The sequence below is a fragment of the Nicotiana tabacum genome, chromosome 6 (assembly GCF_000715075.1).
Source record: "Nicotiana tabacum cultivar K326 chromosome 6, ASM71507v2, whole genome shotgun sequence".
In the NCBI taxonomy this organism is placed as follows: Eukaryota; Viridiplantae; Streptophyta; class Magnoliopsida; order Solanales; family Solanaceae; genus Nicotiana; species Nicotiana tabacum.
This window is the reverse complement of record NC_134085.1, coordinates 89580895-89652983: the sequence shown is the minus strand read 5'-3', so window position 1 is coordinate 89652983 and position 72089 is coordinate 89580895. Positions and strand designations below refer to the sequence as shown.

At 40.6% G+C, this 72089-nt stretch overlaps 2 protein-coding genes across 5 annotated transcripts; both read left to right on the top strand.

Moving 5' to 3' along the window:
* The first annotated feature begins 44313 nt into the window (after nt 1–44313).
* On the top strand, nt 44314–53161 carry LOC107788603 (V-type proton ATPase subunit B 2). 4 transcript variants are annotated; one of them, XM_016610289.2, is made up of 16 exons: nt 44314–44448; nt 44918–44983; nt 45586–45759; nt 45897–45952; nt 46071–46169; nt 46317–46376; nt 48403–48514; nt 48594–48802; nt 49451–49579; nt 49700–49837; nt 50009–50159; nt 50255–50337; nt 52045–52092; nt 52182–52235; nt 52393–52476; nt 52577–53161. In XM_016610289.2, exons 2-16 carry the CDS (start codon nt 44926–44928, stop codon nt 52760–52762), a joined length of 1641 nt encoding a protein of 546 aa, XP_016465775.1. In that variant the 5' UTR covers nt 44314–44448; nt 44918–44925; the 3' UTR covers nt 52763–53161. The 4 variants fall into 4 exon arrangements, with proteins under 4 accessions (XP_016465775.1, XP_075111025.1, XP_016465776.1 ...); XM_075254924.1 differs by having other exon boundaries at nt 48403–48518; nt 48598–48802; XM_016610290.2 differs by lacking the exon at nt 45586–45759.
* A 1609-nt stretch (nt 53162–54770) lies between these two features.
* LOC107788602 (uncharacterized) lies at nt 54771–69206 on the top strand. Its single transcript, XM_016610288.2, has 7 exons — nt 54771–56053; nt 56162–56287; nt 56367–56616; nt 67818–68057; nt 68112–68360; nt 68744–68962; nt 69070–69206. Exons 1-7 carry the CDS (start codon nt 55787–55789, stop codon nt 69192–69194), a joined length of 1476 nt encoding a protein of 491 aa, XP_016465774.2. The 5' UTR covers nt 54771–55786; the 3' UTR covers nt 69195–69206.
* Nucleotides 69207–72089: the final 2883 nt, after the last annotated feature.

Here is a 72089-nt window from a genome sequence, read left to right as displayed (position 1 = left end):
CCGCATTATACTGGTGGGCGACCTAGAACTTAAAAGTATTCCCGCATTATACTGGTGGGCGACCTAGAACTTAAAAGTATTCCCGCATTATACTGGTGGGCGACCTAGAAATTAAAAGTATTCCCGCATTATACTGGTGGGTGACCTAGAACTTAAAAGTATTCCCGCATTATACTGGTGGGCGACCTAGAACTTAAAAGTATTCCCGCATTATACTGGTGGGCGACCTAGAACTTAAAAGTATTCCCGCATTATACTGGTGGGCGACCTAGAACATAAATGTATTCCCGCATTATACTGGTGGGCGACCTAGAACTTAAAAGTATTCCCGCATTATACTGGTGGGCGACCTAGAACTTAAAAGTATTCCCGCATTATACTGGTGGGCGACCTAGAAATTAAAAGTATTCCCGCATTATACTGGTGGGCGACCTAGAACTTAAAAGTATTCCCGCATTATACTGGTGGGCGACCTAGAACTTAAAAGTATTCCCGCATTATACTGGTGGGCGACCTAGAACTTAAAAGTATTCCCGCATTATACTGGTGGGCGACCTAGAACTTAAATGTATTAAAATTGCTTCCCCGTTCTTCCGAGAAAATTTTCGACAATCGGCAGAAAATTTTCTGCCCCGGTTTTGGTGACTTCCCTGGCGTTGCATCTCGCTGTCATCATCAATCCTTTGTTTTCCTGCAGCAGACAAAAGGATTTAATTAGTTTTTATCGTGGTGGTAGAGGGTGCCTTTCTGGCGGATGATTTTCCTTTCTTCCCCCTTTTCTTGCTCTTTGTCCCCATAATTGGTTGGCGGGCAAAGTCGCCTGTTGGGGGTCTCTAGCCTGCTGGGGATTGGTTTTCAATTTATCCCCTTTTCTGCTTTCTCTTTAAACACATGATGTGGGAGTCTGCTTCTAACCCCCGAAACCAATCCCTTTTGGAGCTTACTTCTTCCAAAATTTTCGGGCACACTCCCTGCATTGCCTGGGACCGGCCTTTAAGACTGTTTGTATTATCCTGCATTGGATGAATTCCTCTTCGGTTTCTGGTAGTAAGGTTTGAAAAATCCTTTCAAGACACATTTTTAGGAAAAGAAATAAAAGATATGGAAAGGAGAAAATCTTTCTGAACCAATATTTTTGTGGGAGGAGACAATCAAAAGAACTTATCTGGAGGACACAACTGGTCCCTGTGATCATGGCTTGCACCATAGATTCCCGACCTAGTCTATTTGTATCAATTGATTTGCCCGATGGTTTGACTTGCTGGGGATGATAAAAGAGTGTTCATTTCGTTTCGAATGTGGTAGCTTTGCTGATTTGTCTCGTCGCCTCATAGTGCCCTTCGAGGGGTTTTCACTAATGAGACTCTCTCTTTTCTCTCATCTCCCGGCGCCTTATGGTGCCTGTGAAGGTTTTCACCAATAAGACTCTCTCATTTCATATCCCTCGTCTTACATCGCCTCTCGGTGCCTGTGAAGGTTTTCACCGATAAGACTCTCTCATTTTATTTCTTTCGAGGAATCAGGGCGTTGTAGATACGACCTTCTCTTCTGGAGACTCCTTTGACTATCAATCCATTCCCAGTCTTACGATCCTCTTCTTTGTTGGGGATTGGTGTACTATTCTCGGTCTTATTTGCCTGACTCGACATCTCTTGAACATTGATCGGGAGGTCTTTTGGACGTTGATGTTGGTTTTGGTGCGGAGTTAAAGAAAGGCTATGAAAAATGAAAATAATCTGATGGGTGATGTGCTACAACTTTTGGAATCAAACCTTTGTTGGATTTTAAAACATAACCTCTGCCCCAGTTTTCTTGCTTGGGGAATTTATTTTTTACACTTATGTTGCGCTATGTGCGTTACGCACGCTGTGCCTATTATGCACACTATGTACATTATGCATCCTATATTCACTATGATGCATACTATGACCGAGCCGTGAGGTGCCTACGTATCCTCTTTGAGGAATCAGGTCAAACGTAGTTCCCACGGTTTTGTATTTCTTTATGATTTCATCTTCTTTCTTTTTTTTTCTTTTTTTTTTTCCTTCTTTTCATTTTCTTTCTCTTTTCTTTTCTTTTTCTTTTTTTTTTCATGTCTTTTCCATTAGTGATTCCAAAAGAGGGGTATGAAAGAATTACTTAGGCTCGAAGGGGGAAGCAAAGGTTAAAAGTGTTTGGATAGAAGAAAGAATTGCCTCCGTCCTCTCATTATTCAACAAATGCCAAATACAAACAAATAAACCAAAAATTGCCATAATTAAAAAAAAATTACGCATAATATCTCTTGACTGCATCTGAATTGATAGCCATGTCGACACATCTACCTTCGACATCTGTCAAACACAAAGCACCGTTGGACAATATTCTGGTCACGATATAAGGCCCTTGCCAATTTGGGGCGAATTTGCCTTTTGCCTCGACCTGATGTGGGAGGATCTTCTTTAATACCTGCTGCCCTACCTCAAACTTCCTGGGGCGCACCTTCTTGTTATATGCTCTTGCCATTCTCTTCTGGTACAGTTGACCATGGCACACTGCTGCCAATCTTTTCTCGTCCATCAGACTCAACTGTTCCAATCGAGCTTTTACCCATTCATCATCATCAATCCCGGCTTCAGCGACAATTCGGAGGGACGGAATTTCGACCTCCGCTGGTATCACGGCCTCAGTTCCGTACACCAACAAATAAGGAGTTGTGCCTATGGAAGTTCGTACCGTAGTGCGGTAACCCAACAGAGCAAAGGGTAATCTCTCGTGCCATTGTCTGGACCCTTCCACTATTTTTCGCAGTATCTTCTTGATATTCTTATTGGCTGCTTCGACTGCTCCATTCGCCTTGGGACGATATGGGGTGGAGTTTCGGTGTGTAATCTTGAATTGTTGGCATACCTCTTTTATCAGGCTGCTATTAAGATTCGCACCGTTATCCGTGATGATCACTTTTGGGATCCCAAATCTGCAGATGATATGGGAGTGAACAAAGTCCACCACTGCCTTCTTGGTTACCGATTTGAAGGTTTTAGCCTCAACCCATTTGGTGAAGTAATCAATGGTCACTAGGATGAACCTATGACCGTTGGATGCTGCCGGCTCGATGGGCCCAATGACATCCATGCCCCATGCTACAAACGGCCAAGGTGCTGACATCGTATGTAACTCTGTTGGCGGAGAATGAATCAAATCTCCATGTATCTGGCACTGATGGCATTTCCTCACAAAAGTGATACAGTCGTGTTCCATGGTGAGCCAATAACACCCTGTTCGAAGGATCTTCCTTGCCAATACATATCCGCTCATGTGCGGTCCGCAAACTCCCGCATGTACCTCTGACATAACCGTCGTTGCTTGACTGGCATCTACGCATCTCAACAATCCCAAATCCGGGGTTCTTTTGTACAACACTCCTCCATTGAGGAAGAAACCGTTTGACAAACGCCGAAGAGCTCTTTTTTGGTCTCCAGAGGCATGTTCTGGATATATCCCCATTCTGAGGTATTCTTTGATATCATGAAACCAGGGTTTGCCATCTGCTTCTTCTTCTATGGCATTGCAGTAGGCGTGCTGATCACGGACCTGGATGTGTAGAGGATCAACATACATTTTGTCAGGATGGTGCAGCATTGATGCTAAGGTGGCCAAAGCGTCCGCAACCTCGTTGTGAACTCTAGGGATGTGTTTGAACTTCACCGATCGAAATTGCTTGCTCAGATCATGCAAGCATTGTCGGTATGGTATGAGTTTTAGATCTCGTGTTTCCCATTCACCTTGAATTTGATGTACCAAGAGGTCCGAGTCTCCCAAGACGTCCTGGACATCCATGTCGGCAGCCAGGCGCAGACCCAGAATGCAAGCCTCATACTCGGCCATATTGTTGGTGCAATAGAAGCGTAGTTGAGCCGTAACAGGATAATGCCGTCCTGTTTCAGAAATGAGTACTGCTCCTATTCCAACCCCTTTTGCGTTTGCAGCTCCATCGAAGAAAAGCTTCCAACCCGGTTCCTCGGGTAATTCCAACTCATTCGTATGCAACACCTCTTCGTCAGGAAAATACGTTCTTAAGGGCTCGTATTTTTCATCAACGGGATTCTCTGCCAAATGGTCTGCCAGTGCCTGGGCTTTCATGGCCGTCCTCGTTACGTAGATGATATCAAATTCTGTGAGCAGAATTTGCCATTTTGCCAACCTTCCCGTGGGCATAGGTTTCTGAAAGATGTACTTCAATGGGTCCAAGCGGGATATGAGATAAGTAGTATATGAAGACAGGTAGTGCTTCAACTTCTGAGCTACCCAAGTCAGGGCGCAGCATGTTTTCTCGAGTTGAGTGTACTTGACCTCATGCACTGTGAATTTCTTGCTAAAATAGTAGATGGCCTGCTCCTTCCTTCCTGTGTCGTCATGTTGCCCCAATACACAACCAAATGAATTTTCCAAGACCGTCAGGTAAAGAATTAGGGGCTTCCCGGGCTTAGGCGGGACCAATACGGGTGGATTAGACAGATACCCTTTGATTTGGTCGAAAGCCTCCTGACACTCTGCCGTCCAACCTACTGCAGCATCCTTTCTCAGCAGCCGAAATATGGGCTCACAAGTTGCTGTGAGTTGAGCGATGAACCGGCTGATATAATTGAGTCTACCCAGCAAACTCATTACCTCTGTTTTGTTCCTTGGTGGTGGCAAATCTCGGATGGATTCAATTTTGGATGGGTCTAACTCAATCCACCGTCGACTGACGATGAATCCTAGCAACTTTCCGGACGGAACCCCGAATGCGCATTTGGCCGGGTTAAGCTTGATATCATACCTCCGGAGTCTTTGGAAAAATCTCCTTAGGTCTGCTACATGGTCCTCCTGACGCCAAGATTTGATGATCACGTCATCAACGTACACCTCTATTTCTTTGTGTATCATGTCATGAAACACAGCAGTTATTGCTCGCATGTATGTCGCCCCGGCGTTCTTCAACCCGAACGGCATTACCCGATAGCAGTAGGTTCCCCATGGCGTAATAAACGCTGTCTTCTCAGCATCCTCTTCGTCCATTAGGATCTGATGATAACCCGCATAGCAATCCACAAAGGATCCGATCTCGCGCCCAGCGCAATTATCGATCAGGATATGAATGTTGGGTAACGGGAAATTGTCCTTGGGACTTGCTTTGTTGAGGTTGCGGTAGTCGACGCACACCCTGATTTTTCCATCCTTCTTTGGGACTGGTACCACATTGGCCAGCCACTCGGGATATCGAGTGACCCGAATGACCTTTGATTGCAACTGCTTAATCACTTCTTCTTTGATCTTTACACTCATTTCTGTTTTAAATTTCCTTAGTTTTTGCTTGACCGGAGGGTATGCCGGGTCAGTGGGTAATTTGTGAACCACTAAATTGGTGCTTAATCCGGGCATATCATCGTAGGACCATGCAAAAACATCTTTGAATTCCATGAGGGTTTTGATCAATTCTTTTCTGACATTTGGCTCAATGTGGATGCTAATTTTGGTCTCTTGGACGTTATCAGCGTCTCCTAAATTCACAGCCTCGGTATCATTTAGGTTAGGCTTGGGTTTCTCTTCAAATTGGCACAGTTCTCTGTTTATTTCTTCGAAGGCTTCACCTTCGTCACAATCAGATTCATCGTCACAAACGACCTTTTGCATCATTGAGTCGGTTTCAGATTGATTTATTAGACTAGGTCGAAGATCCGCTGTGCATGCCATGTCATTAGAACCAGTGAAAAGAGAACTGTTCAGAAAGAAAAAGAACAAAAACAAAAATTAAAATGGGACGAAAGAAAAGAACTTTATTAAATTTGCGGGATAACAGGGTTCACACTTTTACAAAACGAAAGTAAAATTTGGATTACACCCTTGAATAATCCGATCAAACAAACAAACAAACAAAACACTAATCAAAGCCTACTACCAAGACTCCCCTCGGACAGGAAGAGGAGTAACCGTCCAATTGTTGGTCTTGGCCTCAGGCCCCACAAATTGTATCTCTGCTCTGCTGGAACCTTCTCCAGCTTCCACCATACTGACATCCGCGAATAGCCTCTCCAAACTCTGATTCAGGTCTTCATTTATACCGATCAAAGGTCCTCGAATCTTTGGGATCGCTGACCCCTTGGCATTTGCTTTAACAAAAGACCTTGAGAGGCGTGGCACTGGTTTAGGCAGGAACCAGATCCTCTTCTTCATTTTTCGCGCTTGCTTCCTGTCTGATGCGGTTGGTTTGAACCCTAACCCGAAAGTTTCCAGATTCTTACGAAGGGAGACAGGTTGGACTATCCCTTGAAGTTCAACTCCCAGGCCTTTACCCGGCACAAATCCATTACCCAGCATTTCTGATACCATCATGACTGTTGCGGCAGCTACCCTAGGGTGCGGGATGATTTCTCCTTCAGAAATTTTGTTGGCCGACCCTGTATCGAGAATCTAGTAGACCCAAGGACCTTTGTCATCAGTGGTCTCTATGAAAGGCACAATGGTTCCGCCCATAGCGCATGTCGTATCCTCGCCGTGCAACACGACCTCTTGTCTTTCCCACTCGAACTTCACTGTCTGATGTAGGGTGGAAGGCACCGCTTTAGCTGCATGAATCCAGGGTCGTCCTAAAAGCAGGTTATAAGAAACTGTGGCATCTAACACCTGGAATTCCATTGTAAACAGGACTGGACCGATGGTCAGTTCAAGCACAACATCACCCACAGTGGCTGTTCCGTTTCCGTCAAACCCTCGGACACAGATGCTATTCTCCCGGATTCTTCCACGGTCGATTTTTAGTTGGTCCAGGGTGGATAATGGACAAATATTGGCGCTTGAGTCGTTATCCACCAATACTCGAGTTACCACCGAGTCTTCACATTTGACAGCTAGGTATAGAGCTTTGTTATGCTCTGTACCTTCCACCGGCAGGTCATCATCTGAGAATGTTACCCTGTTCACCTCGAAGATCTTGCTGGCAATAGTTTCCAGGTGGTTTACAGAAATCTCACCGGGTACATGAGCCTCGTTCAATATCTTCAACAGGGCCCGACGATGCTCTTCAGAATGGATCAGCAACGACAACAGTGAGATCTGGGTTGGTGTTTTTCTCAGCTGTTCGACTACAGAATAGTCATGTACTTTCATCTTCCTCAGGAATTCTTCAGCCTCTTCTTCGGATACTGGCTTCTTGGTTGCCACTGGGTTGGTTTTTCTTAACTCCACCGGAGCAAAACATCGACCTGATCGAGTCAGCCCTTGCGCTTCACAACTGACTTCTTCCACCTGTTTTCCCTGGTATGTCACCACTGCCTTTTCATATTTCCAAGGCACCGCCCTGCTGTCAATCATCGGCAGTTGGACCACAGGCTTTATGGTCACCCGTTCTCTACATACCCCTTTCAACACGACTACCGGTGTGGGCAGGGTCCCTGGTATTACCAACTTGCCTGGCTCGGGTTTGCTTGCTATGATGGACGGGCTCTTCCCCAGTATCACTACCGGCTTGCCGCCTTCTCCCTGCGACTGTACACTCGTTCCTCCACAGGTTGAGACTTCTTTCGGGGCGGCTTGGATCATCATCACTGTTTGTGAGGGTTTTCTTAATTCTCCTCCTCACACACCAACTCAATCATGTGAGTTTCGTGGTGCGCTGGCAGTGGGTTTTGGTTGATGTTAGGAGCCTCCGGTGTCTGGACCTCGATCTTATTGGTGTCAATAAGATCCTGTATGGCGTGCCTTAACTTCCAGCACTTCTCGGTATCGTGCCCGAGCATCCCTGAACAGTATTCACAACTGATTGATCGATCCACATTCTAAGGTGGGGGATTTGGTTCCCGAGTCTGGACAGGACTAACCAAACCCAATTGCCGCAGCTTGTGGAACAAAACGGTGTAGGTTTCTCCCAGTTCCGTGAAGGTTCTTTGCTTCCGCAACCTGTCATTCCTAGCATCTGGATTTCCCCGGAAGCCTGCCCCTAAAGGGTTTCTATATGCCCTTGGCGGAGGGTAGGTGTTTTGTGGTGGTGCATATATGTTCTGGGGAGCGGGTGCGCGCCATTGTGGGCGAACCGGAGGCTGAGTGTATACCTGGGCTTGGTGTACGGAACAATGTGGTTCTCGAGGTGGATAGAAGTTTTGTGGTGGGTTGTATGGGTAGTTTGACCTGTGAGGCCTGGGTTGGTTGTAGTGCGGCCTGCCAGCCCCGGACCAACTGCCTGCCTCGATCGTGGCAACCTCTTCCTTTTTTCTTCTCAGCGCACCTCCCGTGCCGCTATGAATAGCCTGGGTTGTGGCCTTAAGTGCCGAATAGTTCAAGATCTTGTCCGACCTCAAACCTTCTTCTATCATGACCCCTATTTTGACCACCTCGTTGAAAGATTTTCCAACCGTTGTCACCAAGTGACCAAAGTAGGTTGGATCCAATGTCTGCAAAAAATAGTCCACCATCTCTCCCTCTCTCATGGGAGGATCGACTCTAGCTGCTTGTTCTCTCCAGCGGAACCCGAACTCGCGAAAACTTTCCCCGGGTTTCTTCCCAGTTCTCAATAACGTGAGACGGTCAGGGACTATCTCCAGATTGTACTGGAAATGACCTGCAAAAGCCTGCGCCAGGTCATCCCACGTGTACCACCTGCTGAAATCCTGCCTGGTATACCATTCCAGTGTAGATCCGCTCAGACTTTGGCCGAAATAAGCTATCAAAAGCTCATCCTTGCCTCCTGCCCCTCTCATTTTACTACAGAATCCCCGCAAATGTGCCATGGGATCACCGTGCCCTTCATATAAATCAAACTTGGGCATCTTGAACCCAGCCGGGAGTTGGACATCCGGGAAAGGGCACAGATCTTTGTATGCCACGCTGACTTGATTGCCCAGCCCGTGTAAGTTCCTGAAGGATTGCTCCAGGCTTTTGAACTTTCTCAACACTTCATCCTGTTCAGGGGCCTTAACCAGCTTCTCAACCTCTGCCGGTACTTCCAACTGTGGATTGTAAGCCTGTGGTTCGGGTGCATGGAATGTAGGCTCAGGGGGATAGTATTGGGTGTCGTGAGCCTGAAACAATGGCTCACTGGTCGTTCGCTGCAAAGGGGCTGATGCAGGTCCCATAAAAATGGGAATATTGGGTGTTGGGAGAGATTGATGGGGTGGTGGAGCTTGGGAATCATGAGGGCTTCTTTCTTGATGATAGAGGGGATTTGGGCGGCTTGTGGAAGGGTCAGAGTGAGGGTACTCCGGCATGTGTCCCAGTGTTTCATGACTCTTTTGTGTTTTGGCTAGGGCTAGTTGCATTGCATTCATTTCTAGTCCCATCCTTTCAATCTTTTCCATCGCTTCTTTTAACAACTGGCTCATCGGCCTTTCTTCCTCATTACTATTCTCTGAAGTAGTCATGCTTGTTGCTACCGGTCCTTTGGATCTGGTTTGGTATGAATGTGTTGCCAGAATTCTTTAACAACTAACTGTCTGAATCAGACAATAACAAACTTCGTTAGCGTTAGATTTCAACAGATTTGATCATAACACATAGAGGATGCAATGCACCTAGGCAGTTAACCGTTTCTATATGCTTTGCTTCAAACAACATGCGTCATCCCGGCTTGCTCAGTTATCCCCTTTTAAAGTATTTGGAAATTCTGTGTTTCATTTTATTATGTACCTTATTCTCTTTCTTTATTAAAAGCGGTCGAATCTTATGGGGATTGCCTACGTATCACGTCCCCGCGTGAATCAGACCAGGCGTAGTTCTGCCTTAAAGTAAAGAAACACACAATTCTTGTGAAATCATTAAATTCATTCTCAAAATTTTGCTATTACAAATTACATCAAGCAAGGAATAGCAATAGTACAGACTCCACAGTTCTTAACCCGTTTTGACTAAAAGAAAGGAAAATAACATATGGAAAAACGACAAAGCCAAATAAACAGGACTCAACCAAAGATTAATTTTCCAACTTAGGGACCCGCGAGGCATCATTCGGCCTTTCCGCGGCCCTTGGTGTGAGGTCCCTCTGCAGGTTTTTCAACTCATTCATGATTCGGTGGACGCAACCCATGATGGAAACAAGGAGGGTCTTTCGAGGCTTTTGCTCGCATGCCAGGCATCTCATGTAGATGTAATGACCAATCTCGTCGATCTTTCCCCGGATGTTGTCCCTTTCTGTGAACAAATGCCTTATCTGTTGGTTCTTCAATACCAGTGTTTGCGCATTGTTGGCAAGCTGATCCTGGAACATCTCCATTTGCCTTTCCATTCTGGTCATTGCATCGTAACATTGCCTTCTGTCGGCTTGGGCATCTCGTGTTTGCTTGAGGATCCTTTCTCGAAGAGAGGCATTCGTTTCCCTTAATGTCCCGATGCTCAGTTCATACTCCCTTATGACTCGTTGCAGGCGCTGCCTCCGAGCCATCGCACCCTTTGCCCACTTGGTTCGCAATTTTGCTGTGCTGGCCCTGGCTTTTTCCAAATCTTCCTGGCATTCCGCAACCTGATCCTTTAACCCTACTATCAATCTTTTATCTGCCCGGCTTCTCAGCTGGCTATTAGCCTCTTTTTTCATTCTCCGGATCTGAGCTTTGAGGATCTCGCCTTCTCTGATTAACTTGTTCTTTTCTCCCTTGTGGGCAGCAGACTGTAATTGGCACTCAAACTTCATATCCTGAACTTGTTGCTTCAGTTTGCCTGCTTTGACAAGATATTCCTGCTCTTTGGCCAACCAGCCCCACTGTTCTTGTGAAGATTTGGCAAATTCTTGCAGGTGAGGTCTTTTGGTCGGTCTTCCAGATGATGTCTCCCCTTTGTACCAGGCCTGATACCCGGGCGAAACTTCCCCTTTTGCCCGATTCATTACACAAGTATTTGCTTCTAAGTATTGACATTGGCTCCAAATTTGACGAACCCTTGCTTCAGGAAACTGGCCGTCGGGACTGATCTCGATTACCTGGATGCTCAGATCCTCATCTTTCGGCACTATCTGATACCTCCCAAGTTGCCTTAAAACCCGATGCGGCGCGTATGGTTGAATACTTTTAAGTCCCATTAAGAGAAAATGGGGCCTGGCTGCTGGCATGTATATGACTTCGTCGATCGGTAACCACCCTAGCGCCCACTGTATTTGACTGGCGTTGAGGGTATGGAAATATGAGGTCCATGCTGTGACTCCTTCTGGTAGGTAGGTTTCATCAACTCTGGTATAGAACTCCTCTATGCAGGTCTTTCCAGCGGATCCATGGCTCAGAAACTGGGCTCGGTGACATAGGTGTTCGGTCATCCACATTTGCAACAACAAATTGCAACCCTCGAAAAAGCTTCCTCCGGCTTTGCAAGAAGTGAGTGCCCGGAATATATCAGATACTATCATGGGCGCCAACGTACTATCACTCTGTGTGAGCAACGTACTGACGACCCCTGCTATCTTTATGTCAATATTCCCATCTTTTCTTGGGAATACTAGTAGTCCTAAGAAAGTTATCATGAAAGCAATCCGTCTATGTTCTTCCCACTTTTGGCGATTACCTTTGCTGCACAACTGGTTTTCTGGCTTGTCGAATCCTCCTATGTGACCATATCTTTGATATATGAAACTCATGCTGCAAAAACCTTTTGCCAAGTCAGGGTTATGAATTGTTCTGACTATCTTTAAGGAGTCCAGGAACTGGTGTATTGCTACAGCTCTTGGAGCAATCAGATATTTGTGCCTCAAAGGAGTCTCAGCGCTGCCGATATACCCTGTTATTTCTTCTAAAGTTGGGGTAAGTTCAAAATCTGAGAAACGGAAGACATTGCGCGCAGGATCCCAGTGGGGGACTAGTGCCCTTATGATATCTCCTCGTGGCCTGATATCCAACAAACTCGTGAGGCCTTTCAGATACTTCTTGATTTCGTCATGCCCTTCTTTGCCCAAATCATTCCACCAGAGCCGCAATTGGAGGGGAATTTTATTCATGATTGAAAAGGGTTCATTCGGAATCGTGCTCATTCTGCACATTTATTAATAAGATTTTAACAAACGACACTTATCCTGATAAAAACAAAAATATATGCGATTTTTTGGGAATTTTGAATTTTCGTATATATATATAAAAACTTTCTAAAGAAGTCAATAACGGAAAATATTTTGGATTTTTGTTTCGAAAACTGGGAGCCTGAAAGGACTTTTCTAGACCTTTAGCAAGACAAATACTTTTGCCACAAATAAAGATATATATACATTTTGAAGTAAAGCAAAACTTTTGAATTTTTCATATATATATATATTTGCAACAAATAATAAAAGTAAAGACAACATAAGACTCTTTTTTATTATTATTTTCATAAAAAAAACCATTTTAAAAATAAGATCTCTTTTTTTTTTAATTTTTATGACAAGACAAACTCTATATTTCTATTGATATTTTATTTTTTGAAAAACAGAACAACGACTTTTTCAAAATTTTGGCAGAGTTTTGACAGTATTTGTTTTTTTCTTTTTTTTCAACAATAAACAATCAATTCCTAACCGTTATTTCCTTTTTTTTTAACAATATTCCAAATATTCAAACACCGGTCAGCATGCGGGCATGAGACAAATAAATGCACGGAAAACAATAGGATGTATCAGAATGGTCTTTTCATATCAGGTTGCTAGTCCTAGACGGACCCAACCCCTGTGTTGAGTCCCCTAAGTCATATGCAACATGATGCAAATAAGCGTTCCTACTAGGGATCCGGCATGAAGTCACGTTATTCTATGTTCAAAACCTGGGTTGGTGTTCTAGACAGTGTACCCGAGCGGACAACTCGAGTTGAGGAAGGAGCTCCTTTCCGGGAACCAAAAGGCCAGCCGGCTTAGAAACTTTCCGAGCCTCTTTTATCTAGGGTATGACACTAACAGAATAGGGAGTCTCAACCAGTGAGCACATCTCCGGAGGTAAGAAGAGAAAGGTTTCGGCACAGTTTATATACAGTTCAAATAATATCAAAGCGGTAAAAGCACCATTTAGCACATTAGGCTCAGAACATGTAATAATCAGATAATAAATAAAGCCAAATAATAACAATTATTCTAAGCTCGAATTCTTAACCCTGAACCAGTGGTTCTGGGTAGAATAAATCCCCAGCAGAGTCGCCAGAGCTGTCACACCTCCTTTTTCCGCGCCCGCGGGGGCACAAGGGAGTTTTTCCAATTAAAGGACAATCAAAACGGGATTTGTTTATTTATTTCAGAGTCGCCACTTGGGAGGTTTAGGGTGTCCCAAGTCACCAATTTTAATCCTGAATCGAGGAAAAGAATGACTCTATATTATGGTCTGCGTATCAGAAATCCGGATAAGGAATTCTGTTAACCCGGGAGAAGGTGTTAGGCATTCCCGAGTTCTGTGGTTCTAGCATGGTCGCTCAATTGTTATATTTGGCTTGATTATCTGATTTTATACAAGTATGAACTTATGTGCCACTTTTATCTTTTAACCTTATCATTCACTGTTATTTTTGTAGGACTTGCAACGTCGTGAAAATGTATCTCGAACCGCGTTACAATCAATGTACTCGTGGTCGTCGACACACTTTGACTCCGTTAAGATTTGGATTTGGGTCACATCAATGTGCACCCGAGTTTAAGGAAATTAAGTTATTAAAGGCGCGCCTAAAGCGACTAGCGTATTTATTTTGGGTAAGACCGTGGAATTTTACTAAACGGTCCATCCCGAAGTCCAAATAATTTTTAAAGCAAATATTTACTGAGGGCCCCACAATTTGTATTTTATTTGACGAGGGTCATCTCATTCTTATTTTTTTAAAATGAATTCGCAACGTCATGGACACGCATCTCGAACCACGTCACAATCAATGTACCCGTGATTAGAAATACATTTCGATTCCGTTGAGATTTGGATTTGGGTCACATCAATGTGCACCCGAGTTTACGAAGGTAAGATTTATTAGGGCGCGTCCTAAAGATTCTAACGTATTGTTATTTTAGGAAGGTTGTGAGATTTGCTAAACAACCCGTCCTGGAAACTAAATGCTTCACTAATATATATTTAACAAGGGCCCCGCATCTGCGTTTTGTTTATTTTCATCGAGGCTCATCTCGTTGTTATTTTTAAAGGATATCCTATAGCAACTACGTTTCTTGTCGTGTTTGTCTCTATCAGTTGAAAGCAGTAAATAGCCTTAGTTGATTATAAAACCGGATTTAAAGTGCTTTTACAGAATAATAAAACGTGACTGCACTTATGGACAACTAATAGCAAATTATGGGCCCAAACCTAGCTCATGCGAGATGGCCAGACTTGGGCCCTGTTTTTCCGATACAGGCCTAGCTGATTTTTTGATTTGGGCTCGGCCTTCCTGAGGTTGAGGCCTAGAACTGATTCTTTGTTCTTTATCAATTTATATGTGACAAACTAGAAAAAGGGAAAGAACTTTAACTCATGTGGATAGTTTTCCTATTTTGGCCTACATTATAGAATATGCTACACCATCAGACTAAGTCTAAAATACGACTTATTACACTGGGAATGTTTTTCTCCTAACAGCATACATACATGACTATCATTCATTAACCTACATTGCTATACTGAGCATGTAGGCTACTTCTATTATACAAATGAAAATATAACTATTTTATGACATTTAATGTGACAGTTCATGTATACATAAAAATAATCTGCGTGTCCTCTCTTTTGCATTCATGCTCAAACTCTCAGTTACATTGGTGGTGTCAATTGTGTACCTGGTAAGGAAAGGAAAGGAAGAAGGAGAGTGATCAGTTGAGTAGTGTGCAGTAATCACAGCATCAACAGATACACAGCAACAGCACAGCAACAAACCAACAACCAAGATTGTTTTCCACAGTCCAAGAACAACCAACAATGATTCCCAGAATAAATGAAACCAGCAAATAGTCGAGTGCTAAACCAATAATTCCAGATGAAGAGTAATGATACACCAGAAGTAAAAGAAGTTCAGTGCAGCAAATACAACAGTTCAGCAACCAACAAACAGCTCAGTTACTGCAGACGACAGAATTTGGCCAAGACAGCTTGACCAATATGAATTCTTGTTCAACTTTCAGATGGTGTTTGGTTACAATCTATTTGGAAACTAACTTATGTTTTTCAGCTTTTCTTTAAACTCCGTAAACCTTTCCTCAGACTAAAAGTTTCAGCTTTTAGACTAAAGATTCCAGCCCTTTTTTTCTTTTCTAAAAACTAAAAGTCCCAGCCCTTTTTCAGTTCTCAAATGGCCTATTTATAAGCCAAATGACTTAGTGCAGCTAGGCTGCCCTCATCCTGCAACTTGCAGCCTGCCCATACTCTTTAAAGCCCATGCCTAAGCATCTTTTGGTGTCAGCCCTCTTTATTCCCCACGCCTGGTTTTTGTTTAATCCAGAATTATGGGCTCATTTTATTTATTCATTTTGAGCCCCATACCCTTGTGTCTTGTTTCCCATTAGTATTAGTTTAATCTTAATTAGTACCCTACTTGTCAGCTTCATTTAACTAATCTTTCTGTCCTTTTTGACACCCCAGAACACCCCTGCTTAACCTTGATTATTACTGCCCTGCCTATTGCAGCATCAGGGCATTTTTGAACTGATGAAAGTTCAAATTCAAGACTGCCTGGACTGAACCTTTTCAGTCATTTTTACAATGCCAACAAACCATTTCAAACAATGCTGGGGCATTCAGTCAGTGGCCAAGTTCAATTAGTTACGTGAAATTATTAGCTCATTCGATTCATTAGTTATAGCAAACTAATCGACGACATTTATCGAGTCGACTATACTAATTATAACAGGTAATAATCAGTCGCTCATATAAACAATACGTTTAGGGACCTAAAGGGCATCAGACAATTTTTGTTCAATTACTGGGGCCTATATGAGTTGACTTATCTGACGATTAAACTAATCGACGATCATGTTTATCACAGAGTACATTCAGAATACACACATAGAAAATCAACCGACCAAATAAAAGGTCTTTACAGAGATGAAAGAAATCCGAATGAAAAATAACAAGAATAACAAACAAACACAACGAAACATGCTGACCACTTAATTAAAACTAACACAAAAGAAAGGAAAACTTACCGAAAATGTTTAAATCAAACAGACCCAAATCTGATTCAACTTCGAACTTTTGAGGCCGAACAAACTTTAATCAGGGTGTTCTCACATGAGAACACCTTGATTAAGGTCTATTAGACCTCAAACCCTTGTCCAGACCGGCCGGATTCCCCAAGTGCATGTGTTCTAAGGTCTGGATTTCCAGATCTGATTTTTAGGGAGTTGTGGGTAGATTCGGACCAAACCAAGCTTGGTTTGGTCACGAGGAAGGTCAGGGGAGTGGCTGATACAAAGATGGTGAGGTTTGGTGTGGATCGAGTTTTGTCTCGAATCTTCAAATCCAGATTCGAGACGGTAGGAGATGATTCGAGGTTCGTGGTTAGTGGATTCGTGTTCAGGGGAGTGAGGGGGTCTTAGGGTGTTCAGGAGGTGGCCACCAACGTTCATGCCGCCGGGTTCTGGTGGAAGGGGAACTAGGGCGGCGTTAGGGTTTGGGGGTTTCAGGGCTTGGGGAAGGAGATGACTGAAAGGAGGGGTTTGGATAGGGGGCGTGGGGTGAAGGGTCAAGTTTATATATGGAAGGGGAAGAGAGATTGGAGCCGTTAGATCAAGTGATCTGAACGGCTTAGATCTATTGGTGGGTAACAGGACGGGGTTATTTGGTATGGGAACGGGGTCGTTTTGGTTTAGGTGAGGGGTTGGGTTGAACCGGCTAAATAGGTCGGGTCATGAGGGAAGCCAGGGACCGTTGGATCAATGAGGTTGGACGGCTCAGATCAACTTGCCTGAAACGGCGTCGTTGAGGTGAGTTGGACAGCCTGATCTGGACCGTTCCTTTGAATCAGATCAACGGCTTCAAATGGGGACGCCGATACGACGTCGTTTGAGTCCGTGCTTGGGCAGGCTGGGTTTGGACTGGATCAGTACTTTGGTTTTGGGCCTTGTTTCGGGGCCCAAATCAGATTTTCCTTTTCTCCTCTTTTTTTTTTCAATTTAAACAAAAATTCCTAAAACAATGTAAAAATTAAAATAAACCTACACACATATTGAGTGACACCCACAACGATAAACACACATAAATGGACAATAAAAATTAAAAATAAAATAAAAAATGGTTAGATCACAGCTTAGAACAAACGATGCACACATACATATATTTTTTGAATTTTCTTTTAACGACAGGCATTTTGTATATTTGTTTGGTAATGACTAGATGTAAAATGGACAGACCCATAAATGACTAACAACACATGTCACGGAAAACTCGAAAAATTGTACAGCGAAATCATTTGTCACTATTTTTATTTTCTTTTGGAGCGATTGCTCGTAAAGGAAAAATCACGTGCTTACAGCTGCCCCTCTTTGCCCGAAGACACGAAGGGTTTTCGCGCAAAGATAAAGCGAGCGATTTTTGCCCGTCCGAATACTCCGTGTGAAGCATTTTTTGAAAAAAATTTGACCGAACCTTTGCTTCAGAGGTTTCCTACATATCCTGGGCTGAACAGGAATCAGGTCAATGTAGTTCGGGAAATTTTGGTAGCTGGGACTACCGTGCGACTGTAGTGTTTGCTGTCGTTGTGCGCTGTTGTATGCTGCTGTAGGATGCTACTGCTCAACCGATCTCCCTATTACATTGCTCTAAAAGGAAAACAAGAAGCTAAGCTAAACTGAGGATCCTGAAATCTTATCCATCTTCAACTTGTTCTTGTTGCCTTGCTTTCTTGTCGGCTAACACTTTCCTCCGATGCCTTTATCTTGTGACTTTGGGAGATGATGCTGGTCCTTTGCTGACGTTTGAATGCCAGTTTTCATCACTTTGCTTGATCCGCTGGGGACACGGCTTTCTTCTTTAAAATTTCCAATGGTTTCTTCAGTGGTATGTTTCTTCATCAGCATCGTCATACTGGGCATGTTACAACGTTCCCAAACTGCTTCTTTTGAGATGCATTCCTTTTTCCTTTTGAATTGCGCGCTTGCCTCTGCAGTTGTCTGCTTCTTGGTGCTGGGGATTTTATTGTTTCCCGTTTGGGGCTCTCTGTTGCACCCTTCCGTCTTCAGGTGGGGTGACTGATTCCAAAATCTAGAGCTGAATGTATTCCCGCATTATACTGGTGGGCGACCTAAAACTTAAATGTATTCCCGCATTATACTGGTGGGCGACCTAGAACTTAAAAGTATTCCCGCATTATACTGGTGGGCGACCTAGAAATTAAAAGTATTCCCGCATTATACTGGTGGGCGACCTAGAACTTAAAAGTATTCCCGCATTATACTGGTGGGCGACCTAGAACTTAAAAGTATTCCCGCATTATACTGGTGGGCGACCTAGAACTTAAAAGTATTCCCGCATTATACTGGTGGGCGACCTAGAACTTAAAAGTATTCCCACATTATACTGGTGGGCGACCTAGAACTTAAAAGTATTCCCGCATTATACTGGTGGGCGACCTAGAACTTAAAAGTATTCCCGCATTATACTGGTGGGCGACCTAGAACTTAAAAGTATTCCCGCATTATACTGGTGGGCGACCTAGAACTTAAAAGTATTCCTGCATTATACTGGTGGGCGACCTAGAACTTAAAAGTATTCCCGCATTATACTGGTGGGCGACCTAGAACTTAAAAGTATTCCCGCATTATACTGGTGGGCGACCTAGAACTTAAAAGTATTCCCGCATTATACTGGTGGGCGACCTAGAACTTAAATGTATTAAAATTGCTTCCTCGTTCTTCCGAGAAAATTTTCGACAACCGGCAGGCCAAGAAAGTTTCAAAAGTTACAGTTACACATGGGAAGCGGGTCCGACATGTGTTGGAGGAAGAAAGTATTACATTTGATGATGCAGATGCGGATGGCGTGATAACTCCACATAACGATGCACTGGTAATATCTCTACTTGTGCATGATACTAATGTGAAACGAGTTTTGACTGATCCAGGTAGTTCCGTGAACATCATTTTGCTAAGAGTATTAAACGAGATGCAAGCTGAAGATAAGATAGTACCTAAGGCACATACTTTATCTGGCTTTGACAATTCAAGCGTCGTGATAAAATGGGAGGTAGTATTTACAACATTCACAGAAGGAGTTGTCAAGGAGATGGAAATGGCTTATAATATAATTCTCAGAAGACCGTGGATTCACGAGATGGATGTTGTACCGTCTACCTTACATCAAGTTATTAAATTCCCATCACCATGGGGAATATGTCAAATCTGTGGGGATCAACAGACATCTAGGAGCATCAACTCTGTAGTAGATTCAAGAACAAAAAACGAAGAAAAGTAGCAATTACAGAATCCAGTTGAGGATACTATGACACAAGCCTCAACTGAACATGGGCGAACAGATGTGGACTCAATGCCCGATTATATCCAAGAACCGGAAGAAAATGAAAATATCAAAACGACGATTGAAGAGTTGGAGGTTGTAGAGCTATTCACACAATGGCCTGAAAAGAAAGTCTACATTGGGGCCAACTTAAGCCACGAAATGAAAGGTAAGTTGATTGAACTTTTGAAACTAACGTGGATTGCTTTGCCTGATCCCATTCTGATATGACAGGAATACCCCTGGAAGTAATGACTCACAAGTTAAATGAAGATCCATCATATCCACCTATCAAACAAAAGAAGAGAAAGCAGGGGTCTTTCAAAAATCAGGTGATTCAAGATGAGGTCCAAAAACTTTTAAAAATTGGGTCTATCCATGAGGTAAAGTATCCTAATTGGTTTGCTACTATAGTAATAGCACCAAAAAAGAATGGCAAATAGCGAGTTTGTGTAGACTACACTGACCTTAACAAAGCTTGTCCTAAAGATTCTTTTCTGTTACCACATATAGATCAACTAATTGATGCTACTGCATGACACGAATTGTTAAGCTTTTTAGATGCATATTCAGGGTATAATCAGATCAAAATGGATCCCCTAGATGAGGAAAAAACTTCATTTATAACAGACAGGGGGACTTACTATTATAAAGTAATGCCCTTTGGCCTCAAAAATGTTGGTGCCACGTATCAAAGGTTGGAGACCAAAATGTTCCAGGAACATTTAGCAAAAACTATGGAAATCTACATAGATGATATGCTTGTCAAATCTCAACAATCAGGGGATCATATACCGCACTTGTCTGATACATTTCAGATCTTACAAAAATTCAATATGAAGCTAAATCCCGAGAAATGTGCATTTGGCGTTTCATCAGGTAAGTTTTTGGGTTTTCTTGTTTCTAACCGTGGTATTGAAGTAAATCCTGCACAGATTAAAGCCATTGAAGAAATTCCTGACATGCTTACAAGTAAGAAAGAGGTGCAGAGACTAACGGGAAGAATTGTAGCCTTGGGAAGATTTATTTCCAAGTCATCAGAAAAATGCTTTAAATTCTTTTCGGCTCTTAAAAAGCAATATCAGTTCGAATGGTCTGAGGAGTGTTAACAAGCACTCAGAAACTTGAAGGTATACCTATCAAATCCATTGTTGCTCGCAAAACCAAAAGATGGGGAAAGGTTGCTTATCTATCTAGCTGTTTCGGAAGTAGCGGCGAGTGATGTTTTAGTTCGTGAAGACCAAGGTAAACAGTCTCCAATTTATTATGTTAGCAAGTCATTATTAGATGCAGAGACACGATACCCTCAACTAGAAAAACTTGCAATTGCATTAATCATGGCATCTAGAAAGCTAAGGCCTTATTTTCAATGCCACCCTATTTCTGTAGTAACTGCTTATCCACTGCGTAATATATTACACAAACATGAGTTATCATGTAGGTTAGCCAAGTGGGCCAAAGAATTAAGTGAATACGACATCATATATCAGCCCATAACCGCAATAAAATCTCAGGTGTTAGCAGATTTTTTGGCTGATTTTAGCCAAGGGATGCAACTAGAAGCAGAAAAAGAATTACAAGTATTCAACGGGTCTAATCCAGGAACTTAGACCTTATTTATTGATGGCTCATCAAATGTGAAGGGGGAAGTCTAGGAATTGTTTTGGTACCACCTACGACAAGCCATAAAATATCATCCTATAACTAACAATGAGGCAGAGTATGAAGTTGTGATTGCAGGTTTAGAATTGGCACGCGAACTTGGCATCGATCAGATCGTAATCAAAAGTGATTCGCAGCTCGTAGTTAATCAAATGTTGGGGACTTATACAGCCAGGGAAGCACGAATGCAGCAATACTTAGAGAAGGAACTCAATCTGGTTAGGCAATTCCAAAACTGGAAAGTTGTGCAGATACCAAGAGAGGAAAATGTCGAGGCAGATGCCCCAGCTAATCTCGCATCTGCGACAAACGTGACAAGTAACAAAAATGCTTCTGTAATTTATTTGTTTCATTCAGTACTCAATCATGACAAAAATAAGGTAAATTTAAATAACTTAACCTGGGATTGGAGGAATGAGATTGTCACTTTTTTGCAGTATGGAACCGTCCCTGAAGATAAAAAGGCTCATGCGCTTCATAAAAAGGCTGCTCGGTACTGTTTAAAGCAAGGCAATCTTTATCGTGAAATGTTCGCCGGTCCCTTAGCAAGATGCCTCGGGCCTTCTCAAATAGAGTATGTAATGAGAGAAATACACGAGGGGCATTGTGGAAATAATGTAGGAGGAAGATCATAAGTAAAAACCATGATTAGAGCAGGCTATTATTGGCCTAAAATGGAAGAAGAAGCGGAAAATTTCGTGGCTAAATGTGATAAGTGCCAAAGATACGGTAACAATATGCATAGACCTACAGAGTTGTTACATCCGGTCGTTTCACCATGGCCTTTTATGAAGTGGGGGATGAATATTGTGGGTCCACTACCACAAGCAAAAGGCAAGGTAAAATTTCTGCTAGTACTCACTAATTACTTTACTAAATGGGTAGAAGCCGGTGCTTTTAAACAGGTATGAGAAAAGGAGGTTAGAGATTTCATTTGACGAAATATTATATGTCGATTCGGTGTACCAAAGGAAATCGTATGTGATAATGGCCCGCAATTTATAGGCACACAAATCACAAAATTTTTTCAAAGTTGGCAGATCAAAAGAATTACCTCAACGCCTTACCATCCAGTGGGTAATGGACAAGCTGAATCAACAAATAAAGTCATTGTCAACAATTTGAAGAAACGATTGGAAGAATCTAAAGGCAATTGGCCAGAGTTGCTACTTGGTGTTTTATGGGCATACTGCACAATAGCAAAAACAAGTACCGGTGAAACACCATTCTTACTGGTATACGGAGTTGAAACCTTAATTCCAGTTGAGATAGGGGAGCCAAGCACGAGGTATACACAAGCGATTGAGGAATCCAATGAAAAAGAAATGCGAATAAACCTAGATCTACTTGAAGGAAAAAGGAAAGTTGCATTAATAAGAATGGCAGCACAAAAACAAGTCATGGAATGATATTATAATCGGAAAGCTCGCCTAAGATACTTCAAGATTGGGGACTTCGTACTCAAGAAGGTTTTTCAATCCATGAGAGCAGCTAATGCGGGAAAATTAAGTCCAACTTGGGAAGGACCTTACAAGATTCACGGTATCACAGTAAAAGGAGCATACGAGCTGGAAACAATGGATGGCAAGATATTACCTTCACATTGGAATGTCATTCACCTGAAGAGATACTATTTCTAAGGAGTACCCGCGGTCAGGTATCCTCATTTTAAAATTCTATTCTTGAATTGTTAAAATTTTACTAACGATTTTAGATGATAGGCAAAAAGTGAACCCGTACTAAATGATGAATCACGACCTACAAGGCATGTGGAAGAATATAAATTCCCGGTCTAGGGTTATAACTATTCTAATAGAAATTCAAACGGGTTAAGCAGTCTTCATCTATAATCGCACCTCCGAGTCCTGTATGTTTTTTCCTTTTAAGGAAAAGGACCAAATGAGAGGAGTAATCAAGTGCTCGAGACTTCATACTTCAAAGCTCAAACACTTGAGGGACTATATAATATACATAGGACATATGTGTAAAGAAGGCAAAGAAGACTGAGAAATAATCAAAGTTCAAGTCAAAGCCCAAAAAGTCTACTTATTGAATGAATCAAGTGCAAAGCAAAATTACGAGCCAATAACATAAAGCCAAACAAAACCTTATCATATTTAGGTTAAAGTCAATGTATAGAAACGGGTTATAAATAAAAACCTTGTGTTTTATTTCCTTTTTTGAAAACTGTTGTATAGAAAACAGTTATGAAAAAGTTATAAAAGTTATTTAAATTCATTTAAGATGTCATTTAAACTTGACAAAGTTCAAATGAAAATTTTATCAAAGTTATTTCAAGAAACATGTGTGTTCCTATTTCATTTGTCGTACATTTACACCATTATGAAGTTGAGACGTCTTCTTCATTAAGTGTCGAATATAAAAGGGCCCTCTTTTATAAAATTCATGTTTGATTTAAACATTCATAAAGTTAAGAAAGCGTTTTGTGAAAATGCAAAAAAGGGTAAAGTATAAACCCACAAATTAACTAAAATATCTTGAGTACAAAGGCAAGAACGAGCAAAATAGAAGCTCAGAATAAACTAAGTCAAAATGGAAAACTTCTTAATACTGAAAAGTTTAGACTAAGTATGAACTTAGTCATAAACTGTTTGTCATTTATACAAAATACCTCAAAAAGGTCTGGGGACTTGTCATTTCCAAAAACTAAACCCCCAAACGGGATGGAGGTTTATAACCACATTCCACCAAAAAAGAAAGAGAAAAAAAGAAGAAGTCATATTCCATAAACTTGTCACTGAGGAGCTGAAGAAGGATCCAAAGTAAGGTCACCAGCAGCAGAAGATTCAAGTTGGCTTGAAAGAGTTGGGACATTTACTGTACCCATATCATCTTCAATATGTTCAGAAGTATCAGTCATGGGAGAGGGAAAGTCTTGGCCTTGCTGAGTCTTTTCAATAGTTTTTTTTATCTTAGCTAATTCAGCTTCCAAGTTAAAGCCCTCTTGGCTAGCTTCCACAAGGGTGTCATGGCGAGTATTTAAAAATGCCCAACTCACTTCAATTGCGATCTTGTCCTCAAGAATCTCGTAATCTTTCTCCCATTGATCAATTTCACTTTTGAGCTTTTCATTCTCAGCCAAGGCAGAATCGTAAGAAGCTTGAAGAGAAGCACGTGAACTTTCTAAGGAACAGACCTTATCAGAAGATTCACGGAGATCTTCTTGAGTCTGAGTCAAAGTTTGCTCAAGTTCACCGGCATAAACTTCCTTCTCACTTAACAAAGCTCTCAACTCTCTGATCTCTTCACTAGCCTTGGAGAGTTTCTCAAAAAAAGATGTTTCGAGGAGATTCTTATCTTTGCCAGCTTGGTTTGATGAAGCCTTTTCAACTGTCAACTCTGAAGTTAAAACCTTCAACTGCTGCTCTAAGGTGAACTTGCTCTCTTTTAATACTTCCATGTCAATTTGGAGGCTTTTATATTGTTCTCTTTAGTTGTCCGCTTCAATTTGGTAATCATGCATTAACTGATCCGTGTGAGAAACCCTCTTCATTATCGTTTTACCAACAAGGTTGATCTAAAGAAAAGAGAGGAAAGGTAAGAATCTTAAATAGAAGAAAGAAATAATAAAGCATGAAGAGGAATACCTTTAATGATGACTGCACTATGTCATTCATCCAAGTTAAAGAGTTGTGACTCTCAAGCTTGGATCTCTTGATTGAACCAATCAGGGATTTCAACCACACATCAGCCCGACCTGATTTTCTCAAAATATTACCATCGGCAGGAACCAAAAAGTTTGAAGATTCTTCTCTCACTACCAACCTCAGTGTGATGAACAGTTGTAGGAGGAAATGTGGAAGAAGTCAAAACAGCCTGAGGCGGAGCAGCAATGGCAACAGTCACAACTGGAAAAGAAGATATCACAGGAGCAGACATGGAAAATGAGGCAAGGGGCACTTCATCAGAAATTGGACCCAAACTTTCATTATCAAACCCATGAGCAAAAAGCTGATCAACAGAATCATGAGCAGCCGTGGGAGTATCGTCATCGGAAATCACCGAGGTGGCTTCAATAGGCTCGGTTAGAGGAACAGAACGAGGGGGAGATGCTTCATCATCTGAAATAATGTGTCTCCTAGCTCGTGGCCTTTTTATCAAAGAACCCTCATCTTGTTCTTCCTCTTCTTCAGAGTCTTGGTCAGCAGAAGTTTTGCTTTTCGATGAAGAACCCAAAATTATTTCTTGGGCTCTTTACAAAGAAATTCTGGAAGCTACGACGGCCTCAACACGTATGCCTCGAATGGGAAATCCTGACAAAAAGAAGGATCAAAATAAGTTCTAAGGAAAGAAGTGAACGGAAATACAAAGGATATAAGGAAAAAAGCACTTACCGTGAGTTTTCACTTTCCAACCAAATCGATGAGAAAGGTTTTTCCAGGATCTACCTTCCATCGGAGCAACACTTAACAACTTTCCTACCCAACCACAGAAATTGGAAATCTCATTAACAGTTCTCATGGTTGCTGAAAAAGAAAAGGAAGTTAAAATGGCAACCATCAAAATTGAGAAAAAGGTATAGAAAAGTTATAAAAAAAAACTCACGTGAAAAATTCCACTTCTCAGGAAATGGAACATTCTCTTCACACACTAAATCAATAGTGGGGGCGGAAACAAACCTGGCATACCAGCCACGGTCCTTATCGTCTTCTGGGCTGACTAGAACTCTTTTGCTTTTCGTTACTAAAGTAAAAATTACTTGACGGAATAGTTTGGGAGAATAAAGATGGATTAAATGAAAGAAAGTAAAAGGCATGCCAGCCATGTTGGCCAAATGTCTCAAACAAGCAACAACCATCCATACGATAGGGCCAATTTGTCCTAAGCAAACATCGAAAAAGTGACAGAACTCGATGATAACAGGGTCAATAAGAGGCTTGAAATTCAATGTGAAAGGGTATGTATATACGAAAGAAAACCCAATCAAGTAAGAAGTGATTCTTTGGTTTGCATTGGGGATTATAATGGGGAAATCATGACTCCACTGGCAATCTCTACTAACCACAAAAATCAAACCTTCAGTGATCTAAGTTGGGTAAATATCAGCACGATCTAATAAAGACACAGAGGAAACTTGGTTTCCGATGGACTCTCTATCATTGTAAAAAGATAGTTCAGCATGAACAATTTCATCTACCAAAGGTTCACGAAGAGGTTCATTGGGTACTTTACTTCTAGATGAAGACCTCTGAGAAAAAGAACCTCTGGTTCTAGAAGGTGGAGTAGAACTCGTTGAAGGATGAGAAGGGCCTCGTGATGATGAAGATCCTAAACTACGAAGTCTTCCTCCTCTCCTACTTCTAACAGGATCAAGAGGAAGGTTATCAACGATGGGGACTCGCCGAGGGTTGGGGTTTGAAGAAGACATAGTAGTACGAGGAAGAAGAAAACAAGAATTGAATATTCTAAACCTTTTGTGAGAAAGACAAGGATGAAAAGTTATATTTATACTCAGAAGCAACTGTCAAAGGAAAAGGTGCAATGATGGAAACGTCATGATGGGAACTGTCACTTCGTAATTGGTGAAGCCGTAAAAAAGCCTTAAAAGACGCTGAAAAATTGCATAACCAACCAGGAGATGCCACGTGTCACGGACATTAAATGGAAGTGACAGATGAAGCATTAGTTCCAGAGAAGAATTAATGGCGACAAATATTCCCGCTTTAATGAGATCCACTTCCCAAATATTCTATTGATGAATAAATGAAAAGTGGGGGGACTATCTGTATTGGGAAAAATTAAGTTCATATATAGAACTAATTGTAAAATGACACGTCATGATACGTGGACTGGTCAAAGAATGACAATTAGAAAAGAATAATTAAAGATGCACGAGCTTCAATAGGCACAGGCAGAGGTTCAAGAAAAAATAGAAAGAATAGATGCTCGAACCTCTTAATGTCCGAGGGTCGTATTAAGAGAATGAATCTGATAGCAAAAAAGGATATAAATACGTATTGTCAGTAATTAATAGGCATTAAATACGGAAAACGTTAGGGAATTTGTATTGAATCAAAAATGATTGTCAATTATAACGTTACATTAAATGCCATTAATTATCCATAATGGCTCTATTATGATAGAAACAAAACGTATTACCTAGACATAGCTATAAAAGGAGAAAATTGATCATTTGTAAGGGGACGAAATACTATTGGAATATATTGATTTACTTTGCTTTATATTTTGCTGCTATTTATCAATTATTCTTATTTCTATTTGATTATCAGTAGCCCGAGTTCTTCTAAAATAAGCTTTGGCCGAAATCCCGATTTTTGATTAAACAATATGTTAAACTTTTTTTTATTTTGAAATTGTGTTATATTCGTGGTTCAAATTTACTTGTTTTAGTAGTATTTGTTGCATGTTGTTTATTATTTAGATAGAATTGATAGTTTAGTTTTGTCAAATATTGAATAATGTTATGATATTATATTTATAAATATTAATATATTTTATCAAATACGCATTCCATGATGTTCTTACAAAATATATGTTTTTAGTTTTTATAACTATCTAAACTAAATATTATTAATTTGGAAAATATATATAAATTATTTTTACAATATTAGTTATAAATATATGATTACTAATTAGTGTATATCCACGTAAAAATATATATCTTAAATACCAAATATACAATTATTTATACTTATAAAAATTTATAGGCATATATTTATTATATTAACTTTTGAATTTTGATAAATACTTCATTTAAAATTTAATTTAACTGTGTAATTACACTTGTGCAACCAAACAGTAAACTTGTAATTACACTATGACAACAAATAGGCCGTCGTAATTACACAACTGTGTAATTACTAGGCTGCGTAATTACTATCATAGTAATTACACCAATTCCAATTACCTTGTGACTTTCCAGACCCCTAATCTAATGGCGGGTTATTTGAAAATCTATTGCATCGCTTATCTCATAATGATTAGGAGAATTAGAGGGTGTTTGGATTGGCTTATAAAAAATAGCTTTTAAGCTAAAAGCCAAAAGCCATAAGTTGTTAATATCCAACTTTTGGCTTTTGGCTTATTTTTGTACTTTTTGTGCTTAAAAGTAAGTGTGTGATGACGCAAAAGGTCATCACTTGTGTTGCAAGTAAATTCAGTATCCCGAGGCCTTAAAACCTCCTTTTATCTCACCTTGATTCGTGTGCACAGTCCAGACGTGTATCTAGAAAGCTGTTATGTAAAAAAATCTATGAAAAATGATAAATTTTACTTTTAAAATGAATTTAAGTTGACTTCGGTCAACATTTTGGGTAAACGGACCCGGATCTATGATTTGACGGTCCCATAAGGGTCCATACAAAAATATGGGACTTCGGTGTATGCCCGGAATCGAATTCCGAGGTCCCAAGCCCGAGAAATGAATTTTTAAAGAAAATTATTTTCTGAAATTTTAAGAGTTTTTAGAAATTTGAATGTATTGGAATTTGTTGGTATCGGGCTCGTATTTTGGTTTCGGAGCCCGGTACAGGTCTTATATGGTATTTAAGTTGATCCCATAAAATTTGGTAAGAAACGGACTTGATATGACGTGAATCAGACCCTCGGTTGTTAAAAGTGGAATTAAAGAGTTCATGAGATCTTTCTGTGATTTTGATGCTAAATTCGTCGTTAAAGGTGTTAATTTGGAGATTTAATCGCACGAGTAAGTCCATATGATATTTTTGAGTTAGTATGCATATTTGGTTTGGGGCTCCGAGGGCTCGGGTGAGTCTCGGATAGGTTTTACATTTAGAAAAAAAAAGTTGCAGATTCAGAGAAGTTGCAGGTCTCTGAAGCCAGATCTCGCGGTCCGCGGTGGAACCTTCGCGGTCGTAGTGGGGTCTTTATGACCGCAGTGGAATATATGTGGTCTGCTGTGGGCAAGGCTAGGTCTTCGCGGCTGTGCTCGATTTCTTGCGGTCCGCGGTAGAGCTTCGTAGCCACAGTCCTTTTTTATGCGGTGCACAGTGAGGGTCTGAGAGGGGTATATAAACGGGACTCTTCAGCTATTTTTCAATTTTCAAAACCCTGGAATATAAGAGGCGATTTTTCAAACATTCTTTCTTCCCCAAAATACTAGTAAGTGATTTGTAACTTATTTCTTTCACTCCTTAACTTCTTTTTATAAGATTTCATCCTAAAATCTAGGGTTTTCATGGTGGAATTGGGAATTTTGGGTAAAAACCTAAGAATATTAGAATTTGGGGATTTAGACCTCAAATTGAGGTTGGATTCCAAAATAAATAATATATTCGGGCCCGAGGATGAATAGGTAATCGAGTTTTGGTCCAAATTTCGGGTTTGGACCAGGCGGGCCCAGGGTCAATTTTTGACTTTTTGGGGAAATTATTGGAAAACCTGTTTTTATGCATTAGAATTGATTCATTTAGCATTTATTGATATCGTTAAGTAAATTGTGGCTAGATACAAGCAAATTGGTTGTGGAAACAAGAGGTAAAGTGGTAGTTGAGGCTTGAATTGTGTTCGTGGCATCGAGGTAAGTGTTTGGTCTAACCTTAGCTTGAGGGGTTAGGATTCGTGTCTTATTTGCTATGTGTTAATTGTTGAGTACGACGCATAGGCATGGTGACGAGTATCTATACGTTGGTGTCAAGCATGCCCGTGAGTCTTATACTATGATTAATATGACTCTGTTTCATATTGTTCATGTTTTATATAATAATTTCTATTGATGAACAAGGCTTGTGAAAGCATTTTTTGTAATTGAACATTGTAGAGCGTTGGCTCAAGTTGAAAATTGAGTAATTGAATATTGTAGAGTATTGGCTCAAGTTGAGAATTGAGTTGTGAAGTAAATGTGAGAAAGAGAAAAGGTTTATGATATTATCTCCCTTGCCGGGATGTTATTGCTTTGATATTATTTCCCTTGCCGGGACTTTATTATTCATGATATTGCTTTCCCTTGCTGGGATATTGTTGTTGTGCTATTGTTCCCTTGTCGGGATTTTATCGTAATTTTATTGATTCTCTTGCCCTTATTGCTTTGTGATTGTTGTTTGGGTAAGGAAGAGTGTTAAAGCACGAAGGGTGATGTCGTGCATGATATTTGTGAGAGAGTGTAAAGCACGAAGGGTGATGTCGTGTATGATTTTGAGAGTGTTAATGCACAAAGGGTGATGTCGTGCCAATATTGTGAGGTAAAAGCACGAAGGGTGATGTCGTGTCGCATGATGTACAATTCCATGTCGATTATATTGATTCTATTGGTGAGGACGAGAGTAAAAGCACGAAGGGTGATGCCGTGCAGATTATATTGATTCTTATGGTGAGGACGAGAGTAAAAGCACGAAGGGTGATGTCGTGCACTTGTCTTTTATTTCTGATTCTTGTTGGTAATTGAACTTTGGTGATCCTTATATTTATATGATGTTCTTCTGTTATTACTTGATGTTCTCCGCAACATGTTTCCCCCTCCTATCCTTAATTGTACATTTTTGCTTTTATTTTCCGTTGTATATGATTTAACTGCATAGGTTTATTTGGTAGTCTTGTCCTAGCCTCGTCACTACTTCGCTGAGGTTAGGATAGGCACTTACCAGCACATAGGGTCGGTTGTGCTGATACTACACTCTGCACTATGTGCAGATCCCGGAGTTGTAGCTTTTGGACCGCAGTGAGGGTGCTATCTTCAGTCCATTCAGGCGACCCGAGGTAGTCCTGCAGGCATCCGCAGGCCCTAGCGTCTCCTTCTATCTTTCTATATTGTTTCTTCTATGTAATTCTGGAACAGCTTGTATTTATCTTTAGGACCCTTATTTTTAGTAATCTTAGATAGTCTGTGAAATCGTGACACCAAATTCTGGGTAGAGTTGTACTTAGACTTCCGCAGTTGTATTAATCTAAACTATTATGTTTTCATCTTCCGTACTGTTTTTATTAATATTATTTTTGCTGCTTTTGTTATGTTGTTTTGGAATTTCTAAGAGATTATAAATGACAATGTTTTAATAATTGGACTAATTGGCTTGCCTAGCTTTCACTAGTAGGCGCCATCACGACTCCTGAGGGTGGGAAATCCGGGTCGTGACAAGTTGGTATCAGAGCTCTAGGTTACTTAGATCTCACAATTCACGGACAAGCTTAGTAGAGTCTGAGGGATCGATACGGAGACGTCTGTATTTATCCCCCAGAGGCTACAGAGTTAGGAAAAACTTTACATATATTCTTTCTTATCGTGCGGTTTGGTTTCTCAAAGCTAATTAAATTTCTACTCTGTTCTTTCGCATATGGCGAGAACACGCGTTTCCTCATCCTCTGATCAGCAGCCTGAGCCCCCATCAGCAGCTCTCACGAAGGGCAGAGGGCGAGGTCGTGCTAGAGGCAGGGGCAGAGCTTAGCCCATTGCAGCAACACCAGCGGCGGAGCCTCAGGTTGAGTTTGATGATGAGGTTCCGACCCAGGCAGTTCCGGTGGGCCCAACTCAGGTCCTAGAATGGTTCATTGCTACCTCAGTATTCCAAGATGCTCCGGTCTGTCTAGTGGGCCTTATGGAGAGCGTCACCCGGGCAGGCTTGTTTCATGTAGCACCAGCCGTCTCTCAGGTTGGAAGAGGATCCCAGACTCCTGCTACTCGCACTCCGGAGTAGATGGCTCACCAGTTTCAAACTCCAGTAGCTCAGCCAGTTGGAGTAGTTCAGCCGGGTATGGTAGCTCAGATCGATGATGGAGTAGCTATGTCTACTGATGCCTTGTGGAGATTGGACAGGTTTACCAAGCTCTTCACTACCACTTTCAGCAGTGCATCTTCTAAGGATCCCCAGGATTATTTAGACAACTGTCATGAGGTTCTTCGGAACATGGGGATAGTGGAGTCCAATGGGGTCAACTTTGCTACTTTTTGGTTGTCTGGATCCGCCAAGACTTGGTGGAGAGATTATTGTTTGGCTAGACTAGTTGGGTCACCAGCTTTGACTTGGGATCAGTTTTCTCAGCTATTTTTGGAGAAGTTTCTTCCCATCACTCAGAAGGAGAACTATCGGTGGCAGTTTAAGTGTCTCCAGTAGAGTTCTATGACTGTTACTCAGTACGAGAGCAAATTTATTGACTTGGAATGTGATGTTATTCTTATACTTCCCACTGAGAGAGAGAGAGATAGAGTGAGGAGGTTCATTGAGGGACTCATTCAGCCTATTCGATTGCAGATGGCTAAGGAGACGGGGAGCGAGATTTCTTTACAAGAGGCGGCCAATATGGCCAGGAGAGTTGAAATCGTTCTATCGCAGGGGAGTGGTCAAGGGTTTGACAAGAGACCTCGCCATTCGGGCAGGTTCAGTGGTGCCTCATCTGGAGGCAGAGATTCTTTTGGTAGGGGCCATTCTTCCAGGCCGTTTCATTCAGCACTTCAGGCTTCGCACTGTGTTCCAGGTGGTCGTGGTTCTCATATTCAGTATTTCGATTAGTTGCCCTACAGTACACCACCAGCTCCTATTAGTGCACCTCTGCTCCAGAGTTTTCAGGGTAGTTATTCAGGCCTTCAAGGTCAGCAATCTCAGCAGCTGAGGGCTTGTTATACATGTGGCGGTACGGGGCATATTGCTAGATTTTGCCCTCGAGCACCGAGCAACTCTCAGCATCAGGGTTCCCGTGCCATGGTTCAGGCACCGAGTGTTCCACCGCTCGCTCAGCCGGCTAAAGGTGGAGGTAGAGGTATTAGAGGTGGAGGTCAAGCCGCTAGAGGTGGAGGCCAGCTAGTAGCAGGTCGTCCTAGAGATATAGTTTAGAGTGGTGGGGCCCAGGCCCGATGTTATGCTCTTGCAGCCAGGCTTGAGGCTGAGGCTTCCGATGCAGTTATCATAGGTATTGTTCTGGTTTGTAGTAGAGATGCTTCAATTTTATTTGATCCGGGATCTACATACTCCTATGTGTCATCTTATTTTGCACCGTATCTGGTCATGCCTAATGATTCTTTGAGTGCTCTTATATATGTGTCTACACCGATGGGTGATTCTATTATGGTATATCGTGTCCATCGTTCATATATAGTTGTGATTAGGGGTCTTGAGACTCGAGTAGATTTGTTACTGTTGGACATGGTTGATTTTGATGTCATATTGTGGATGGACTGGTTATCACCTTACCATGTTATCTTGGACTGTCATGCCAAGACTATGACCTTAGCCTTGCCGGGGTTGCCTCATTTAGAGTGGAGAGGGACTCCTGGTCATTCTACCCGTAGCATTATCTCATATATGAAGGCTCGGCGAATGGTTGAGAAGGGGTGTTTGGCCTATTTGGAATATGTACGTGATTCTAGTATTGAGGTTCCCTCTATGGATTCTATGCATGTGGTACGTGAGTTTCCTAATGTATTTCCTTCAAACCTGCCAGGTATGCCACCCGACAGGGATATTGATTTGGCTCCGGGCACTCAGCCTATTTCTATTTCACTGTATCATATGGCCCTACCTGAGTTGAAAGAGTTGAAGGAGCAATTGCAAGACTTGCTTAATAAAGGCTTCATTAGACCTAGTGTCTCGCCTTGGGGTGTGCTGATGTTGTTTGTTAAGAAGAAGGACGGATCGATGAGGATGTGTATAGATTACCGGTAGTTGAAAAAGGTTACAATCAAGAATAATTATCCTTTGCCGAGGATTGATGATTTGTTTGATCAGCTTTAGGGTGCCAAGGTATTTTCGAAGATTTATTTGAGAGCAGGATACCATTAGTTGAGGATTAGAGAATCTGATGTTCCTAAGACAACTTTCTGCACTCGGTACGAGTATTATGAGTTCTTGGTGATGTCATTCGGGTTGACAAATGCCCCAGCAGCTTTTATGGATTTGATGAACTGAGTGTTTAGACCTTACTTGGATTCGTTCGTGATAGTCTTCATTGATGATATTTTGATCTATTCTCGCAGCCGGGAGGAGCATGAGGAGCATCTGAGAGTTGTTCTTCAGACTTTCAGAGATAGTCAGTTGTATGCAAAGTTTTCGATGTGTGAGTTCTGGTTGAGTTTAGTTGCATTGTTGGGTCACGTTGTTTCAGCAGAGGGTATTCAGGTGGATCCAAAAAAGATAGAGGCAGTCAAGAACTAGGCTAGACCCACATCAGCTATAGAGATCCGGAGTTTCTTGGGTTTGGTAGGCTATTATCATCGGTTTGTGGAGGGATTTTCATCTATTGCAGCCCTGATGACCAAGTTGACCCAGAAAGGTGCCCAGTTCAGGTGGTCGGACGAGTGTGAGGCGAGCTTTCAGAAGCTCAAGACAGCTTTGACTACGGCGCCAGTGTTGGTTTTGCCCACAGGGTCAGGGCCATATACAGTTTATTGCAATGCATCTCGTATTGGACTGGGTGCGGTGTTGATGCAGGATGGCAAGGTCATTACTTATGTTTCGCGGTAGTTAAAGATTCATGCGAAGAACTATTTGGTTCATGATTTGGAGTTAGCAACCATTGTTCACACGTTAAAGATTTGGAGGCATTATCTGTATGGCGTGTCATGTGAGGTGTTCACGAATCACAAGAGTCTGCAGTATCTGTTCAAGCAGACGGAGCTAAATTTGAGGCAGAGAAGATGGTTGAGTTATTGAAAGACTATGATATCACCATCTTATATCATCTGGGGAAGGCCAATGTGGTGGCCGATGTTTTGAGTAGGAAGTCAGCCAGTATGGGCAGTCTGGCATATATTCCGGTCGGTGAGAGACCGCTTGCTTTGGATGTTCAAGCTTTGGTCAATCAGTTCGTGAGGTTGGATATTTTTTAGCCCAACCGTGTGTTAGCTTTCACAGTCGCTCGTTCTTCTCTATTAGAGCGTATCCAAGATCGACAGTATGATAATCCTCATTTGTGTGTCCTTAGGGATATGGTGCAGCATGGTGGTGACAAGCAGGTTACATTAGGAAATGATAGAATTTTGAGGTTGTAGGGTTGAGTTTGTGTGCCTAATATGGATGGGCTTCGAGAGTTGATTTCAGATGAGGCTTATAACTCCCGGTACTCTATTCATGCAGGCGCTGCTAAGATGTATCAGGATTTGCGGCAACATTATTGGTGAAGGAGGATGAAGAAGGATATTGTTGCATATGTGGCTCGGTGTTTGAATTGTCAGCATGTAAAGTACGAGCATCAGAGACCTGGTGGTTTGTTCCAGAAGATTGAGATTCCTGAGTGGAAGTGGGAGTATATCACTATGGACTTCGTTGTTGGACTCCCACGGACTTAGAGGAAGTTCGATGCAGTATGGGTTATTGTTGATAGGTTGACCAAGTCAACACATTTCATTCCTGTGTCAGTCTCCTATTCTTTTGAGAGGTTAGCTGAGATCTATATCTGAGAGATTTTTCATCTTCATGGTGTTCCCGTGTCTATCATTTTTGATCGAGGTACGCAGTTTACCTTACATTTCTGGAGAGTAGTTCAGCGTGAGTTGGGCATATGGGTCGAGTTGAGCACCACATTTCATCCTCAAATGGACGGGTAGTCCGAGCGTACTATTCAGATTTTAGAGGATATGCTCCGAGCTTGTGTCATTGACTTTGGAGGCTCGTGGGATCAGTTCATGCCTTTAGCGGAGTTTGCCTACAACAACAGTTACCAGTCGAGTATCCAGATGGCTCCTTATGAGGCTTTATATGGTAGGCGGTGTCGGTCGCCGGTTGGATGGTTTGAGCCGGGAGAGGCTTGGTTGTTGGGTATGGATCTAGTATAGGATAACCTAGATAAGGTCAGGATCATTCAGGATAGGTTTCGTACAGCTTAGTCCAGGCAAAAGAGTTATGCCGACCGCAAGGTTCGTGATGTGGCATTCATGGTCGGCGAGCGGGGTTGCTTCGGGTGTCGCCTATGAAGGGTGTGATGAGATTTGGGAAGAGGGGCAAGCTTAGCCTTAGATTCATTGGCCCGTTTGAGATTCTTGATCGAGTGGGAGAGGTGGCTTACAGACTTGTGTTGCCACTGAGCTTATTAGCCGTGCATCCAGTGTTTCACGTGTCCATGCTTCGGAAGTATCACGACGATCCATCCCACGTGTTAGATTTCAACACTGTCCAGTTGGATAAGGACTTATACTATGAGGAGGAGTCGGTAGTTATTCTAGACCGGCATGTTCGTCAGTTGAGATCAAAGAGTTTTCCTTCTGGCAGTGGAGAGGTTAGCCTATTGAGGCAGCGACCCGAGAGTCCGAGTACGATATGTGGAGCCGATATCCTCATCTTTTCTCCGACTCAAGTACTTCCTTCTTATGTCCGTTCGAGGATGAACGATTGTTTTAGAGGTGGAGAATGTGATGACCCAAAAGGTCATCACTTGTGTTGCAAGTAAATTCAGTGTCCCGAGGCCTAAAAACCTCCCTTTTTGTCTCACCTCAATTCATGTGCGCAATCCGGGTGTGTATCCGGAAAGCTGTTATGTAAATAAAAATCTGTGAAAATGATAAATTTTGCTTTTAAAATGAATTTAAGTTGACTTCGGTCAACATTTTGGGTAAACGGACCCGAACCCATGATTTGACGGTCCCGGAAGGGTCCGTAGGAAAATATGGGACTTGGGTGTATGCTCGAAATCGAATTCCGAGGTCCCAAGCCCGAGAAATGAATTTTTAAAGAAAATTATTTTCTGAAATTTTAAGAGTTTTTGGAAATTTGAATGTATTGGAATTTGATGGTATCGGGCTCGTATTTTGGTTCTGGAGCCCGTATAGGTCTTATATGGTATTTAAGTTGAGCCCGTAAAATTTGGTAAGAAACGGACTTGATATGACGTGAATCGGACTCTAGATTGTTAAAAGTGGAATTAAAGAGTTCATGAGATCTTTCTGAGATTTTACTGCTAAATTTGTCGTTAAAGGTGTTAATTAGGCGATTTAATCGCACGAGTAAGTACATATGATGTTTTTGAGTTAGTATGCATATTTGGTTTGGGGCCCCAAGGGCTCGGGTGAGTTTCGGATAGGTTTCGGGATGTTTTTACACTTAGAAAAAAAAGTTGCAGATCCAGAGAAGTTGCAGGTCTTTGAAGCTAGATCTCACGGTCCGCGGTGGAACCTTCATGGCCGCGGTGGGGTCATCGCGACCGCGATGGTATTTATGCGGTCCGCAGTGGGCAAGGCCGGGTCTTCGCGGCCGCGCTCGATTTCTTGCGGTCTGCGGTGGAGCTCCGCGGCCGCAGTCATTTTTTATACGGTCCGCGGTGAGGGTCTGAGAGGGGTATATAAACGGGACTCTTTAGTTATTTTTCAATTTTCAAAACCCTGGAACATAAGCGGCGATTTTTCAAACGCTCTTTCTTCCCCAAAACACTAGTAAGTGATTTTTAAATTATTTCTTTCACTCCTTAACTTCTTTTTACAAGATTTAATCCTAGAATCTAGGGTTTTCATGGTGGAATTGGGAATTTTGGGTAAAAACTGTAAGGCCCCGTGAAAATTTCTACTCAAAACCCCAAAATCTCGTTGTGCCAAGTTAGGATCATGTGTTAGAAATTCGTAAAATTGTTCGGACCCTTTGGATTGATCTGCGCATTAAAAGTTAAGGAATAATGCTTTCCAAAAAAGTGTGTTTTTGCAGGCCATTATGCGATCGCATGATAGCTATGCGGACCGCATAATCGCCGCAGAGTCAAACAATTTGATGGTTAATTTGAGGTCAACTATTCAGTTAATTATGTGATTGCATAATCAATATGCAGGCCGCATAGTTATCGCATAATCCCCTTGGAATTTTTGTGAGAAGCAGTTCTGCGGTGCATTATGCGACCGCAGAACAGGTATGCAGACCGCATTTTTGTCGCATACCCAGACAGTTTGTTTAGGTTTTTGGGGCCATTTTTGCGGTCCCTTTTGCGGGCCGCATGTCCATTATGCGATCGCAGATTTCGTCGGGGCTCCTATTTTCTAACTTTTAAAACCCGACCCCATCCCATTAAAAACACCCATTATACCTCTTTTGTGTTATTTTTACTGCAAATAGAATGAGAGAGGGAGCTCTAGAGGGAGAAAATAACTCTCAAAACTTGCCAAATCTTTGAAGAATTTCAAGCAAAATTTGCTAGGCTTTCACCCCAAGAGGTAAGAACCTGAGCCCTAATCTCTGGTTTCGAAATTCACATTAGAATGAGTAATTATCTTGGGGGTTCATGGGTATAAGAATGGATTTTCTTGCATGCATAAAAGTTAATAGGGTATGGGGAGGTTGTGAACTAAAAAGATAGCAGTTGGGGTGTAAAATAATAGAAATCTCTCACAAAAGGGTCCTATAATCACAATGCACACCTAGTGCTTGATAATGTGCTCAAATGAGCTAGAATCTTAATCATGTCTCTAATTCTTGGTTCAATTTGTAATTTTTATAAAATAGATTGAAGTTGCTAATGGTCCCGGAATTTTGTAAGAATTTAAAGAAAGCTCTATTGAGGTATGTATGGCTATAACCCCCTCTTATTAGAAATTGAGCTCCGTTGGTGTATATGCAAATGTGGTAAGACTGAAAATGGATTGATGAATTGATTGTTATTTCACATGAATTGGTGTTGCAACTGTATATACGTGATAGGGGTGCCTCAATATTCCTAATATACTATTCTTGCTAATTTAAAGATGTGTGAAAAATATAAACCATGTGTTGGAATGCCTAGACCTCAATGTTAGGATTTAAACTGAGATTGTCATGCCAACTATGTGAAATCTTGTCTATGTTTACACTTGATTTGCTCTTGTTTGTGCCTATTATCCTAAATTGCAATATTGGTATTGAAAGTGGACATGATGTGAAAATTTTGGCCCTAAGTGCCAATGACTTGACATGATATATGTGAAACAAAGATTCAAATGAGATGATTAATGAGAAAGGAACAACGCCTAGGTAAGGCGGCCTAGCTGATCAGGCTGTGATCGGACACCATGCTACACACATGGTGGTAATGTGCTGATATTGAATTTCGGAAAAGGAAAATGAGATGGTGATTGAGGTATATGTCTCAAATGAGGCAACCTAGCCGATCAGGTCGTAATCGGACTCCGCACAAGACAGTAGTGGTATTGTGAACAATGATGAACATATGAAATTCCCCAAACTAAAGTTATGGAAATCATGTGAAAGTGGTATGATTCTTTATTTGATTATGTGGTGTTCGGTTAAAGCTTTGATTATCTCATGTGATTTCCTTGTTCTTGTATAATAGTTCTTTCTAATAAGACGGTGTTTAGTTATACATACTAGTACTATTCCATGGTACTAACGCCCCTTTTTGCCGAGGGCGCTACATTTTTAAATGAATGTAGGTGGCTCTATAGCGGACAGTGCCGATCGCGCGTAGCGGAGTATCCTCCTCTCATAGTCTTGGTGAGCCCCTTTTTCCTTCAAGGGGTTATATTGCACATCCTTTGTTGTAGATTTCCACTTTTGAGGTATAGCCGGGGCCTTGTTGCCGGCGTTGTCATACTTGTCTTTTGTATCCTTAGAGGCTCCGTAGACATTTGTGTGGGTTATGTACGAGTGTTGGATAGGTCTATGAACTATGTTATAAATCTAAACTCTTGTTTTTCTAGATTGTAATTGGATGGAACCTTGGAAACTTAACTACGGTTTAAGGTTGTGATATAAAATGAACTATCAATGTTGAATGTACAACCTTTCCTATTGTCTAAATAAACGAAAGCATAGTTTCCTTAATCATATTGAGTTGGGTAGAAAGTGTTTGATAAGGCTTGCTCAGTTGAGTTCACTCGATTGAGCGTCGATCGCGCCTCCCGAGGTTGGAGCGTGACAAAAACCTAAGAATATTAAAATTTAGGGATTTAGATCTCAAATTAAGGCCGGATTCCAAAACCAATTATATATTCGGGCTCGGGGGTGAATGGGTAATCGGGTTTTGGTCTGAATTTCGGGTTTGGACCAAGCAATACCGGGGTTGATTTTTGTCTTTTTGGGGAAATTATTGGAAAACCTATTTTCTTGCATTAGAATTGATTCATTTAGCATTTATTGATATTGATAAATAAATTGTGGCTAGATACAAGCGAATTGGTGGTGGAAACAAGAGGTAAAGCGGTAGTTGAGGCTTGAATTGTGTTCGTGGCATCGAGGTAAGTGTTTGGTCTAACCTTAGCTTGAGGGGTTAGAAATCGTATCTTATTTGCTATGTGTTAATTGTTGAGTACGACGTATAGGCATGGTGACGAGTATCTATACGTTAGTGTCAAGCATGCCCGTAAGTCTTATACTATGATTAATATGACTCTATTTCCTATTGTTCATGCTTTATATAATAATTTCTATTGATGAACAAGACTTGTGAAAGCATTTTTTGTAATTGAACATTGTGGAGCGTTGGCTCAAGTTGAGAATTGGGTAATTGAATATTGTAGAGTATTGGCTCAAGTTGAGAATTGAGTTGTGAAGTAAATGTGAGAAGGAGAAGAGGTTTATGATATTATCTCCCTTGCCGGGATGTTATTGCTTTGATATTATTTCCCTTGCCGGGACGTTATTATTCATGATATTGCTTTCCCTTGCCGGGATATTGTTATGGTGCTATTGTTCCCTTGTCGGGATTTTATTGTAATTTTATTGATTTCCTTGCCCTTATTGCTTTGTGATTGTTGTTTGGGTAAGGAAGAGTGTTAAAGCACGAAGGGTGATGTCATGCATGATATTTGTGAGAGAGTCTAAAGCACGAAGGGTAATGCCGTGTATGATTTTGAGAGTGTTAATGCACGGAGGATGATGTCGTGCCAATGAGGTAAAAGCACGAAGGGTGATGTCGTGCCGCACAATGTACAACTCTGTGCCGATTATATTGATTTTATTGGTGAGGACGAGAGTAAAAGCACGAAGGGTGATGCCGTGCATTTGTCTTTTATTTCTGATTCTTATTGGTAATTGAACTTTGGTGATCCTTATATTTATCTGTTGTTCTTCTGCTATTACTTGATGTTCCCCGCAGTATATTTCCCCCTCCTATCCTTAACTGTACATTTCTACTTTTATTTTCCGTCGTATATGATTTAACTGCACAGGTTTATTTTGTAGTCTGGTCCTAGCCTTGTCACTACTTCGTCGAGCTTAGGCTAGGCACTTACCAGCACATGGGGTCGGTTGTGCTGATACTACACTCTGCACTGTGTGCAAATCCCGGAGTTGCAGCTTTTGGACCGCAGTGAGGGTGTTGTCTTCAGTCCATTCAGGCGACCTGAGGTTGTCCGCAGGCCCTAGCGTCTCCTTCTATCTTTCTATACTTTTTCTTCTATGTAATTCTGGAATATCTTGTATTTATCTTTCAGACCCTTATTTGTAGTACTCTTAGATAGTCTGTGAAATTGTGACACCAAATTCTAGGTAAAGTTGTACTTAGACTTCCGCAGTTGTATTAATCTAAACTATTAAGTTTCTGTCTTCCGCACTGTTTTTATTAATATTATTTCTGCTGCTTTTGTTATGTTGTTTTAGAATTTCTAAGAGATTATAAATGAAAATGGTTTAATAATTCGACTAATTGGCTTGCCTAGCTTTCATTAGTAGGCACCATCACGACTCCCAAAGGTGAAAAATCCGGGTCGTGACAATGAAATACTAACTAATCTAAAATTCTATCAATAAAATATATAGTTTTTTAAAATACGATAGTTGTTGATAGTGATGGCTAACGGGTGAATGCCGACTAGAGGTGGTGGTTGGTGGTAGCTTTGGTTGATGATGGTGGTTCATGCTAGTAGCTAGTAGGGATTGGTAGTGGTGGCGATTATGATTGAGGATGGTGGTGGCAGGTGGTGATAGTTAATATTGGCGGATGGTGGTAGTAGTTGTGACTGATGAAGGTGGTGGGTTGGTGGTGGTAGGTTATAATGATGGGCAGTACCGGCTGTGGTTGTTGATGGTGATGGGGTGGTCAGTTGTGCTAGTTAAGGTGGATGAGTGTTGATTGTGGGTGAGAATGATTATGGTGGTCAGAGTGATGGAGATAGTGGGTGGTGATGGTCGATAATGGTGGCAGCTATGATTAAGGATGATGGTGGCATGGTGGCAGTGGTGGTGGTGGCATGGTGGTAGTTGATAATGGTAGGCGGTGGCGACAGTTAATAATGAATATATGATAGCATCTTAATGAAATTAAGTCTCTGTTATAGATCTTAATCATACAGATCTATTCAGACCCAATAAGTGGCTGTGAAGTAAAAAAAATAAAACACTTAATGATTAAGATCTGAATAATTAAAATTCAGACTTTAAAAATAAACACACTTAATGTCTAAGATCTGAATGATTAATATTCAGATCTACATTAAGTGCATATAAATAAGGCCTTAATCTCTCTTATGCCCCGAATCAAACTTTGTGATCAGAGGAATATTACCATGTATGTAAAAATTAGATGCTTGATCGTCCAAATTGACTCCATTTTTTCTAAATCTCCTTTAATACATTGGACGATTGAAGAGGACAAAGGAAAGGGGAACAAGACAATGAGAATTGAACAAGCCATTTATTATTAGATTTTCTTCCCCTCTGTCTTTCCTTTCTTTTTTTTTTTGGGAGAATAGGTCGGGACCTTCATTTTGTTTAGTTCCTCCTTAAACTTCACATGATCTATAATACCTTATGAACTTGGTAATTTCATAGCCTCGACCCCTTTGGACATTGACAATCCATGAGAGTGTGACACACGCGCTACCACATGAAATTTTTTGTCTATGTGGCATTTTTACAATAAACTATATATTTCTATCTTTTTAAGTCCGATCCACTAACTATTTAAAAAATAAATTTGTGCCAAAATCTGTAAAAATAAAATAAAATTGAAACAACATTATTTTGACTATAATTTTTTATTTGGCAAAAAATAATAATAGTTTAATCAAGTTACTTTTACATTTTTGATCAGAAAAAGAAGGAATACACAGTTAAAATATATTATCATTGCATCCAAAAAATACATTGTTGGAACTCCATATATTGGCTAACAAAATATTTTAGCTAAAAATAGTAAAATTCCGACCAAATATTTTCGAATTTGAGTCAAAAAGAAAAATGCATAGTTTAAATAAATAGTCATTGCTTGAAAATAAAAATAGAAGTACACAGAATCTTTTTTGTGTAGAAAATACTGGTTTTGAACTTTATTACTTTCGCTAAATCTTTTTTTTGGGGGGGGGGCTAGAGTAAATGAAGTTTCAACTAATTTTTGTAGATTTGAGCCAAAAAATAAAAAGAAAAGAAATACATAATTGAAACATATATTTATTGTATCTAAAAATATACGATTGAGATCAAATATGCAATGTATATTAAGAAGAAATAATGAAAAATATAATTTGAACAAGAAAATATTATATTCGATTATGTGGTAATTAATATTTGAAAAATATTTCACTTGAAAGCTGATTTATCGATTTTTCTTTCTTCCTGCGCACCTAAAAGAGAGTGTATTGACGCTCTTTGCAACATCAGCATCTGCAGGTATTAAAGAACACGTGATGTTTAAATGAGAACTAAACAAAAGTTGGAGTCCGGAACATTTTTCCATCCCCCCCCCCCCCCACGTATATTCAATATCAGTGTGCATCACACTATGGGTTCCACACAACTAAGCAATCAATTGGTAGGGGGCCTGAGGCAAGAGTCATGTGGCCGCAGGTGTACCAACGGCGAAATTAAACTTGTCTACCAGCAGTTCACTTCCATGGTTTTACCGGTGGATAACTACAAATGTCCTTGTCTTTTTTTGTTTTTCCTTGTATTACATCCTTGTCAATTGTTTGAATGTTGTATTTATGAAGAGTTAATTTAATTAACTTACAAATATATTGAAAATTACCACTTTTGTGTAAAGTTTTTCGGTAAATACATATTTAAGAACATTAGTTAAGATGAAAAAATATCACATTTTAATATGTTAAAAAGAATATCACATTTTTATACAAAAACTAAGAAATGACAATTATCACTTTTGTACTTTTCTTTACCTTTTAATATGTTAAAAGGACTATCACATATTTAACAAGCTTTTGATTTTAATTTTAATATTTTAGTTTTACTTTCAATGATATTCCGTTATAGAAATAATATGACATGTTTAAGACTATAATTTTTTAAATATTTTAACTTAAGATATTAAGATTCTAAACAATTATTATATTTTTAAAATTCATATCCAATCGAATAAGATACAAAAAGGAGGGAGTAAATGAGAAAATGTCACCAATTGGGAATATTACTTTAATTTCCAATTTTAACAAAACAAAACCAGTAAATGTTATTACTGTAATAACATAACAAAACCACCTCCGTCTTATCATGATCTCATTTCATTTACATGCTGGAGTAGTATTAATTATTTATCTCCACCATCAGATCTCAGTTCCATTTCTCTACGGTCCACCTCTATCTCTCTCTCCTCTATTTCTCTTGGCTCTGTCTTGGATTCAGAAGCAGAAAAGGTACATCCTTTTTCTTACAGATCCATTCTCCAATCTTCGATTTTTCACCTTTCCATTTAGCTAACGCAATTTACAACCCTTCGATCTCAAGCCACACATCTCTATACAATCCACTGCCTTTGACTTTACTCATAATAGTTTCATTTGTATATATCTCCTAATTGCTCTGTTCTATTACTGTTGATATCTCTGTTTGTTACTGCCCTAGCGTTTTAGGCCTTTGGCTCGCACTTTATGTATAGTTGAAAATTTATCTATACTAAATAGTGAGTGTGGTAATAATTATATTTAGCATCTGCTGCTGATTTAAAGTTTTTTTGTATCCGTCTCTGCTGCCCAGCTTGGCATTTTGATGCTTTCTTGTTTATGTAATGAGACGTGATCTGATGATCAATTGTAAAGTGATTTATCAGCACTTGCGGGGCGGGCATATGATGTTGCTTCATTTTCTTTGTTTGTTAATTTTCAGGTTAAAATATGGGTGCGGAAAACAACAATATTGACATGGAGGAGGGAACCCTGGAGGTTGGAATGGGTATGTTTATATCGTTTTCTTCTTCTTCGCTCGCCTTCTGTTTGTTAGAGGCGTAAAGTCATGTTTATATCGTTTTCTTCTTCTTCGCTCGCCTTCTGTTTGTTAGAGGCGTAAAGTCATGTTCCACTTATGGTATGCAGATGTGGTAGTTTTTTGCTTAAGTAACAGGCCTTGGAAATGAGCCCTTAAACCTGTGTTAGCACTTTTTCAAATGAATCAAAGAATTCTAGGAATAGTGAAGTGATGAATAGGGATTCTAAATGAAAATATGTGGTGCGGGTTCATTATGATTGCAATGATCTTCAATTATAACTAGAGCTGAGTTACACATGCTATATTGAACTAGGACTACCGAGATGAATGTCTCACTTGTGGTCCTATTTAGTTTGTAGATTTAAGAATAGAGTGTTCCCCAGGTGGCAGAGAACTGTTTTCAAAGCCTGTCTGATGCCTTCTGCCGATGATTGGGCATGAACACGTATCAGCAGTTGAAACGCTGATGGCAGTAGATCTTTTTTCCCTTATAGTTTCAGTAGGTATTAGGATTTGATGGGTATACTTAATAACTCTTGAGAATATGTTGTTTGGTTTTATCTGCGCAGCAACTGAAGTAAATATATCAAAATTTTGCTGTACCTTCTGTCTATACACTACAAGGAGGATATTCCTACTTTTTGAGGTTTCAGGATTCAATATATCCATTGTCATATCCATTTTCAGTAACATGGCAATCTTGTGGATCATCACATATAACTCCACATCTTTTCTGGCTTTTGGTAGTTTCTACTCAATCCAAACTCAAAACTTGCTAAACTTGTCATTCTTATTCAAAAAAAAGAAAGAAAAAACTTATTCAACTTGTCATTTGTTTAAGATAAAAACTGCTGACTTCCAATACTGTGTACAATTGCAGAATATAGAACTGTCTCAGGTGTTGCTGGACCACTTGTTATTCTCGACAAAGTTAAGGTAATCCTTGTACACTTTGCAATACATTTTTATTATTTTCTTAAATTTGATGTTGTTTATTGTTGCTTGTTTATGTTAATGCTTTAGAATAATGTGTGTGTATATAATCTCTTGTCAGGGACCCAAGTACCAGGAGATTGTTAACATTCGTTTGGGAGATGGAACAACAAGACGTGGACAAGTTCTGGAAGTTGATGGGGAAAAAGCTGTTGTTCAGGTAGGTTATCCTTTGGCATCACTCTTTGCATGATATAATTGTTTGGAATTTTCAAATATGTATCATCTACTTTAACTTTTAATATTCACCAATTTTTCCGTAATTCAATCTGCTTATGGGATGGTTATTTTCCCTTTTTCTAACCAGGTTTTTGAAGGAACATCTGGAATTGACAACAAATACACAACTGTGCAGTTTACCGGGGAGGTATAGTGTAGCTCATATTTGCTCTAACTTTGTTGCATAGAACCCAAAAACGTATATCACTGGTACCTAAGTTCCATGAATTGGTTGCGTAATCCATAGATAAACCAACAACAACAACAACAACAACCCAGTGTAATCCCACAAGTGGGGTCTGGGGAGGGTAATATGTACGCAGACCTTACCTCTACCCCGAGGGGCAGAGAGCCTGTTTCCAGGAGCCCCTCGACTCAAAGAGGCAACAAGAGACACTATATTAGTACTATCAATAGACTCATAATAAAACACCATAAAATCCATAACATAACATAAATACCATAAAAAACAAAGTAACAGCAATATAAGAGATATAGGAAATACGAGAATATGTAAGGTATTAATACACAGAAGATAAAGCCCATCATCAGTAGTTGATCAATAGCATCCTAAGACTAATTCCTAACTGGCTAGTCTCACTCTAGTGCGCTGTAAAAAGACATCACAAATTTCCCCTAACCTACAACCTTAATGCTCGATCTCCACAATTCCCTGTTTAGGGCCATGTCCTCAGTAACCCTAAGTCGCGCCATATCCTGCCTGATCACCTCTCCCCAATACTTCTTAGGTCTCCCTCTACCTCTCCTCGTACCCACCACCGCCAGTCGTTCACACCTTCTCACCGGTGCATCAGTGTTCCTCCTCTGAATGTGCCCGAACCATCTGAGTCTTGCTTCCCGCATCTTGTCCTCCATGGGGGCCACACTCACCTTCTCTCGAATATCTTCATTTCTAATCTTATCCTTCCTTGTATGCCCGCACATCCACCTCAACATCCTCATCTCTGCAACTTTCATCCTCTGGATGTGTGAGATCTTCGCCGGCCAACACTCGGTCCCGTACAACATAGCAGGCCTAACCACTGCCCTATAAAATTTACCTTTCAGTAACAGAGGCACTTTCTTGTCACACAGGACTCCCGTCGCTAACCTCTATTTCATCCACCCCACCCCTATACGGTGTGTGACATCCTTGTCGATCTCCCCGGACCCCTGAATAAACGACCCCAGGTACTTGAAACTACCCCTCTTAGGGATGTCTTGAGAATCAAGCCTCACTTCCACTCCCGCTTCCGTCGGCTCTGCCCCAAATTTGCACTCAAGGTATTCCGTCTTCGTCCTGCTCAACCTGAAACCTTTGGACTCAAGGGTATGTCTCCAAACCTCTAACCTCTCACTGACGCCGCGTCGTGTCTCGTCGATTAGGACTATGTCATCAGCAAATAGCATGCACCATGGCACCTCCCCTGAATATGATGCGTTATAGCATCCATCACCAGGGCAAATAGGAAAGGGCTGAACGCAGACCCTTGGTGCAACCCCGTAATAACCGGAAAATAATCTGAATCGCCTCCTGCTGTCCTAACCCGAGTCTTAGCTCCATCATACATGTCCTTAATCGCCCTAATGTAGGCAACCGGGACCCCTTTAGCCTCTAAGCATCTCCATAAGACCTCCCTAGGAACCCTGTCGTACGCTTTCTCTAGATCGATAAACACCATGTGGAGATCCTTCTTCTTATCCCTGTATTGTTCCACCATCCTCCTAATAAGGTGGATAGCTTCTGTGGTAGATCGCCCCGGCATGAACCCGAACTGGTTGTCTGAAATAGACACCGTCCTTCGCACTCTCATTTCTACCACTCTCTCCCAGACTTTCATGGTATGACTTAGTAATTTAATACATGTTTGCTCCCTTACTTTAGCCTTCAATCTTCTCTTGCATTTTGCCTTTTTTATCTTTAAAAAAAAAAACCTAATTCTTGTATGTAGCACGTGAAATGCTCATATGAAGTTTATCAATAAACTTGAGAATTTAAGCATGTAACCATTCTCTATTTGCATGTAAAGAAAAAGTCTCAGAGATGGCTTCTATATGAATAAAAACTATTAGTTTATTAGTCATGTTTCTGGTAGATGATGTGCTGTTTTATGCTTCATTTGTTTTAACATTTGTACTGTTGTCTAAGAGCGCTCTCGGTAATATGTTTGCAGGTGCTTAAAACACCGGTCTCACTAGATATGCTTGGACGTATCTTCAATGGTTCAGGGAAGCCTATTGACAATGGTCCTCCAATTTTACCCGAGGCTTACAGAGATATTTCTGGCAAGTGCTGAGCTCTAATATGACCTAATTCGGATGTTCTTGTGATTCTCCACTAATATTATGCTAATGCCAATCTTAGGGAGTTCTATCAACCCTAGTGAGAGAACCTATCCTGAAGAGATGATTCAAACAGGAATTTCAACAATTGATGTCATGAATTCAATTGCTAGAGGACAAAAAATCCCTCTTTTCTCTGCTGCCGGTCTTCCCCATAATGAAATTGCAGCCCAGATCTGTCGTCAGGCTGGTTTGGTGAAGAGGTTGGAGAAATCTGAAAATCTTCTTGAGGTAAGTAGTATTGCGTGATGATTATATTTCAAATGCCTAAAATGCTGATATGGAATTCTGTTGCATTGCTTAAAAAGGTCTTAAGCATTTGGCTGCCTCTCTAAGATATCAAAGCATGTTTTGAGATTTGACTAGTATCTTTTTTTTTTTTTTGAAAAGGTAATATGTTTGTATTGAATATGAAAATGGTTACACTAATAGTGTAACCTTCTGATAATTACAATGGGGAAACGAGAAGAGAGGCCTAAGATTCTATAAGACTCACAATTGATCTAAAACATAAAAAATTATCAGAAGAGATTTGACTAGTATCTTAATAATCTTACTACTGCCATTTGACATGGTAGCCTGCATTGAAGACGACAGAAACAAAATAGATTTCTGCATTTATTTTTTCTTTTTTCTTTGGTCTTCTGAGGAAGTTCATTAACATATAATCCTTGAAACAGCCTCCTTTTTTCGTCCTAACCGACTTTAGTTCACCCTTTTGCGGATTAGGTACAGAGGGTTGGTTCATTGTCTATTCCTTCTTTTAGGCCACCAGCAAATAGCTGGTCAGGCACATTTCGTCATCCATTTTCGTTTATTCGTGGCGATTCAATTGTATGTATATTGATATAAATCTTACTTTTCTACTTGATGCTACAGGGTGGTGAAGACGACAACTTTGCCATAGTTTTTGCAGCTATGGGAGTCAACATGGAAACAGCTCAATTTTTCAAACGTGATTTTGAGGAAAATGGATCCATGGAGAGAGTGACACTTTTCTTAAACCTGGTAATTCTTGCAATTTTAACATGGATCAATAAATGATATTTACACCGCTTCAGTTAATAAAATGATTGCACTTCTTTAAGCTGAAGCTCAATCTGATCTATTATGCCATACTTCTTGCAGGCCAACGATCCCACAATTGAACGTATTATTACTCCCAGGATTGCCCTTACAACTGCCGAATATTTAGCATATGAATGTGGCAAGCATGTTCTTGTGATTCTAACTGATATGAGTTCATATGCTGATGCTCTTCGTGAGGTATTCTTCAATAAGTGCATCTGCATCTTTTTTATTTTGTATTCTTATGATTTGGCCTAATTTGATCATCATTAAATCTTAAAATCAATACCCATGGGTTAAGTGATGTTGCAAGTATTCTAAGCTTTCTTTAAGACTACTGGCACCATATAACTACATATCCTATTACAGGTATCTGCTGCCCGAGAAGAAGTGCCTGGAAGGCGTGGATATCCCGGTTATATGTATACTGATCTTGCAACCATTTATGAACGAGCTGGACGTATCGAGGGACGGACTGGATCTATCACACAGATTCCAATTCTGACCATGCCTAATGATGGTAACAAACAGCTAGCCATATATTTTGGATATTACACTGCTTCTGCTTGATTTTTCTTCTTATTGATCAATTTCTATCTTATGTTGTATGGACAGATATTACACACCCAACTCCAGATCTTACTGGTTATATCACTGAAGGACAAATATATATTGACCGACAACTTCATAACCGGCAGGTATATTATGGAACTCTCGGACTGAGTACATATTCACACCAGCAAAGGGGCAAAATACTTCATGTCATAAGAGATCTAAGTAATAAATGAGCAACCAATCAAATTGAAGCAGTGGTACTTTAGGTTCTTTTAACTAAAGAAGGGGTACTGTCAATTCTTTGCGTTCTCGATCCGTTTCTCTTGCTGGCAATGGGGAGGTATTTCATGCTAATCACATTTTAAGTCCAGATCATCTCAATCAGGTAGCGTATAAACTGAAATGATTATTTGATAAACTGGATAATCAAGTAGGAAGAGAAAGCATCATCAAAATTTGCTTGTCCTTTTTGTGCGTGAGCATTTGGGAGGGAAATTTAACCATTGTCATGTCTTCTTTCGGTCTCCTCATTCTATACTAACTTATACAAAGACCCTCCAAACGTTTTCTGGTGATTCTAGGAGTTATTCCTTTTTCTTTTGATGTTGAGTCACTGCATGATATTCTTTCTCATTTATCATAATTTCAAGTTGTTTGCGTACTTCATAAATCATGCCGCATACACTGAAAATAGATTGAAGGAAGATAGCTTTTCAGTTTTTCTATTCTAATTCTATTTCCTGAATCAACTTAACAGGCTGACTTCCATCCTATAGCTTACAGTTACCTTGGAAGGCGAAAACTGTTTCTGCTTTTTCTGCTATGAACTTTCTGAATATTATTCAAATAAGCTTTTGCATAATTCCTTTTTCTGTCTAGGTTGTTTTATGATATTATGTTAGTGGTAAGTTGTGCACTAATAAGAAATAATATTTCTATTATGCATTTATGCATCACCTTACACCTTTATGAATTGCATGCCACCATTTATCTTGAAATTTAGGTTGCTTTCCGGTTGGACTTGGGGATGAATTTCACTAAATGACCAGTAGGATCTAAAGCAATTATGATTTTTTCTTCTGGGGAAAATGATAATAATAAAAAGATTTATGGTACTTGTATGATTATACTAAGGCCCTATAGTGTCAAGTTTTTTTTTTATCTTAGATGAAGCCCTACAGTTACCACTTACCAGATTTTGCTTATCCTTTCCATGAATGGCCTTAGTGCCATAAACTTCATCAGATATTTGGACTTACCCAACAGTTTCATTCTTGCATTATATCTGAACAAAATATAATATCTTGCAAATGTTTTATATGTGTTTTGCACATACTGCCTGGAAATGTGTTTAATAGAATGACATATAGCATAGGAATCCTGTTTTAACATATCATCTGCCAATTAAAAAGAATGCTGCAAAAGTAAAACCAAACACATTCAACTATATTTGGATTCTTGGAAAATTAAGGAAGTTCCACTTTATAGTATTACTAGTCCAAAACACATCCACGAAACACTCCATTGGTTTGTAATATTTCTATTTGCATATTTGGAATTGTGTCACATTACAATTCAATTGTGGACAATTTCATTTAACATGTATTCCACACATGGAATATCTATGATGTCTTGACTCCTGAGTCACTGTAAGCATTCTGTTGCTTGCTGAGTCGAGTATTTCTTGATTTCGGCTGTGTCACAGCAACAGAAGGTTGCCTTTTTGTGATTAGCTACTGTTGAAGCTTTTATGACTGTGGATGGGTTGAATGTGTTTACTCTTTTAAAGGCATTGGACTTTTGAAGAAAAATGTCTAAAACATTTTTTTTCATTGTCTGAACTGTAACAGATATACCCACCAATCAATGTACTTCCATCCCTGTCTCGGTTGATGAAGGTGAGCATTCGGATCCTTTTGTTTTCAGTCCATCTAGATGCTTTTGACTAATTGATATTAGGACGACTAACCCTTGAAAACTTTTTCAGAGTGCCATTGGTGAGGGTATGACTAGGAGGGATCATTCTGATGTATCCAACCAGGTAAGATCAACTTTCGGAAAGCATGTTTTTTGCTGTTCCCTTTCATTTTCATTTCTTCAGGCAGACTTGATACATTTTTACTTTGTTTGCAATTGATGGCTTAATGTGTGTGTTCTTTCTCCTTTTTCTTTTTGCATTAACTTTTTAAAAAAATCAGCTGTATGCAAATTATGCCATTGGAAAGGACGTCCAGGCAATGAAAGCTGTTGTCGGAGAAGAAGCACTTTCTTCTGAGGACTTGGTAATTTGACTGAGAAAAATATTTGAATTAGTTTACCTGTGTTTTGGCGGGGGTTATCATCAAGTCAAGATTACTAATAGTCTTCCTATAAATGAAACAGCTGTATTTGGAGTTTCTTGACAAATTTGAGCGGAAATTTGTCGCTCAAGGAGCCTATGACACACGCAACATATTCCAGTCACTTGATTTAGCATGGACACTCCTTCGCATCTTCCCTCGTGAGCTACTTCATCGTATCCCAGCAAAGACCCTAGATCAGTATTACAGCCGCGATGCATCTAATTGATAAAAAGGGATGCCAATGGGAAGGACGAGCTTTGTACTTTCGTCTGTGTGATTGCCTTGGTACGAGCTTTGACAATACTCTATTTTTTTGTGCGGTCTGTTGTGTATCTCCTTTCATCTCAATAATAAAAGCCCTCTCCAATGAGTTCCAAACCGAGGCTCTTCAGCATTTTGAAAGACATTGATATTCTTTTGAGAACCAATTAAACCGTGTAATCTAGTGTGTTTTTTAGCCAAAAGTATTGCAAAGGTTTGGTTTATTTACTAAATTTCAGTAATAGTAGACGCTTGTAGGAATTACAAAGCCTTGTCATATAGTTTCTGTTTTTTTTTTTTAATTGCTCTATGGCGTGTAAGCTGATTCTTTTGGATTATTGGTGAATAATGCTGCTTCCTTGTATAAGGTTTCTCTGGAGAACTGGAAACTATGAGATTTAGGATATTTCACAACTTGCTTGTTGATATATTTTCTCCAAAAGTATTTTTTGAAAAGCATTTTTGCTAAAAAAAAAAATCTTTTGCAAAATAAGCCAATTTTAGAAGTTTTGCCAAATAGGCAAATCAAATAATTGGCTTACTGGTGCATTTTAAATCTTGCATGGGAAAGCGCTTTGCACTGGACACTTGTTTGTGGTATCAGTTGTAAACGTTACAATTTCCTGCAAACTGACAGACTTTTCCCTTAAACTTCCATCTGGGTAAAACCTTTAATAGCTGAAGAAAATTAAAGCGAGATAGGATAAACTTCTCTAATCTTTAATTACATACATAAAAATTAAAATCACTTCAGTGGTGTCCAAACCCAGACCCCAACCCCTCGACTAGCCGACTGTACCTGATTAAAAGGAGAGAATTACTTTGTGGGGAAATTAAAGTGGAGAATCATGGTTCAAGGGAAATTAAAGTTAGTATCGGTTCAGCTTTCTCCCAGCCTGTTTCTGCCAACCCTGCATATCTCCACCAAGCTCGTAGCTTTTCATAAACATTATATTTTGCTAAAAGATAAAGTTAGAAACTTTTTGAATTACAATGCTTAACTTCTTGGAATTATAAAATCAGCGGTTTAAAGGTAAAAATTGCACGGGACGCCCTATCTAGATACTCCTTTTTAATCTGTAGCTGCTTTGTCTTTCTGTTTGCACTCGTACCCGTTTTTTTGTTAAAAGCCTTTTAAAAAGACTATTTTGCCCTTCTTCATTAAAAGACTACTTTCTCTCCAAGTATACGCTAGTCCTTTACTGTCTCTGTCTCCCGTTATTCGTGTTTTTTGATTTGTTCTTTTCTGAAATCAAAGGATTTTCGTCGTTGTTTTGATTTTTCAACTACTATTCGTCGTTGTTCCCACATTACGATTTAATCACAGGTACATTGCATTAATTTTCTGGGTTTTATTTTACGATTTTCTGGATTTCTTTCTGGTTTTGGTTTTGATAGTCATGTATTTATGATTAAATAGTTTCTTAGTGTTTAATTTGATAAGTGCATTAGTTTTACTTTTACGATTGTGTTTTAGGTTTTTTGAACGAGTTTTTATGTTGTTGGTGAAAATTCTATAAATTCTTCAGTGATTAGACGTCCAAATTTTAAAAAAAAAAATTGAGAGTTAAATAGATGATACTATTAAAGTGATGATACTTTAGATAGGAACTGAAGTTTTTTTTTCATGTTTTGGCATTATTTTTGGATTTGAATTTGTGTTTTATTTTTTGTGAATACTACAGCATGGGGCTGAATGTTTTGTATTTTGTAACTGGTGAGATGAAGTTTTTGTGTTTTGTTACTAGTGAACTTCAGCTCTAGAGTTGAAGGTTTTGTTTTTGTAACTGTCGAAGTTCAGCTCTAGAGCTGAAGTTTTTGTTTTTGTAACTGGCGAACTTCAGCTTTAGAGCTGAAGTTTTGTTTTGTAACTGTCGAACTTCAGCATTCTTAGAGATTGAAGTTTTAACTGATCTTTTTGATAATGTCATAATGTTATTTTTTGTATGTTTTACTTTTTTTGAACAGATGGCACTTAAAGATCCTAATGCAGCTAAAGTACGCAAAGAAGCTAATGCACCTAAAGCACCTAGACTACCTGTAATACCCCCAAGTCCTTATGTCCCTGCTCCTCCACCTACAAGACCAGGTCAAAGATATTTTAAGTTTCGAAATTGGTTTAACTCTAAGTGTTACTGGAAGGGGAACCACGATTTGAAGAAATTAATTGCAACTTTCTTGACTCTTACACAACGGGATAAGCTTCATAATGGTACATTTCGATACATTATGGCTATGGAGAATTTCAAATGCAGCATGAAGTTGGTTCATTGTTTGTGTCTTTCTCGAATATTCACGAATGATCGAGACTCGATTAGTTCCAAGAATTTTTGGCCATGATGTTTCCTTCACCCTTGAAGACTTTCACATTATGTGTGGTTTGCGGATCACAGCACATAATGTTGAAAAACCAATTAATCGAGAGAGCAATATTCTGAAGCGCAAAGTCCAAGGGTGTAACTTTGAAGGATATTCGAGATTTTATGACTCAGAATAAAATTCCAAAGAATGTTGTGAATCACATACACGTATGCGAGAGCGATGATGATGCTGTGAAGCTTATGGAAATTCTTGTCGTAGAGTCTATTTTGTTTGGGAAAAAGACCGAGTCATCTGTGATGGAGGAGTATGCATCTATTATTGAAGATGATAAGGTTTGTGTTGAATATCCTTGGGGTAATGTGGCTTATGAGAAGCCCATTTACTCACTAAAACATGCATTGGACAAGCAGAACAAATTCCATGCAACTGAGTATAAACTTGGTGGATTTCCTTATCCGTTATGTGCTTGGTTCTATGAGCGCTTCCTAGATATTCGGGAGAAGTATAAGAGAGGATGAGTACCTTGATACCCCTCAGGTTTTGTCTTTGTGTTAATATGTTGACGTATTAATTTTCTTCTTCTCATAATATACTTTTTTGTACTAAACAGAAATATCGCAGCTTTAGGGTATTGGATATAATTCCTACAGAAGAGGAATTGAATTCAATGCCTTTAATTTACCAATTACCATGCAGCCGGATTCGTTCAAAGGTACTTAACGCGGGTCCTTCAACTGGTGAATCACCACGTACTCTGAGTCGATCAAAAGAATCGAATCGAACTCCTGTTATTGGTAAATCACCACGTAGTCGGAGTCGATCAAAAAAAGCGAATCGAACTCCTTTTATTGGCGAATCATCTCGTACCCAAAGTCGTTCTAACCATTCTACAAGTGACTTTGATGACAATGAATTACTCGACATAATATGTTCTGTAAGTTTTGATCTGAAGTTTTTTGGTTTTATGTTTTGTAAAAGTACAACATGTTTTTGAGCTGAAGTTTTGTTCTATATCTGAATTTTTGTTGTGTGTCTATTCTAGAGATTAACGATGGAGGTTCAAAGGCATGCAGAAAAAGAAAGAAGCACAATCGTGAAAGAAGTTTTTGATAAGTTTAAAAAGGAGGAGCGATCTGCTTTTGTGGATGCGGTTTTTGTAAAAGTGAAGGTAAGCTAATTTATAGAGAAGTCTTTTTATTTCTGTTGATGTTATTCAGATTAATCATTGTTAGTAAATTTTTTTCTAGGAATATTTCGATGAGAAGTTTGAACAGTTGTTTAAGATTGTAAACAAATCAAATGGAATGGACGATGGCAATTTTGATTTGAGTAACCATCGAGAATATGATAGGGGGAACGACTATTACGAACATCCATTGGATATTAATGTGGTTGATGATGCATTAGATAAAGTCGCAGATGTAAATGCTACACGTGAGGAAACGACTTTTGTAGACGATCAACATGTTCAAGAACAATTTGAAGAGGAACGTCCCAGTGAGGCCTTAAAAAGCTCATTTAGAGTCGCTTCGATTTGCGTGCGCAGTCCTGGCGTGTAGCCGGAAAGCTTAAATATGAAATTCTGTGAAAAATGCTAAGTTTTGATATTAAAATGAATAAAATTTGACCTCGGTCAACATTGTGGGTAAACGGACCTGGACCCGCGATTTGACGGTCTCGGAGGGTCCGTAGGAAAATATGGAACTTGGGCGTATGCCCGGAATCGGATTCTGAGGTCCCAAGCCCGAGAAATGAATTTTTGAGTAAAATTGTTTTCTGAAATTGTTAAGGAAAATTGAAATGAAAATTGATTAGAACGTGTTGGTATCGGGCCCGTATTTTGGTTCCAGTGCCCGACACAGGTCTTATATGTGATTTAAGAGGTTTTTGTAAAGTTTGGTTAAAATCGAACGTCGTTTGACGTGTTTCGGACTTGAATTCTTAAATTTGAACTTGATAAAGTTTTTGAAAATTTCATTAATCTTGAGGTTTAATTCGATGTTCATAATGTTATTTTGGCGATTTGATTACACGTATATGTTTGTAGAATGTTTTTGAGGTTGTGTATATACTTGGGTTAGAGTTTCGAGGGCTCGGGTGAGTTTCGAGTAGGTTCCGGGATGCCTTAGGCTTAAAAAGATCAGATGTTGCAGGTTCAGGAAATATTGCAGGTCTCTGAACCCTCTTGTGCGGTCCACAAGAAATCGCGTGCGGCCGTGGTCGCCTTTGAACGGTCCGCGGTGGATGCTGTGCGGCCGCAGTCGGCTTTGTGCGGTCCGCACGGGGCTATGATCTGCAGGTCTTCAGGGAGGCCTGTACGGCCGCGGTCCTTTTTGTGCGATTCGCACATGGAGTTTCAGAGGGGTATAAATTCACGTGGATTTCAGTTATTTTTACACTTTTCAAAACCCCAAAATGTAAGAGGCGATTTTCTAAACAACTTTTCTTCTCCAAAACGATTGGTAAGTGATTTCTAACTCATTTTCATCACTTCTTAACATCTTTTAACATGATTTCAACTTCAAATCAAAGATTTTCATGGGGAAATTGGGTGTTTTGGATAGAACCTAGGTTTTCTAAAATTGGGGATTTGGACCTCAATTTGAGGTCCGATTTCAAAACAAACCGTATATTTGGATTTGTGGGGGAATGGGTAACCAAGTTTTGGTCCGAACCTCGAGTTTCGACCACGTGGGCCCGGGGGCATTTTGACCTTTTTGGGTAAAACCTTGTAAAACTTATTTTCATGCATTGGGGTTGACTCATTTAGCATTTATTGATGTAATTAAGTAACTTATGACTAGATTCGAGCGGATTGGTGGTGGAATCAAGAGGTAAAGCTATAATTAAGACTTTAGTGGTGTTCAAGGCATCGAGGTAAATGTTTGGTCTAACCTTAGCTTGAGGGATTAGGAGTGGAGTCATATTTGCTACTTGCTTCTTGTTGAGTACGACGTATAGTCATGTTGACGAGTATCTATACGTTGGTGTCGAGCATGACCGTGAGTCTTAAATTGAAAGTGGTTGTGTCCTTAAATGACATTTCAGATGCTTAAATTAATGATCTTCTATATTGCGCAAAGAATTGTTCTATCCTCGCAGATTTTATTTATGTTTGAGCATTGTCATTATTTGGGCTAAGTACAAGCTAAGGTAAGATTGGTTATAGTTGATTCTCCCTTGTCGGGATGATTGTTTCGATATCTTTGTTCCCTTGCCGGGAAACTATTATATTGCTTTTGTTCCCTCGCCAGGAGTTTATTATATCGCTTATGTTCCCTTGCCGGGATTTCTTGTAATTGTGTAATGAAATGGGAGCGGGTGGTACGCCTACCACAAGATATTATGAAATGGGACCGGTACGCCTACCACAAGATATTATGTAATTGGAGCGGGTGGTACGCCTACCACAAGATATTATGAACTGGGAGCGGGTGGTACGCCTACCACATGATGTTATGAAATGGGAGCGGGTGGTACGCCTACCACAAGATATTATGAAATGGGAGTGGGTGGTACGCCTACCACAAGATATAATGAAATGGGAGCGGGTGGTACGCCTACCACAAGATATTATGAAATGGGAGCGGGTGGTACGCCTACCACAAGATATAATGAAATGGGAGCGGGTGGTACGCCTACCACGAGAAATGATGAAATGGGAGCGGGTGGTATACCTACCACGATATATGAGAAATGGGATCGGGTTGCACGCCTGCAACAAGATGAAACTGAAAGTGAAAGTTGTCTTTATTTTCTTCATTTGTGATAGAAGTTATATTGCTAGCTTCCTTATTATTCCCTGTTATTTTCTTTTAACTACTATCCCCGAAGCATGTTTCCCTTCCCCAACTTTAACTGCTTATTACTTGTTTACTTTTTCACCATATATTGTATAACTGCACAGGTTTATCTGGAGTCTAGTCCTAGCCTCGTCACTACCTCGCCGAGGTTAGGCTAGACACTTACCAGCACATGGGGTCGGTTATGTTGATGCTACACTCTGTGCTCTTTTGCATAGATCCAGATCTTGGACAGCAGCAGTAGCGCGGGAGCCAGCCTTCAGTCTAGTGAGATACCGAGGTAACCTTGCAGACTTCAGCAGGCCCGGCGTCTCCTCTATCTTTTATTTCAGTCTGTTATCTTATGTACTCGAGACAAACAATTTATATTTTCCTTCAAACGGTTGTATTTAGTACTCTTGAAGTTCGTGAGTAATGTGACACCAGTTCTTGGGTAGAGGCATATGTTGATTCTCGTATTATTGTTTCGTCTTCTTTAATTTAAGTCTTCCGCATAATTATTTAATTCCGTTGTTTTTATGTTATCACTGATAATTGTTAAAAGAAGTAATTGTTAATGAAGTAAGCAGTTAAGGATTGGCTTGCCTAGCTCACATTAGTAGGCGCTATCACGACTCCCGAGGGTGAAAAATCTGGGTCGTAACAAGTTGGTATCAGAGCTCTAGGTTACATAGGTCTCACAACTCACGGACAAGCTCAGTAGAGTCTGAGGGATCGGTACATAGATGTTTGTATTTATCCCCAGAGGCTACAGAGTTAGGAAAATCTCACATTTGTTCTTTCTTGTCGTGCGGATTTGTTCCTCAAATGCTAATTGAACTTCTACTCTGTTCTTCGCAGATGGCGAGAACATGCGCTTCCTTATCTACCGCTCAGCAACCCGAGCCCCCTGCAGCAACTCCCACTAGGGGCAGGGGGCGAGGCCGAGGCCGTGCTAGAGGCCGAGGTATGGGCAGAGTTCAGCCCCGAGCAGCAGCACCAGTGGCGGAACCTCAGGTTGATTTCGAGGAGGAGGTTCCGGCCCCAACAGTTCTAGTGGGCACAGCTCAGGTCCCAGAGGGGTTCATTGCCACCCCAGTTCTTCAGGACGCTCTGGTCCGATTGGTGGGCCTCATGGAGAGTGTCACCCGAGTAGGTTTACTTCCTATAGCACTAGCCATTTCTCAGGCTGGAGGAGGGGCTCAGACTCCCGCTACTCGCACTCCGAAGCAGGCAGCTCCCCAGATTCAGGTTCCAGCGGTTCAGCCAGCAGTGGCAGTTCAGCCGGGTGTAGTGGCTCAGACCGGCGATGGAGCGGCTATGTCCGCCGATGCTTTGTGGAGACTGGACAGATTCACCAAGCTCTTCACTACTACTTTCAGCGAAGCTCCTTCTGAGGATCCCCAGGATTTCCTATACAGCTGCCATGAGGTTCTCAGGAACATGGGCATTGTTGAGACCAATGGGGTCGATTTTGCTGCATTTCGCTTATCTGGATCCGCCAAAACTTGGTGGAGGGATTATCGCTTAGCCAGGCCAGCCAGGTCGCCATCTTTGACATGAGAGTAGATCAGTGTTGTTTCTGAAGAAGTTTCTCCCCGTGACTCAGAGAGAGGCCTTCCGGAGGCAGTTTGAGTGCCTATAGTAGGGTTTCATGACGGTCACCCAGTATGAGACCAGGTTCATTGATCTAGCTCGCTATGCTCTTGTCATACTTCCCACCGAGAGAGAGAGGGTGAGGAGGTTTATTGATGATCTTATTCAACCGATTCGTCTTCAGATGGCCAAGGAGGCCGGGAGTGAGATCACATTTCAGGAGGCGGCCAATGTGGCCCGCCGAGTTGAGATGGTTCTGTCATAGGGAGGTGGTTATAGGTCAGATAAGAGGCCCCGTCATTTGGGTAGATTTAGTGGTACCTCGTTTGGAGGTAGAGATTCATATGGTAGAGGCCATCCTCCTAGGCCCTTTCAGTCAGCTCTTCAAGTCTCCCATGGTACTCCAGGTGGTCGTGGTTCCCAGACGCATTATTCTGATCGGCAGTCTTATAGTGCACCATCATCACCTATCAGTGCACCGCCGCTTCAGAGTTTCCGAGGTCATCAGCCCCAGCAACCGAGGGCTTGTTTTACTTGTGGAGACACGAGGTACATTGCTAGGTATTGCCCTTGAGCTCCGAGCAATTTTCCACATCAGGGTTCTCGTGCTATGGTACAGGCACCAGGTGTTCCAGAGCCTGCCCAACCAGTTAGAGGTGGGGGTAGAGGTGCTAGAGGTAGAGGTAGAGGTCCTAGAGGTGGAGCTCAGGACGCTAGAGGTGGAGGCCAGCCAGTAGCAGGTCATCCTAGAGAGGTAGTTCAGGGTGATGGGGCCCAGCCCCAATGCTATGCCCTTCCAGCTAGGCCTGAGGTTGAGGCTTCAGATGCAGTTATTGCAGGTACTATTCTAGTTTGTGATAGAGATGCTTTAGTATTATTTGATCCGGGGTCTACGTATTCGTATGTGTCAACTTATTTTGCACCGTACTTGGTCGTGCCTAGTGATTCGTTGAGTATGTCTGTTTATGTGTCTACACCGGTGGGTGATTCTATTATGGTCGATCGAGTTCATCGTTCTTGTATTGTAGTGATTGGAGGTCTTGAGACTCGTGTTGATTTGTTGCTTTTAGATATGGTCGATTTCGATGTTATATTGGGGATGGACTGGTTATCCCCGTACCACGCTATCTTGGATTGCCATGCCAAGACTGTGACTTTAGCTTTACCGGGTATGCCTCGTTTAGAGTGGAGAGGGACCCCTGGTCATTCTACCAGTAGTGTTATCTCTTATGTGAAGGCTCGGCGTATGGTCGAGAAGGGGTGTTTGGACTATTTGACTTATGTTTGCGATTCTAGTGTGGAGGCCCCTTCTATTGATTCTGTACCCATTGTTCGGGAGTTTCCTGAGGTTTTTCCTTCAGACCTGCCGGGTATGCCACCCGACAGGGATATCGACTTTTGCATTGATTTGACTCCGGGCACCTAGCCCATTTCTATCCCGCCGTATCGTATGGCCCCGCCGGAGTTGAAAGAGTTAAAGGAACAGTTGCAGAATTTGCTTGAGAAGGATTTCATTAGACCCAGCATTTCGCCTTGGGGTGCGCCGGCGTTGTTTGTGAAGAAAAAGTATGGTTCGATGAGAATGTGCATTGATTATCGGCAATTGAACAAGGTTACGATCAAGAATAAGTATCCACTACCGAGGATTGATGATTTGTTCGATCAGTTTCAGGGTGCCAAGGTATTTTCAAAGATTGACTTGAGATCTGGCTACCATCAGTTGAGGATTAGGGCATCTGACGTCCCTAAAATAGCTTTCCGCACTCGGTACGGGCATTATGAGTTCTTGGTTATGTCATTCGGGTTGACCAATGCCCCAGCAATGTTTATGGAGTTGATGAACCGAGTATTCAGGGCTTATTTGGACTTGTTCGTGATAGTATTTATTGATGATATTCTAATATATTCCCGCAGCCAGGAGGAGCACGAGCAGCACCTTAGAGTGGTTCTTCAGACTCTGAAGGATAGTCAATTATATGCTAAGTTTTCGAAGTGTGAGTTCTGGTTGAGTTCGATTGCATTTCTTGGTTATATTGTATCCGCATAGGGTATTCAGGTTGATCCGAAGAAGATTTAGGCAGTCAAGAACTGGCCTAGACCAGCATCAGCTACAGAGATTCGGAGTTTCTTGGGATTGGCAGGCTACTATCGTCGGTTCGTGGAGGGGTTTTCATCTATTGCAGCCCCGATGACCAGGTTGACACAGAAGGGTGCTCAGTTCAGATGGTCGGACGAGTGTGAGGCGATCTTTCAGAAGCTCAAGACAGCTTTGACTACGACACCGGTGTTAGTTTTGCCCACAGGTTCAGGACCTTACACAGTCTATTATGATGCTTCCTGTATTGGGGTTGGTGCAGTGTTGATGCAAGATGGCAAGGTCATTACCTATGCTTCAAAGCAGTTGAAGATTCACGAGAAGAACTATCTGATTCATGATTTAGAGTTGGCAACCATTGTTCACGCATTGAAGATTTGGAGGCATTACCTGTATGGCCTGGCATGTGAGGTGTTCACGGATCACAAGAGTCTTCAGTATTTGTTCAAGCGAAAGGAGTTGAATTTGAGGTAGAGGAGGTGGTTGGAGTTGTTGAAGGATTATGACATCACTATCTTATATCATCCGAGGAAGGCCAATGTGGTGGCCGATGCTTTGAGTATGAAGTCAGCCAGTATGGGTAGTCTTGCTTATATTCCGGTCGGTAAGAGGCCGCTTGCCTTGGATGTTCAGGCCTTGGCCAATCGGTTCGTGAGGTTGGATATTTCTGAACCTAGTCGAGTATTAGCTTGCATGGTAGCTCGTTTTTCTTTATTGGAGCGTATCCGTGATCGACAGTATGATGATCCCCATTTGTGTGTCCTTAGAGACACGGTGCAGCGCGGAGGTGCCAAGCAGGTCACCTTAGATGATGATGGAGTTTTGAGATTGCAGGGTTGAGTTTGTGTGCCTAATGTGGATGGGCTCCGAGAATTGATTTTTGAGGAGGCCCATAGCTCCCGATACTCTATTCATCTGGGCGTCGTGTAGATGTATCAGGATTTGCGGCAGCATTATTGGTGGCGTAGAATGAAGAAGGATATTGTTTCATATGTGGCTCGATGTTTAAATTATCAGCAGGTTAAGTATGAGCATCAGAGACCTGGTGGTTTGTTTCAGATGATTGAGCTTCCCGAGTGGAAGTGGGAGCGGATCACTATGGACTTCGTAGTTGGACTCTCGCAGACTCGGAGGAAGTTCGACGCAGTATGGGTCATTGTTGATAGGCTGACCAAGTCAGCGCATTTCATTCCTATGGCAATCTCCTATTCATCCGAGAGGTTAGCTGAGATCTATATCTGGGAGATTGTTCGCCTTTATGGGGTGCCAGTATCCATCATTTCGGACCGAGGTATGCAGTTTACCTCGCACTTCTAGAGAGCAGTTCAGTGAGAACTAGGCACTCAGATTGAGTTGAGTATAACATTTCATCCTCAGACGGATGGGCAGTCCGAGCGGACTATTCAGATTTTGGAGGATATGCTTCGAGCTTGTGTCATTGACTTCGGAGGATCGTAGGATCAGTTCTTACCTTTAGTAGAGTTTACCTACAACAACAGCTACCAGTCGAGCATCCAGATGGCTCCCTATGAGGCTTTATATGGTAAGCGGTGTCGATCTCCAGTTGGATGGTTTGAGCCGGGAGAGGCTCGGTTGTTGGGTACAGTCCGTACAGCTCAATCCAGGCAAAAGAGCTATGCAGATCGTAAGGTTCGAAACGTGGCTTTTATGGCTGGTGAGCGGGTGTTGCTCCGAGTGTCGCCTATGAAGAGCATGATGAGATTTGGGAAGAAGGGCAAGCTTAGCCCTAGGTTCATTGGTCCATTTGAGATTCTTGATCGAGTGGGAGAGGTGGCCTATAGATTTGCATTGCCGCCGAGCTTATCAGTCGTGCATCTAGTTTTTCCTGTGTCTATGCTTCGAAGGTATCACGACGATCCATCCCACGTGTTAGATTTCAGCACTGTCCAATTGGACAAGGACTTGTCCTATGAGGAGGAGCCGGTAGTTATTCTAGACCGGCAGGTTCGTCAGTTGAGATCCAAGAGTTTCCCTTCTGTTCGTGTTCAATGGAGAGGTCAACCTCCTCAGGCATCGACTTGGGAGTCCGAGTCCGATATGCGGGACCATTATCCTCACCTTTTCCCCGACTCAGGTACTTCTTTCTTCTGTCCGTTCGAGGATGAACGGTTGTTTTAGAGGTGGAGAATGTGATGACCTAAAGGGCCATCACCTTTTTTCTTACCCATTATGTACTTCCGAGGCCTTGAAAACCTCATTTATAGTTGCTTCGATTTGTGTGCGCAGTTCGGGCGCGTAGCCGGAAAGCTTAAATATGAAATTCTGTGAAAAATGCTAAGTTTGATATTAAATTGAATAAAATTTGACTTCGGTCAACATTTTGGGTAAACAAACCTGGACCTGTGATTTGACGGTCTCGGAGGGTCCGTAGGAAAATATGGAACTTAGGCGTATGCCCGGAATCGGATTCCGAGCTCCCAAGCCCGAGAAATGAATTTTTGAGTATAATTGTTTTCTGAAATTGTTAAGGAAAATTGAAATGAAAATTGATTAGAACGTGTTGGTATCGGGTCCGTATTTTGGTTCCGGCATCCGGCACAGGTCTTATACGAGATTTAAGAGGTTTCTGTAAAGTTTGGTTAAAATCGGACGTCGTTTGACGTGTTTCAGACTTGAATTCCTAAATTTGAACTTGATGAAGTTTTTGGAAAATTTCATTGATCTTGAGGTTTAATTCGATGTTCATGATATTATTTTGGCGATTTGATAACACGAATATGTTCATAGAATGTTTTTGAGGTTGTGTATATACTTGGGTTAGAGTTTCGAGGGCTCGGGTGAGTTTCGAGTAGGATCCGGGATGCCTTAGGCTTAAAAAGATCAGATGTTGCAGGTTCAGGAAATATTGCAGGTCTCTGAACCCTCTTGCGCGGTCCGCGAGAAATCGCGTGCGATCGCGGAGGGGCAGCGCGGCCGCGGTCGCCTTTGAGCGGTCCGCAGTGGATGTTGTGTGGCCGCGGTCGGCTTTGTGCAGTCCGCACGGGGCTATGATCTGCTGGTCTTCAGGGAGGCCTGTGCGGCCGCGGTCCTTTTTGTGCGATCCGCACAGGGAGTTTCAGAGGGGTATAAATTCACGTGGATTTCAGTTATTTTTACACTTTTCAAAACCCCAAAATGTAAGAGGCGATTTTCTAAATAATTTTTCTTCTCCAAAACGATTAGTAAGTGATTTCTAACTCATTTTCTTCACTTCTTAACATCTTTTAACATGATTTCAACTTCAAATCAAAGATTTTCATGGGGAAATTGGGTGTTTTGGGTAGAACCTAGGTTTTCTAAAATTGGGGATTTGGACCTCAATTTGAGGTCCGATTTCAAAACAAACCATGTATTTGGATTTGTGGGGGAATGGATAACCAGGTTTTGGTCCGAACCTCGAGTTTCGACCATGTGGGCCCGGGGGCATTTTGACCTTTTTGGGTAAAACTTTGTAAAACTTATTTTCATGCATTGGGGTTGACTTATTTAGCATTTATTGATGTAATTAAGTAACTTATGACTAGATTCGAGCGGATTGGTGGTGGAATCAAGAGGTAAAGCTATAATTGAGACTTGAGTGGTGTTCAAGGCATCGAGATAAGTGTTTGGTCTAACCTTAGCTTGAGGGATTAGGAGTGGAGTCATATTTGCTACTTGCTTCTTGTTGAGTACGACGTATAGGCATGGTGGCGAGTATCTATATATTAGTGTCGAGCATGACCGTGAGTCTTAAATTGAAAGTGGTTGTGTCCTTAAATGACATTTCAGATGCTTAAATTAATGATCTTCTATATTGCGCAAAGAATTGTTCTATCCTCGCAGATCTTATTTATGTTTGAGCATTGTCATTATTTGGGCTGAGTACAAGCTAAGTTAAGATTGATTATAGCTGATTCTCCCTTACCGGGATGATTGTTTCGATATCTTTGTTCCCTTGCCGGGATACTATTATATTGCTTTTGTTCCCTCGCCAGGAGTTTATTATATCGCTTATGTTCCATTGCCGGGATTTCTTGTAATTGTGTAATGAAATGGGAGCGGGTGGTATGCCTACCACAAGATATTATGAAATGGGAGCTGGTGGTACGCCTACCACAAGATATTATTAAATGGGAGCGGGTGGTACGCCTACCACAAGATATTATGAAATGGGAGCGGGTGGTACGCCTACCACAAGATATTATGAACTGGGAGCGGGTGGTACGCCTACCACAAGATGTTATGAAATGGGAGCGGGTGGTATGCCTACCACAAGATATTATGAAATGGGAGCGGGTGGTACGCCTACCACAAGATATAATGAAATGGGAACGGGTGGTACGCCTACCATGAGAAATGATGAAATGGGAGCGGGTGGTATGCCTACCACAAGATATAATGAAATGGGAGCGGGTGGTACGCCTACCATGAGAAATGATGAAATGGGAGCGGGTGGTACGCCTACCACGAGATATGAGAAATGGGATCGGGTTGCACGCCTGCAACAAGATGAAACTGAAAGTGAAAGTTGCCTTTATTTTCTTCATTTGTGATAGAAGTTATATTGCTAGCTTCCTTATTATTCCCTGTTATTTTCTTTTAACTACTATCTCCGAAGCATGTTTCCCTTCCCCAACTTTAACTGTTTATTACTTGTTTACTTTTCCGCCATATATTGTATAACTGCACAGGTTTATCTGGAGTCTAGTCCTAGCCTCGTCACTACCTCGCCGGGGTTAGGCTAGAAACTTACCAGCACATGGGGTCGGTTGTGCTGATGCTACACTTTGTGCCCTTTTGCACAGATCCAGATCTTGGACAGCAGCAGTAGCGCGGGAGCCAGCCTTCAGTCTAGTGAGATACCGAGGTAGCCTTGCAGGCGTCCGCAGGCCCGGCGTCTCCTCTGTCTTTTATTTCAGTCTGTTATCTCATGTACTTGAGACAAACAGTTTATATTTTCCTTCAAACGGTTGTATTTAGTACTCTTAGAAGTTCATGAGTAATGTGACATGAGTTCTTGGGTAGAGGCATATGTTGATTCTCGCATTATTGTTTCGTCTTCTTTAATTTAAGTCTTCCGCATAATTATTTAATTCTGTTGCTTTTATGTTATCACTGATAATTGTTAAAGAAGTAATTGTTAATGAAGTAAGCAGTTAAGGATTGGCTGGCCTAGCTCGCATTAGTAGGCGCCATCACGACTCCCGAGGGTGGGAAATTCGGGTCATGACAAACGGCTTTTGTAGGCGATCAACATGTTCAAGAACAATTTGAAGAGGAACGTCCCAGTGCTGATAGATTGAGCAGAGATGGAAATGATGAAGCACAGTTATCAACTGAGAATATTGGAAGCAAGCAAGGTGCAAATAATCAAGTTGTTGAGACTGAAGAACATAATGCTCATGATGCATTGTGTAAAGTCGCAGATGATAATGCTATACATAAGGAAGCGGTTGTTGAAGGCGATGAACATGTTCAACAACAAGGTGGAGAGGAATAATCCAGTGTTTGTAGACAGAGTAAAGATGGAAATGATGAAGAGTCAACAACTGAGAAAGGTTCAGATGATCAAGTTGTTGGCACTGAAAAACATGCACCGAGTTGTCCTTTGGTAAGTGATATTGGAAAAGGCAATTTGTTTGGCGATGGAGATCAAGCACCTGTTTGTACATTAGAACTGAAAGCGATTGATGTGTCTAGCACTATTAGGAAAGACGATCGGTATGCAGGATTACTAGCTATTTACAAAGAACTTCTAGGTGGTGATACACTGGAAATTGTTACTACAGGTACAAAGTGTGAAATTTATAATATTTCAATGATACCTTAGACTGGAGCTGAAGTTTTGTTTCATGTGTTTATATTTTTTGTAAAAACTACAGCATGTGTTTTTTGCTGAATGTTTTATTTTGTAACTCGTGAAGTTCAGCTCTAGAGCTGAAACTTTTGTTTTTGTAACTGTCGAACTTCAGCTCTAGAGCTGAAGTTTGTTTTTTTGTAATTGTCGAGGTTTTTGTTTGTGACTGTCTAACTTCAACCTTCTTAGAGTTGAAGTTTTAATTGTTTTTTTATAATATCCTGTAGTGAAATTTTCACTACAGGTATAAATTTTTTCTCTATTATATATATAGAAAAACTAGTTGATCTATTCACCCTCTTTATGAATATGCAGTGGAAGTTGAAACTAGTTGTGATTCAATTGACACAACTCAAAAACTCTCTGATGATGCTGAATTGAATGAAGGTAGAGTTGAGAAAAACCTTCCAGAGAATACTCCATTGCTCCTTGACGTTGGTTCACAATTGAATGAAGTTGTAAATGCTGATATTGACAAAGGCATTGACAAAGGCATGCAGCCTGGGGAAACCACAGCGGAAGACAAACGTCAAGGTATTCTGTAGATCATGAATTTATTATATTTGATCGAAGTATATTTTTTATAGTTTGAAATTTTACATACTTTATTTTCTTTTTTATGTTTTTGAATGATTTTTCAGAAAGACTCGAGGCAGCTCAAAAAGAATTTGGTGAGCTTATGCAGCTATATGAAAAAGGAGAAATACATATATTCACACCTGTTGCCTCACAGACAGGTGTGAAGTGTGTTGGTATTATTTTATAAAATTTAGTCAGTATTATTTATTTATTTATTTATTTTTGCATGAAGATACAGGATTTGTTGGAATGCAAATATCATTTGTGTCGCAATACTTAGACCAGGTAGTTATTTTCTGCAATTCGATTACAAGCTGTTTTTTTTTGCCTAATGTGTGTTTTCTATCAGTTTTATTTATGTTTATATTTTTCTTGCTTTTGCAGATCCCATCTGATGCATCGGAACTTCTTCCAAAACCTAAGAGAAGGAATATTTCTAGTTCTTCTATGTGTGACACCAGTGTTATCCCCAACTTCAATTTATGTTCATTTTCACTTGGTAGTATACAAGGGACTGATTCAGAAGGTAATTCTGCTGATGTTGTTGTTCGTGAAGAGACACAAGAACGTCGTGAACAGCAGAGAGTTGGTCAAGCATCTGCCACGATGGCTGTAATTTTTCCCCCTGCTGCTGAACAACATCAGTTAGTTGTGACGGAATAGCAGGAAGAGCAAGCAAAAGGAAAACTAGATAAAAAAGGGAAAAGGATTCGTATGGAGAGTATTTGGTTGAGTTCTCCTTATGTAGTTTATAAAAAAAAAGGGAGGCAAGATTGAAAAGTAGGAAAGAATATAATAAGGTGTCCCTTCCATTATGTTAATACAGTAGATTGATCGAAAGATTTACAGAGTGGTTGGAGATGGATGCCAGTGAATATGACTCCAATCGATTCAGATTAGATGGATTTGATATTGCAAAATCATTCTTTACCGAGCTTATGGATCCTGACTCTGATCTTGCGGATGAAGTAAGTTATTAAGTTTGTTTTTTGAATTGGTTTTCAACTGTATTTCCCAAAACTCCAGCTTATTTTTTATAGTAAAGTTTTTGCACTGTAATTTGAAAAACTTTAGCTTTATTCATAGTAAAGTGCTAAAGTTTTTTAGTTTATTTGCTAAAACTTCAGCCTAACACTTCAAACTGAATATGCTTAAGTTTTTGTCATGTTGTTTGTAGTTTTGTAATACGTTTTTTCTAAACTTCATAGTGGTAATTTCACATGTTATCATTTGTTGTTGTTCATTTGCAACATATTGATGTGGGCATATATTACTTGCGAAAAAAATATTGCTATCACCTTCCACGTTATCCAAAATTAAGATGTGCAGTAACAGATTTACTTTTCGATCAGTATATGACTAAGCTGGATGGTATTCATCCTTCAGAAGAAAAGATGAAGATAATTAACAAAAGGAAGGAAAAGAGAATGCAGGATCAAAAAAAGAGCAAATCAAAGAGAAAGAGGATATCCAAACAACAGGCTGAAGAAGAAGAAGAAGAAGAAGAAGCGGTTATTCAGCCACTTACGGATTTTAGTTGGCTTGAGGAAGAATCAACGAATGAAAAGGTGGCCAACTATGTAAAAGGCCTCGACCTTTCCTGTGGTATCTTATGGGCATCTACTAGAAAAGTATTCTTTCCATTTCGACTTAAGCCAAGGACGGTCCAGACATCTACGCACTACTTTTTTGGAATTTTCGACTTTAAAGATAAAATTATATATGTGTATGATTCCATGGGCAGTGTAACATACGATCGTGCGCTTGAACATGTCAGAATTTATGCCCGGTTGATCCCACACTGTCTCAAATGCTTGAATTTTGGGGCACACAATAAATTTTATGGGGAAAGTCCTGTGGAAAAATTTCAAATTATGTGGATGAAGACACCGCAACAGACTAATAAGTACGTGTTTCGCATATGTTTTACCATGCATCTTATGTTTATTATTTTTTGCCCTTGTGTTAACTATTCTTCAGTTTCTTTTTAATGTGTTTTTTGTAGTGTTGATTGTGGTATATTTGCTCTTAAGTTTATTGATATGTGGTTGAAGAAAGAAGATGTCTTCAATTTCGATCAAAGTCAGTCATTGACATTCAGGAGAGAATTGGCTACCAATCTTTGGGCTCATGGAAAGTGGAAAAAGATAGCAGCTATGAAACTCCAGAAGAACAAGAAGGATATGATTATGGAAATTTTGAAGAGACTCTGTGTGAATTTTTTGATTAGAGGATTGGTTGAACATAATTTGGATTTTGTGAATATACATTAATTATTTTTTTAGTTCATTTTTGTGTCATACAAATATGTTTGTGTCTTTTATCATGAATTTTAAGTACATTTTCTTTGAAAAAACTTAAGCATGTAGTAAATGACTTCTGCTTTTTAAGCTGAAGTTTTGGTTAAAAGTCATAACAAAACTATTGAATCCAACACAAAAACTTCAGCTTATCGGGTACTGAAGTTTTTAGAAATATACTAAAAAACTTCAGCACATTGGGCCGAAGATTTTTGAAAAAGCTTTACGACAAAAACTATTGAATCCAACATAAAAAATTTAGCTTATCAGGTGCTGAAGTCTTTAGAAATATACTAAAAAACTTCAGCACATTGGGCCGAAATTTTTTGAAAAAGCTTTACGACAAAAACTATTGAATCCAACACAAAAACTTTAGCTTATCAGGTGCTGAAGTCTTTAGAAATATACTAAAAAACTTCAGGACATTGGGCCGAAATTTTTTGAAAAAGCTTTATGACAAAAACTATTGAATCCAACAGAAAAACTTCACCTTATCAGGTGCTGAAGTCTTTAGAAATATACTAAAAAACTTCAGGACATTTGTGACGACCCAAAGGGACATCACCGAAATTCTTCCTTGTTTCGTGCTTCTGAGGCCTTGAAAACCTCGCTTTTAGTTGCCTCGATATTGCGTGCGCAGTCTGGGCGCGAAGTCGGAAAGCTTTTATGTTGAAATATGTGAATTTTGTGAGAAATTTGATGAATTTTGATATTAATATGCATAATATTGACTTCGGTCAACATTTTGGATAAACGGACCCGGACCTGTGATTCGATGGTCC

Excerpts from the sequence above, each read along its gene's own strand:
- LOC107788603 (XM_016610289.2), top strand. The coding sequence starts at position 44,926 with ATGGGTGCGGAAAACAACAATATTGACATGGAGGAGGGAACCCTGGAG. Across the intron at positions 44,984-45,585 it reads AACCCTGGAGGTTGGAATGG|CAACTGAAGTAAATATATCA; the intron begins GTATGTTTATAT and ends TTATCTGCGCAG. Across the intron at positions 46,170-46,316 it reads GGGAAAAAGCTGTTGTTCAG|GTTTTTGAAGGAACATCTGG; the intron begins GTAGGTTATCCT and ends TTTTCTAACCAG.
- LOC107788602 (XM_016610288.2), top strand. The coding sequence starts at position 55,787 with ATGCCTTTAATTTACCAATTACCATGCAGCCGGATTCGTTCAAAGGTA. Across the intron at positions 68,361-68,743 it reads ACTGGAAATTGTTACTACAG|TGGAAGTTGAAACTAGTTGT; the intron begins GTACAAAGTGTG and ends ATGAATATGCAG. Across the intron at positions 68,963-69,069 it reads AGCGGAAGACAAACGTCAAG|AAAGACTCGAGGCAGCTCAA; the intron begins GTATTCTGTAGA and ends ATGATTTTTCAG.